Source organism: Lissotriton helveticus, chromosome 1_1, assembly GCF_964261635.1.
Source record: "Lissotriton helveticus chromosome 1_1, aLisHel1.1, whole genome shotgun sequence".
NCBI lineage: Eukaryota > Metazoa > Chordata > Amphibia > Caudata > Salamandridae > Lissotriton > Lissotriton helveticus.
Genome location: NC_136057.1, coordinates 56,126,018 through 56,198,106, shown reverse-complemented (window position 1 = coordinate 56,198,106; position 72,089 = coordinate 56,126,018).

The following is a 72,089-nucleotide window of genomic DNA, read 5'->3' as shown; positions in this document are numbered from 1 at the left end:
TTGTAATCCAGTTTAAGGAGGTAGATTTTACTATACGTAGAGCTACCATGCTACTTTTAGTACCCAGGTTTCTACACATGGGAGCCAACCAAACACGTCTGGGAACGGAATATGCATAACAAGAAAACAAAAAGTGACCCAACGTTTCCTTTCCTTCCCCACAAACTGGGCATATAGCTGGACCACCATCTCTCCATTTTGCTGTTAAGTTACGTAGAGGTAGAGAGCCAGCCCTCATTTGAAAAAACAGTTTCCTGTCCATGGGTTTCGTTATTAAATCCCAATATATTTCATACATGGGAAAAAGCTTAGCTTCAAGAAAAGTAGCCGTCATAGACCCATGGTTGTTACTAAGTAGACTCCTGTTTTCAACCTGTTCCCAGAAAAGATTTTTTATAAATAGCTTGGATGGAAAGGACGACCCAGTTGGGTCGGACCACAATTCAATTAACCCTAGTTCACATAATGCTGATTTTAATGATCTAAACCATCTGATTTTGTGAAATCGGTCTGCTTTGATGACATCAGCAAACCCTGCTGCATATTGTGACAACTCAGGGGTGGTCCAGATTCTACGCCAATATAATATCGGACGAAGTTTGCACATTGCCGATATTTCTTTCCTGCCAAGATCATATCTAAGAGGCAAAAGGGGGCTGCTCTGTGGGGTGCCTGTTAATTTCCGAAGGAAGTTATTTTCTGATGTCTGTAACTCCTGAAGGTTTTCTTGCCCCCACATCTCTGCCCCATACAATGCTGACCCTATGGCCTTTGCCTCATATATGATCAAAGGAGGTTTGATTGGTTTGGTCAAAGATTTACAATGCTCCTATGTTTCTTATGTAAACGACAGAAGACGGAAAGAAAGCGGTTCTGACAAATCGTACAAGTCTAACTATAATTCCCCTATTGTATGTTTTAGATGTGATTCTCTTAACCATAAAGCTGATTCCGTAAATTGTCCAGCAGTTAAGAAAAGATGCACAAGCTGCTTAAAGGTAGGACATTTTGCAAGCGTGTGCGGAAAATTCGACCAAAAGAATGATGTTAGAACAAAAATCAATGTGGTAGAGGATTTTGATGAGGATATGTGTTCCAGTATTGTTATTTAGCATTAGCTTATGTTGTTTCTTTCCCATCCTCTTAATCCACATAATTTGGTAAGGTAAGACGTATATGTTGATTTTGTCAAAGATTTCTTAGCAGAAAAAGCAGAAGCATCAATTCCAAAATGTTTTGTGGCAGAAAGGGGCAGAAACTTAGTAAGGCGTAGAGATAGTGTCACAAGTAAGTTGAGCCCTAATTCCGGATCCTTTCCATTAGTTAGATATGGATTAATTCCTCTTGTTTTTCTTCCATCAAATGCCAGTATGGAATTATCCCTCATGTAGTAAGTATATTTACGGTTTGAAGTACATATAAAAGTTTATTAATTCTTTTGAATGAATTTCCAGGCAGAACATAGTATAGCTTACTCATAGTAGATTTCTTTGTTCATATAGCATACGTGCAGAGAAACAGTACAGCATCCTGAAAACGTCTTATAAAGTGACACCGTATGATAGTATTTTATGACGATCTTGTCCTTCAGCGAGGGCTTCGAAGGCTTTGTGGGATCTAAAAGGAAAGTATTGTCGTATCTTTTCTCCCAATAGGCTGTTTTAGTATTATCTTTCTTTAATCATTGTGGTGGTAAGTCACGTTTATTTTCCAACCCAGCCAGCTCTGCAGATGGCCTCCACCACAGTTCCCCTGCTGTCAACATGGACTTCCTATGCTCATTTTTCCCTCCGATAATTCCTCGCTTTTCTAAAGAACCCCCAATATTTCCCCAATATCCACGGACTCGGTCGAAGAATAAGGAGTTGCTTCATGCACGTAATCCGATCAGCGTTGACATCTACATTTCCAATTTAAAGACCATATTCTTGAAAGATTCATCTTCATTTTGTTATTTAAGGAATGTTATGTTTATAGCTTATCTAGTCACTATGTTTGTCGTTGTGCAAAGAGGGGTGTAAGGAGCTGACATAGTTTTTTTTATATATATCTACAGTTCACATGGTCAGGAATGATCTCAAGCTCAGCTGAACACAGTCTTGTTTTTCCTATAATAATATTCCCCATGTTCCCCTTTATCTTTATGTCTCCCTTATGTGCTTAGAGGGGTGGACGGAGCTTACAATTTTCATCATTTTTTCTAGTTTATCGATGCATGTTGACTTATGAATTTATTTATTTATTTCTCCCATAAAAGGGAGATGTCGTGGGTCTAGTTGTTAGATGCTGTAATCACTTCCTATTGGTTGCTAGGCACGCGAGCATCAGGGAATGTCCAGCTGGTATATAGCAGACGTCAGTGAGAGATGACATGATGTGACTGCGCAGTCCCCGCTCCTCGCACAAGCTCTTTCACGTATTAAATACAATTCTTTAAAAATTCATTATTTTCTTCTGGGAGTTCTTCATTATTCATATCACTACACATGTGTCAGTCTGATTCCAGGTGCCACAATTGAACTCTGTATCCTAACACTAAGTGAACACAAAGCCCTCAAGGCGCTGTAACCCTACAGCCTCTGCACGGACCGGCATGCACTGCTCGACTTCCAATCCCGGCTCCCCCTTGAGCACCCGTGTGATCCTCTGCACATCGGAGGCCTTTCATGCATCTTTGTCCTTAAACAAGCAGTTTGAGAGCGCCTCGAAGTCCTTGGGAACAACCTGCTGATGTATAAAATAACATGGTTTCACATTCCATCCTAATCTCGGCTCTTTAAAGGAGGAACATGACGCTTCAGGTGCCTCGAGGCAGCGCCGCCAGGGATTGGTGGACGTTTCACGGTTTAACCTCTGACCTTCGAGAAATGTCGCTCCTTTCGGAGGTAGAATCGTTCACATCATTCAGACACTAACACGTGAAGGTGTTTACTTTTAAAGTCTTTGTTTTCCTGACAGTTGTTGCCCGAGTTACATCTTCTGGGGAAGGGTTTATGACGTATGACGTGCACTGACCCGCGCAGGATCACACGCCGCGTCGGTGGCACCGGGCACAGCGCCTAGAGAGCCTGAGAGGAGCTCAGGGCGCAGCCGTGGACACGGAGGGCAGAAAGAACAGGCAGCGCCAGGGCGAGGACGAGCGGTGCCCTCTGTTCCTGGAAACAGCTCTCGGAGAAAGCAGAGAACCAGCTGTGCCACAGGGTACATGGGGAATGGGGACTTCCATCTCATGGCACAGCGCCCAGAGGCGAGGCCTGGCACAGGGGAGGAGGGGGGTACATCACACAGCGCCTAGAGGCGAAGCCTGGCACAGGGGAGGAGGGGGGTACATCACACAGCGCCCAGAGGCGAGGCCAGGAACAGGGGAGGAGGGGGGTACATCACACAGCGCCTAGAGGCGAAGCCTGGCACAGGGGAGGAGGGGGTACATCACACAGCGCCCAGAGGCGAGGCCAGGAACAGGGGAGGAGGGGGGTACATCACACAGCGCCCAGAGGCGAGGCCTGACACAGGGGAGGGGGGTACATCACACAGCGCCCGGAGGCGAGGCCTGGCACAGGGGAGGAGGGTACATCACACAGCGCCCAGAGGCGAGGCCAGGAACAGGGGAGGAGGGGGGTACATCACACAGCGCCTAGAGGCGAGGCCTGGCACAGGGGAGGAGGGGGGTACATCACACAGCGCCCAGAGGCGAGGACTGGCACAGGGGAGGAGGGGGGTACATCACACAGCGCCCAGAGGCGAGGCCTGGCACAGGGGAGGAGGGGGGTACATCACACAGTGCCCAGAGGCGAGGCCTGGAACCGGGGAGGGGGGTACATCACACAGCGCCCAGAGGCGAAGCCTGGCACAAGGGAGGGGGGTACATCACACAGCGCCCAGAGGCGAGGCCTGGCACAGAGGAGGAGGAGGGTACATCACACAGCGCCCAGAGGCAAGGCCTGGCACAAGGGAGGGAGGTACACCACACAGCGCCCAGAGGCAAGGCCTGGCACAGGGGAGGGGGGGTACATCTCACAGCGCCCAGAGGCGAGGCCTGGCACAGGGGAGGAGGGTACATCAGCACAGCGCCCAGAGGCGTGGCCTGGCTCAGGGGAGGAGGGTACATCACACACTGCCCAGAGGCGAGGCCTGGCACAGAGGAGGGGGTACATTACACAGCGCCCAGAGGGGAGTCCTGGCACACGAGAGGGGGGTATATCACACAGCGCCCAGAGGCGAGGCCTGGCACGGGGGAGGGGGGAACATCACACAGCGCCCCGAGGCGAGGCGAGGCCTGGCACAGGGGAGGAGGGTACATCACACAGCGCACCGAGGCGAGGCTTGGCTCAGGGGAGGAGGGGGGTACATCACACAGCGCCCAGAGGCGAGGCCTGGCACAGGGGAGGGGGTACATCACACAGCGCCCAGAGGCGAGGCCTGGCACAAGGGAGGAGGGTACATCACACAGCGCCCAGAGGCGAGGCCTGGCACAGGGAAGGAGGGGGGTACATCACACAGCGCCCAGAGGTGAGGCCTGGCACAGGGGAGGAGGAGGGTACATCACACAGTGCTCAGAGGCAAGGCCTGGCACAAGGGAGGAGAGTACATCACACAGCGCCCAGAGGCGAAGCCTGGCACAAGGAAGGAGGGTACACCACACAGCGCCCAGAGGCAAGGCCTGGCACAGGGGAGGGGGTACATCACACAGCGCCCAGAGGCGAGGCCTGGCACAGGGGAGGAGGGGGGTACATCACACAGCGCCCAGAGGCGAGGCCTGGCACAGGGGAGGGGGTACATCACACAGCGCCCAGAGCCGACGCCTGGCACAGGGGAGGAGGGTACATCACACCGCGCCCAGAAGCGAGGCCTGGCACAGGGGAGGAGGGTACATCACACAGAGCCCAGAGGTGAGGCCTGGCACAGGGCAGGAGGGTACATCACACAGCGCCCAGAGGCGAGGCCTGGCACAGGGGAGGAGGAGGGTACATCACACAGCGCCCAGAGGCAAGGCCTGGCACAGGGGAGGAGGGTACATCACACAGTGCCCAGAGGCAAGGCCTGGCACAGGGGAGGGGTTACATCACACAGCGCCCAGAGGCGAGGCCTGGCACAGGGGGGTGGGGGGGTACATCACACAGCGCCCAGAGGCGAGGCCTGGCACGGGGCTGGGGGGGTACATCATACAGCACCCAGAGGCGAGGCCTGGCACAGGGGAGGGGCTACATCCCACAGCGCCCAGTGGCAAGAACTGGCACAGGGGAGGAGGGTACATCACACAGCGCCCAGAGGCGAGGCCTGGCACAGGGGAGGAGGAGGGTACATCACACAGCGCCCAGAGGCGAGGCCTGGCACAGGGGAGGGGGGTACATCACACAGCGCCCAGAGGCGAGGCCTGGCACAGGGGAGGGGGGTACGCCACACAGCGCCCAAAGGCGAGGCCAGGAACAGGGGAGGGGGGTACATCACACAGCGCCCAGAGGCGAGGCCTGGCACAGGGTCAGAAGGTACATCACACAGCGCCCAGAGGAGAGGCCTGGAACATGGAGGAGGAGGGTACATCACACAGCGCCCAGTGGCGAGGCCTGGCACAGGGGAGGGGGGTACATCACACAGCGCCCAGAGGCGAGGCCTGGCACAGGGGATGGGGGTACATCATACAGCGCCCAGAGGCGAGGCCTGGCACAGGGGAGGGGGGTACATCACACAGTGCCCAGAGGCGAGGCCTGGCACAGGGGAGGGGGGTACATCACACAGCGCCCCGAGGCGAGGCCTGGCACAGGGGAGAGGGGGTACATCACACAGCGCCCAAAGGCAAGGCCTGGCACAGGGGAGGGGGGTACATCACACAGCGCCCAGAGGCGAGGCCTGGCACAGGGGAGGGGGGTACATCACACAGCGCCCAAAGGCGAGGCCTGGCACAGGGGAGGGGGGTACATCACACAGCGCCCAGGGGCGAGGCCTGGCACAGGGGAGGGGGGGTACATCACACAGCGCCCAGAGGCGAGGCTAGGAACAGGGGAGGGGGGTACATCACACAGCGCTCAGAGGCGAGGACTGGCAGAGGGGAGGGGGGTACATCACACAGCGCCCAGAGGCGAGGCCTGGCACAGGGGAGGAGGGTACATCACACAGCGCCCAGAGGCGAGGCCTGGCACAGGGAAGGGGGGTACATCACACAGCGCCCCGAGGCGAGGCGAGGCCTGGCACAGGGGAGGAGGGTACATCACACAGCGCACCGAGGCGAGGCTTGGCTCAGGGGAGGAGGGGGGTACATCACACAGCGTCCAGAGGCGAGGCCTGGCACAGGGGAGGAGGTACATCACACAGCGCCCAGAGGCGAGGCTAGGAACAGGGGAGGGGGTACATCACACAGCGCTCAGAGGCGAGGACTGGCACAGGGGAGGTGGGTACATCACACACCGCCCAGAGGCGAGGCTAGGAACAGGGGAGGGGGGTACATCACACAGCGCCCCGAGGCGAGGCCAGGAACAAGGGAGGAGGGTACATCACACAGCGCCCAGAGGCGAGGCCGGGCACAGGGGAGGGGGGTACATCACACAGCGCCCCGAGGCGAGGCCAGGAACAGGGGAGGAGGTACATCACACAGCGCCCAGAGGCGAGGCCGGGCACAGGGGAGGGGGGTACATCACACAGCGCCCCAAGGCGAGGCCTGGCACAGGGGAGGAGGGTACATTACACAGCGCCCAGAGGGGAGGCCTGGCACAGGGGAGGAGGGTACATCACACAGCGCTCAGAGGCGAGGCCTGGCACATGGGAGGGGGGTACATCACACAGCTCCCAGAGGCAAGGCTTGGCATAGGGGAGGAGGGTACACCACACAGCGCCCAGAGGCGAGGCCAGGAACAGGGGAGGAGGGGGGTACCGCACACAGCGCCCAGAGGTGAGCCCTGGCACAGGGGTGGAGGAGGGTACATCACACAGCGCCCAGAGGTGAGGCCTGGCACAGGGGAGGAGGGTACATCACAAAGCGCCCAGAGGCGAGGCCTGGCACAGGAGAGGAGGGTACATCACACAGAGCCCAGAGGCGAGGCCTGGCACAGAGGAGGAGGGGGGTACATCACACAGCGCCCAGAGGCGAGGCCTGGCACAGAGGAGGGGGGTACATCACACAGCGCCCAGAGGTGAGGCCTGGCACAGGAGAGGAGGAGGGTACATCACACAGTGCCCAGAGGCAAGGCCTGGAACAGAGGAGGGGGTACATCACACAGCGCCCAGAGGCAAGGCCTGGCACAGGGGAGGAGGAGGGTACATCACACAGTGCCCAGAGGCGAGGCCTGGCACAGGGGAGGAGGAGGGCACATTACACAGCGCGCAGAGGCGAGGCCTGGCATAGCGCCCAGAGGCGAGGCTAGGAACAGGGGAGGGGGGTACATCACACAGCGCCCAGAGGCAAGGCCTGGCACAGGGTAGGAGGGTACATCACACAGCACCCAGAGGCGAGACCTGGCACATGGGAGGAGGAGGGTACATCACACAGCGCCCAGAGGCGAGGCCTGGCACAGAGGAGGAGGGGGGGTACATCACACAGCACCCAGAGGCAAGGCCTGGCACAGGAGAGGAGGAGGGTACATCACACAGCGCCCAGAGGCGAGGCCTGGCACAAAGGAGGGGGTACATCACACAGCGCCCAGAGGCGAGGCCTGGCACAGGGGAGGAGAAGGGTACATCACACAGCGTCCAGAGGCGAGGCCTGGCACAGGGGAGGGGGTACATCACACAGCCCCCAGAGGCGAGGCCTGGCACAGGGGAGGAGGGTACATCACACAGCGCCCAGAAGCGAGGCATGGGACAGGGGAGGAGGGTACATCACACAGCGCCCAGAGGTGAGGCCTGGCACAGGGGAGGAGTAGGGTACATCACACAGCGCCCAGAGGTGAGGCCTGGCACAGGGGAGGGGGGTACATCACACAGCGCCCAGAGGCGAGGCCTGGCACAGAAGAGGGGGGTACATCACACAGCGCCCACAGGCGAGGCCGGGCACAGGGGAGGGGGTACATCACACAGTGCCTAGAGGCGAGGCCTGGCACAGAGGAGGAGGGACATCACACAGCGCACAGAGGCGAGGCCGGGCACAGGGGAGGGGGTACTTCACACAGTGCCCAGAGGCAAGGCCTGGCACAGGGGAGGGGGGTACATCACACAGCGCCCAGAGGCGAGGCCTGGCACAGGGGAGGAGGGTACATCACACAGCGCCCAGAGCCGAGGCCTGGCACAGGGGACAGCCCACGGACTGTAGAGTGGGGGACTCAAGACACAGCACCTAGAGGCAAAGCTTGGCACGGGATACTGTCCGGGACTGTCAGGTGGGGGTATACATGACCGAGCCCTCAGACTTGCGTGTGTGGCAAGGGTCACAGAGAGCGCTCAGATTGGAAACATGACCGAGCCCTCAGACTTGAGTGTGCGGCAAGGGTCACAGACAGCGCTCAGACTGGTTACATGAATGACCGAGCCCTCAGACTTGCGTGTGCGGCAAGGGTCACAGCGTTCCGACTGGTAACATGACCGAGCCCTCAGACTTGCGTCAGCCCCAGAGACAGTGCAGCCAGTGTGGGCACATGACTTGACTGAATCGTCACTTCAGTGTTGGGTTTGAACTGCAGACATACAGAAACCAGCACAGGTAGGGTCTTTTATTTCCCAAACAATACATTGATTTTACTTTTGAATCGTGTGTGACACGTTTATTCTCCTTTTTTTCCATTCCTCTCCTTTGCCCCATCCTCCAAATACTCCCACCTTTATTCCCATTTCCGTTACTATTATGGGTCAGTACGCTGTTCCATGTGTGCTGCAGCTGCCTGTTTCCCAATTGTTTCCGCCTTCCAGCTACGTAAATAAAATGAAAACCATAGAGCCTTTTTCTGTGAATGGGCTGTTACAATCAACTTTGACCTGCTGACTTCATATGCCTGTAACACTGCGCCACGGTTCTTTCAGAAGCAACAACAACAGTTGATGGACAGAATGCAGAACAACTTCATACATTCACCCCAGTACAGAGATCTGGGCCTAAATCCATCCTTTTTTTGCACTCCACACCACCCCAGTTCAGACATGGCCATATGCAAATCAGCCTTGACCCTGTGCCTCATGGGAACAGAATGGTGGTGGATTAAACCCAGATCAGTTGACTGGGGGTGAGTGTTTGATTTGCTCAAGCGCTCTGTCCATCATCCCCTTTTGTATCGCTTTGTGCGCCCTAAGTGTGGCAGGGTATGCTCAGACGTGAGTCCCTTGCTCACTTGGCCACTGGATTCAAGATAGCCTGGCTGATGAGGATTATGAATCCGAAACCGGTCCCAGGATGCTTGTTTCCAGTCCATGGAAGACATGGCTTGGCAGTTCGGGCTGTACTGTTCCCATGAGGCACAGGGTCAGACTGATTTGCATATAGCCATGTCTGAAATGGGGTGGCTGAGTGGGCTAAAGAATGGTGGTGGATTAAACCCAGATCAGTTGACTGGGGGTGAGTGTTTGATTTGCTCAAGCGCTCCGTCCATCATCCCCTTTTGTATCGCTTCATGGGAACAGTCCAGCTCGAACTGCCAAGCCATGTCTTTCCTGGACCGGAATCAAGCATCCTAGGAAGGGTTTCTGGCTATCAGCCGTCATCAGCCAGGATAGCTTGACTCCAGTAGTGTGGAGAGCATGGGACTCACGTCTGAGCATACCCATCTGTGAGAAGTTGGCCTGGTATATGATTATCACTATTCTAGTGAACACCTTGCACCAGTACAAACAACCCTTATGGTAATGGTTGTAAGACCAGCTATCCGCGTGGTAGCATGGACAGAACAGTCTTAGGCTAAAAGACTCTTGAGGGTGCGTAAAGCCAGTTGTTTTACCATATGTAACCCCTTGAATACCAAATGAAAGGACACCACACAGGATATATATAAAATATATATGTATTTATTCACTAACACACTCAAAAGTAAAAATGGTTGAGGCTACGCACCTCGCAGTTGTGGATGTGGATTGGGATGTGGTGTGCACCAGAGATATCACTCCCCGACAAGGTGTGGTAATCACAAAAAAGGTCGCGGCACTTGAGATTAGTGCCCTCTCTCCGAGCACAACCAATTTGGACGAGAAAGCGTCCTGAAGAATTGAGTTCAAACTTCAAGAGAATATGATATCCATCATGATTTATTCCATGTTTTTTTCACATGAAATATTTTCCTTCATATTGCTGATTATTGATTTAACATCCTTCGATTTCCCAAACTGTATGAAAACATCATTGAGGATTCACCCAATGCATTTCGGACTATTGAAGTCCTTCGTCAGGGTTAATCTGAAAACAATATAGAAAAAATATATGTAGGATCTTGTGAAGTGTCTAATAGCACAAACATATTTCAGGCTAACAAATGCGGTGATAAACATCGTGCTGTATGATGTTACAAATTAATGTAAGTTTAAGCAATAGTGGTCAAGAAAAAGCAAACGTGATAGTCCCTAATGGGTACACAATGAGCCAAGAGCGAGCAAAAAATAGAAACGATACATAAATGAGCACACGATAGCAATATTTTGCGTGACCCAAATGTGTCAAAAGTTCACCGTGCAAAACGCGATTAGGAAATAAAATGGTTCAAGTTCGTCAAAAGTGGGATGAAAAAAATAACTGAAAGAGATGCAGTGATCGTGACCGTTAGGAAAGTCGTCAGGTGTTCAAGAAAATGTGTCAAAAGTTCTAACCAAAATGGAAAATTCTGCCGAACGTGAAGAAAGCAACGTAACCGTGATAAAACCAAGCGGGAAGTACCATGCGGCAAAGTGCAGTTAGTTAAATAAAGTTGATAATCAATGTCAAACAGACTTACTGTTGGGTTCACGTTGAACGGCGTGTGAACGCCATGAAACTCTCCTCTCACAGAGGTGTGTGTTCGTGTTAGTTAAATAATAAAAATGGAAAACGGACAAAGTAGTGAAAATAGAAAGAGGATAGGTATGGTGGTGGCCATCTTGAACATGGTGTGTACGCAAATGAGATAGGCTAAGGATGGTGGAAACATAATGGCAAGTAAAAAAATAACGTCACTAAAAGAATCAAATGTCAACAGCACATATGAATAGCAAGTGTTAAGAAATACAGGCAATTCGTCATATCATAGGTAACATAAAAATTCCATCCGGTCGTTTAAACACAGTGGTTTAAAAGATTGCAAGAATTTTATCCAGTGATTTTCCCTTTGTAAGAGAAAATTGTTGTTGTCCCTGTCATCGCGCTTAGGCACCACTTCAACAGCAGCAAAACGTAATTGGCTGATGTTATGTCTAAGTTCATTAAAATGAGCTGCCACAGAAGATTTGAGATTTCGTGTCCTGATGTTGCTTTTGTGTTCATTAATCTGTGTCTTCAATTTGGGTGATCTTTTGCCAGTGTAGATTAATCCACAAGGGCATTTGTTGATGTACACATGATTATCGGTATCACATGTGGCATTGAGTTTGAGTTTGATATCAGTACTTTTCATTGGGTGTTTCATAACTGGCCCTCTAATGAGATTATTGCAGTTTTTGCAATTTAAGCATGGTTGGTTACCCTTGTAGATGATGGAAGTTGTTGGTTGCGGTTTAGTGATGATTTCTTTGAGGTTCTGGCCTCTGCTGTAGGCAAACAAAGGTGGGCCTTGAAAGATATGCTTGAAATCAGGTTCAGTGTCAATGATTGCCCAATGTTTAAGTATAGATATTTTGTATGCTTTCGAGTTGAATGAATATTTCGATACGACCACCGGTCTTCTGCTAGTCTCCCTGTTTCTGCAGGTCAGTGTCTCTTGACGACTCAGTTTGTCACAACGTTCCTTGGCGTTTTTAAGAATATTTTGAGGATAACCCCTATGTTCAAATCGTCTGATCATGGTTGTAGCTTGTTGTTCAAACTTGGTGGTGTCCGATACAATCCGTTTAACCCGAAGCAATTGAGAAAACGGCAAATGGTTTTTCAGAGCTGTCTGGTGAAAAGATTTGTAATGCAAAGTGTTGTTCTTATCAGTACATTTCCTGTAGAAGTCAGTTTCAAGATGATTTTTGACACGGGTGATTTTAACATCCAAAAAGGTGATGGAATCTCGACTGAACTCATAGGTAAATTGAATGCGATCATTAATGGTGTTCAATTGTAATAAAGCGTTGTTTAAAGATTCACTGTCTCCCTGCCACAAGACGAAGATGTCGTCAATATACCTTAGGAACTTCCTGGCATGTGTCTTCCAAGAGTTGAGGTTCAGAATATTGTTTTCCTCGAAATACTTCATAAATGCATTAGCATAGACCGGCGCGGCACAGTTGCCCCTAGAGGTCCCGGACAACTGCACATAGTGCTGGCCCTCCCATTGGAAGTAACTTTGATAAAGTGTAAAATGGATGAGTTGCATTATGAAGATTTGTAAGTTAGTGTCCAAGTCAGAGTGTAATAGCAAGCATGTTCTCAATGGCTTCCATGCCCAAATCATGGGGTATGCTGGTGTAGAGTGATTTGACAGCAATAGAGCAAAGCCAGATAGGATCTTCTTCTTCAAAGGTGTTGTTACTGATGTGTTGTAGAAAATCAGTGGTATCCTTCACGTATGTGCATGATTGTTGTACAAACGGTTGTAAATACTTGTCTATGAGTTTACCTGTAGGTTCATGGATGCTGCCACGGGTTGAGACAATTGGCCTGAATGGAGGATGTGTCAAACGTTTGTGAATCTTGGGCAGCATATACAGGCTGGGAATTCTGGGATTCTTCGGAGTCAAAAACCTGACGGTCTTCTGATTAATAGTGCCATTCTCATACGCTGTAGACAGGATGTTGACTAAAATTTCAGTGAATTGTTTAGTCGGGTTGAATTGGATGGCTTGATATGTGTTGTAATCAGAAAGGTGTTCATTCACTTGACTTCTGTAAAACTCAGGGTCCATAAGGACCAGCGCACCTCCCTTGTCTGCGGATTGATAAGTGATCTCGGTGTTTTTCACCAAATTGTTCAATATGGCAAACTCTTTATTCGTCAAGTTGTTGTGCCTGGAGTTGCGTTGGTAGTTAAAACCTGCAATGTCGTTCTTCACGAGGTTTTCAAAGATGTCAAAAGATTTGTGGCTGTCTGATAGGTGCAATAAAAGTACTCCTGCATCGTAAGCCTTTGAATTGATCTGCTTGATCGCTTTCTGTCACTGGTAGAATGTTTTCAAAGTAATGTCTGAGTCGTATGTTGCGCATGAATTTGAATAGACTTATCTCCAACTCAAGTTCGTTGGTGTGGCTGGTGGGAACAAAAGATGTGCCTTTTTGTAAAACAGATATTTCTTGTTCAGTAAGTGTATGTGATGAGATATTGACTATGAGGTTCATTTCTTCTTCAGTTCCTTCAATTTCTTGTTCGCTATCGTGCTCCTGGTTTCCCGTTCTATCTCTTTTTCCTTTTCTTTGTCTCTTCCTTTGGCTCCTCCGGGGTCGTCTCTTTCTTCTGAACATTCCTCTAAAAAAGGAACCGCAGAAGAAGTGGATGCAGTAAGTGATGATTCCCTACTCGTAGAGGGTTGTTGGAAGCCAGTTCTGTTGGTGTTGGTGCGTGTATCGTCCTCGGAGGAAGATGTCTCAGTTTCAGTATTGAATTTGAACGGTTTGTTTTGACGACGTTTGGCGTAAATCTCAGCCCAGGAGTAAACCTCCCCTAATTTATAGTCAATAGTATCCCTTCGGTATTTGCGTATCTTACGCTCATTGATCTCCCTCGTATGTTTATCCAGTTGTGTAGTTATGTCCTCCAAGATCTTAGTGAGTTCCTCCTTGGTTAACATGTCAGATAGATCCTTTTTACATTGTTCAATGTCTCTGTTCAAATCTTCTAGAGCTTTGGAAAACTCGTCCACAATTAAAAGAATTAAATCCAGCGAGCATTTATTTAAGATGGCGTACCATCTTTCCACGAATTTGGAGCTGTTCTTGCATAGTAGTGGCTTCAGCGGGATCCGTAGACCCCTTGGGATTCGTTGCGCTCGATGATAGCATATCAAGGTACTGGCATGAAGCCTTTGACTGATTTCTTTTTTTGTCAAATATAAGAGCTGCTTAATACAGCTCTCCTTGCTTCTTGTTAAGGTGGGATGTGCAGACACTTCAGGGATCAGAGCATATATTTTATCGATGTCATCAGTAGTGAATGCAAAGGTATCAGCTTTTAAGTCAGTGAGTGCTGTAATATCATCATAAGCCATATTTCAAAAATGGGGGTGCAGTAACCCAGTCAGGGTAAATAAATGCAAAAACGGTTGAGGCTACGCACACCGCAGTTGTGGATGTGGATTGGGATGTGGTGTGCACCAGAGATATCACTCCCCGACAAGGTGTGGTAATCACAAAATAGGTTGCGTGCCCTCTCTCCGAGCACAACCAATTTGGACGAGAAAGCGTCCTGAAGAATTGAGTTCAAACTTCAAGAGAAAATGATATCCATCATGATTTATTCCATGTTTTTTTCACAGGAAATAATTTCTTGCTTAAACTTACATTAATTTGTAACATCATACAGCACGATGTTGTTCACCGCATTTGTTAGCCTGAAATATGTTTGTGCTATTAGACACTTCACAAGATCCTACATATATTTTTTCTATATTGTTTTCAGATTACCCCTGACGAAGGACTTCAATAGTCCGAAATGCATTGGGTGAATCCTCAATGATGTTTTCATACAGTTTGGGAAATTGAAGGATGTTAAATCAATAATCAGCAATATGATGGAGAGAGGGCACTAATCTCAAGTGCCGCGACCTATTTTGTCAGAGGCAAAAGCACATAACAAGTTACTCTTAGAAATACTTTAAATAGCACAATTTACAGTTTGGCCCTAGGGGCGCGTAAAACCATATACAAAGCAAGTGGTATAAGAACCATGACTTTGTGAAAGGAGAAGGCCTATGGCCCAGGGAATCGCTGGGGTTACACTATCTGACCCTTAGGTTAGGAGTAGGAGGCCCACAGGCGGTGCGTGCAGTGTCAGTACACACACGCGAGAGTCAATAGAAAGTCAATAGGAACTTAAAAGGTAATTAAATGGAGTTTTAGGACACTTCCGGTCTAACTAGGAAGATACAACTAACAAAACCAGACACTAGGATAGTCAATCCCTACAGGAGCACCGAAGTACTTGCATTATCTCACCCACTTGCTGCGGGTGCTTAGGTGTCAAAGTGTGTCGGGTTTTCTCGTTGATTCCTATGGAGCCTTGGAAGAAGATGCTGCAGGCGACCAGGAGGAAGATGTCCGTGTGGATCCAAGGGTGGATCGGAGTTGAAGAACACCTGAAAGCAGAGAGGACAGAGTCTAGGTCACTAGCCAGTGACCGGGTGGAACCAGGAAGGAACCAGACATCGTCGAGGAGCAATCAGGTGCTGTCATGAAGCTTGTCTTTGCAGCTACGCGGACCAGGAGGCGTAGAGGATGACCAGGTGCTGGAGAGGAGCTGTCCCACGAAGGTTCTCACAGATGGAGGGGTCGACTTCAAGATCGGAGCCAACAAGCCTAAGCAAAGGCAGCCCACGCAGGATACACAAGGAGCTTCTGGTGCAGACCAGGAGGGTACGAGGTACTTAGCCTTTTCAGGGAAGCAAGTGCCAGTCTGGAGCAACCAGACCAGCGATGGATTTTCAAAAGGATGGTCGTCACAGGGCAACTACCAACTCGCCAGCAAACGGGACAACGCGTCGAGCAGAACACAAGCAGAAGGGCCCCACGCAGATCTCGCGGAGCGTGGAGAGCTGGTCTTCGGTGCAGGTGGAGCTCGGTGTCGGGGTGTCTCGGTCCCCAGGGCACAGCTTCGAGGATGCCTCAGGAGCTGCGTTGTTAGCAAGTTGAAGACTTTCCAAGTTGCTGGTTCCACGGGTTACAACGCCTTCCACGGGGCTCAGCTGTGCTTTAGTCGTGCAGTGGGGTCAGAGAGGTCTGGGAGTCGAGGTCGTGTCAGGCTCTGTGCTCGGGTTCGGCGGGAACAGGGACAAAGCAAGCCGTCGAGTTGCTGGATGGTGCCTGGTTGCCCAGTGTGGTAACTCCTTGGCCACAAGGGAGATTCTTCAGTCATCAGCTCAGGTGAATGTCAAAGGGTCCAGAGTTTCGTTTCAAGTCGATTCCAGGATTAATCTAAAGTCTCAGGACTCAGCTCCTAACTTTATACAACTAAAGGGGGTTGGATTACTGTCTAGGTCCCTCCTATGGGTGGGACCAGGAAGGGGGGTGTTACACCCTCTTTCCTTTGTCCAGTTTCGCGCCAGAGCTGGAGCTGGAGTGCCCCAGCACCGGTTTGAACTAGACTATGCATGGAGCACCTAGTGTGCCCCAGGCAGTGTCTCATTCTATTCAGCCCTCCCTGTCCCAATACACAAGGTCCTGTCTGGGGTGGTGCTCGCACCTCTCCAGACAGGAAACCTATTGTCCAAACCTCCGTGACTGGAAGGACTCCCAGCAGCAGGAGGTCAGACTTGTGTCTGTGGCAGCAGCGTCCATTTTGTGACGCTGGGGCTCTGGTTAACTTTAACCGGGATAGTCAGCACTAACATGCCTTCTCCCTCTAGAAGGGTGGAATGCTACCCCCGTTGCCAGAATTGGCGAGGGGGTAGTATTCCAAAGCTTATGACACCTTACACGACATGTTTAGATAAAGCCAAACCAAAGTTAGCATTCAACCGCGAGGATTGTACTGCACTTAAGAGTATATGGTATGGCGATATCATAGAACAGCTATAAATACTTGGTTCCGCAAGCTGCAGACAGGCTCATCTCATGCTAGAGCACCATCTCACACATAACTAAGCACTCTGCCTCCAGGATTGTTAAGGCCTGCCATAGAAGTGACTTATAGGTTACTGTGTGTCTATATATAAGGGTAGATATAGGAATACTATACCTAAGCAAGGGGTGATTACATGACCTTGCCCGAGCTGAGTGATCAGCCAGTTGTGTCAGTTTGAGTGGCCAGCCAGGGGTGGCATAATATATGCTGCAGCCCCTGGTACGCCTTGGATGCACCTATGCCCTGGGAACCTATAGTACACTGTACAGGGGCTCATAAGGTGACCCAATTCCCAATTGGAGATGTACCTAAGGTACATGGAGTCCATTTTACAGAGAGAGCAGATAGCCTGGGGTCCTGATTATCAGGATCCCAGACCAACCAAGTTGAAAACCAGCTAAACACAAGGCAAAAAATCTGGGGTAACCCACTCGGGATGACAAATGCAAAAACAACAGTTGATGGACAGAATGCAGAACAATGTCATACATTCACCCCAGTACAGAGATCTGGGCCTAAATCCATCGTTTTTTTGTACACCACACCACCCCAGTTCAGACATGGCCATATGCAAATCAGCCTTGACCCTGTGCCTCATGGGAACAGTCCAGCCCGAACTGCCAAGCCATGTCTTTCCTGGACCGGAATCAAGCATCCTAGGACTGGTTTCTGGCTATCAGCCGTCTTCAGCCAGGATAGCTTGACTCCAGTGGTGTGGAGAGCATGGGACTCACGTCTGAGCATACCCATCCCACTCGGGGTGACAAATCCAAAAACAACAGTTGGCTTGGTGAGCAAAATAATGACGGATTAAACCCAGATCTGTGACTGGGGGTGGATGTTTTGCCATTGTGCAACATTCCGTCCATCTTGTGTGTTTTACGGTTCTTTCAGAAGGCACAGGCCGGCTGACGAAGCTTGCAGTCAGTTTCAGCATGACTGCCTCCGTCACCCTGCTGAATTGAGTCTAACCTCCCATACACAGAAAAAGGCTCTATGGTTTCCATTTGAATTATGAGTGTTATTTAATGAGAACACGCAGCACTGAAAGCTGCTGCTCGATGTTTGAAGCAATTGGGAAACAGGCAACTGCAGAGATGGAGCAGTGTACTGAACCCATGTTAGTGGCTCTGTGCCGGCCACCATTGCAAGAGACGCCTGCACAGTAAGTCCAGGCAGCAAGACTCGAGCACAGGTGACAGCTGAGGTCCGTGTTTTTCATGTTAGGGCCTCACAGCCTTTGACTGGACTGAATGCTGGCGGCAAACAGGATCCACGGGGCAGTGTGGGTGAAGCCTGGCTACCACTGCTCTAAATATATTACATGAAGGCTTCAATTGTTCTGAGCTGCCTATAGCTCTAAGAACTGTGCAGTCAAGCATTTAAATATGTAAAACGTGTGTGAGTACTCATGTACACTATGCATGAATGTCTATCTACCTACTTGTCGGGCGCTGCCACGAGCGTCCATTTACAGATGTCACTTCATCCTCATTGAAAAGTTGGCGCGCACATTTATAAACGTTCGATAATACCTGCTGTGAAAAAAAACCCACACACACTTTGGAATGCGACTATGAAGACATGCAGGCTGACTCTGCTCAGCTCAATTTTTAGCTGCCTGTCGTAAGCCCACTTTATTTCTGTGACATCTTAGCTTCTCAATGCTCAAATGGATGTACTTTTTGATATTTATATGTTTACCTCGTCTAAATGGCTTCATGTTCTGGTGTGAAAGAGTCACTCATAGCATTACATTCTCTCGTCTCCCATCAGTGGTAGCAGGCCTTGTAAGCATGGCCCCAATGAAAATAGCACGAGCTGCTAAGTGCCAGAGCTGTATTGAAGTGTAATAAATTTGCAGCAGGGGTGGAGGTAACAATGTGCTCATGAGGCCTCACAAAATAGAGTAATCAGGTGTTGCAACATGAATGGAACAGAGCACATCATACTTTCCTTACTTTGAATCATGCAGGCCGGTATTTAAAAAATATTTGTGATAAAATTCGAGCATCAACGTGTGCAGTGAATATATTATAAAATATGAAGGGATGAAGTAATAGCAGCGAAAAAGATGGCGCGACGAATGCATGTGACACAAGTAATTTTTAATTTCACTAGAACGTGCTTTTGCAGTCTGACCTCTTCAAACTGAAGATATACTTGGCTATGATTTAATTTTAGTGGTTGTGCAATTATGTGAGTAAAGATCTCTCTCATGAAATGAAAATACAATGTGCTGCTTCCTCACGGGTATTTCCTATCAAGCAGCTTTACAAACTAAAGGCTCTGGGTTGAAAGCTGTGGTTTCACACTCTTCCAAGTTGTGCCATGTATATGTTTTTACAACCTTCAACTGTATGCAACTTGAACACATGCGGAGGCAACTAGTTTAATTATTTTATGTAGGATGGATGGGAGGATGAATGCAGGTGTTTTCAATACTGTGGCCATGTTTGTTGATAGGATTCAGACTACTTTTGTAGGAAAGGCCTGCACTTTTTTGGTAAATTCAGGTGGTATGTAAGGAGCAGGCACAGTGACAAGATGGACATGGTTTGGGTGAGGGAGGTGGGCTGAGTAATTACCAGGAGCAATGAAATATGCCCCAGACTGTCAGAGTCTTGTAGCCAGTCATACCAGTTGAGGGACGAAAAAGGCACAGAATGCTCAGCCAGTTTTTGATATAGCACCTGATGTCACAAGCTGTTATCAATTAACAGCTCCAAGGAATCTTCTCGTACAAAACATAACCAGAGACCAGTGTGGCTACAGACACCTGGCTCCTATTACCTACTACCTATCAAATGAATATGGTCATAGGTGTGTGTGTGTGTGTTTTTTTAATGTGTTTGATGTTATGGTTTGATATCACAATCATACAACTTATTTTTTTGCTGACTAGACACCTAATGCATTCAAAGACACACTAGTATTTACAAACCAAGGCACAACTGCAGACCACGAAAGCAACTGGCCTCTGTTCACTCTTGAGAAGCTTGGTTTCCTACCCATCTTCAAAAATGGATACATGCAACATTTTAATGCACTTTGCTTAATCTATATTCCTGCTTCTTTTCTGTTTCGTGCACTCTCCTGTGCTCTGCTCGTCTTCTCTTTTTCACCTTTCTCCCACTCTCCTCCTTTCTTGCCCGTTTTCCCCACTTCTGATACCCCCGCGATCCCTCCCCCCAGCACGACCAGCGCGACCAATCCCCTACTTTATGGCAGCCGCTGCGGGGACAGGCGAGCAAGATCACTGACTCTTGTCAAGGAAATTGCTCTCCCACCCTCGCAGCTCCACCATTGAATGAGGCCTCCCCCAGCCCCTGCACTCTACAGTGTGAGTGTTCGAGGCCCTCCTCCACCTGCAGGTTCACCTGCGCTTCAACCCTGGTGGTTCAGTGGACCCCTGTCTCCCACTTTCCGCTCCGTTTTCCACTCGTTTTACTCGTTGGTCACTAGTTTTTCATCATCTTTGCCAAATCTATATTCCTGCTTCCTCTCTGTTTTCTGCACTTTCCTGTGCTTTGCCGGTCTTCTCTTTTTCACCTTTCTCCCTCTTTCCACTTGTTTTACTCTTTTTTTACTTGCTGTTAACCATCTTTGCCTAATCTATATTCCTGCTTCGTTTCTGTTTTCTGCACTCTCCTGTGCTCTGCTTGTCTTCTCTTTTTCACCTTTCTCCCACTCTCCTCCTTTCTCGTCTGTTTTCCCCTGCTGCTGCTGCCACCGTGGACCCTCCCCCCAGCACGACCAGTGCGACCAATCCCCCTCCCCATTTCCATCTCCCAGCTGTCCAGCCCTCCCCGACCCCTACTTAATGATGGCCGCTATGCGGCCGCGCCAAAGGCAAGCCCGTCTGCACTCGTCCGCGACCCGACAGTGCCAGGGACCCTGGACCTCCGCCCGCCAATGATACGACCCAGCAGCACTCCACAAACTCAACCCATGCCGCAACAACAACTGCAAGCAAGCTTCACCATCCAACACCCATGGACCCTTCAGCTGTCACCTCTGCCGACAAACCTACAGCACCACCAGGAACATGAACCCAGCACAACCCGACCGTAAGAACACACCCAAACCGAAGACCATGCAATGCATCCTCCTCAATGTCCGATTCCTCCACAAACATGCCACTGAAATCTGGGACCTCCTCAACAGCACCACCCCGGACATAGCGTTCTTCACCGAAACCTGGACCAACACCACCTCGGAACTGGATATCAACATCGCCATTCCCCAAGGATACAAGATCTCCAGAAAGGACCGCCCCGCCCGCCCGGGAGGAGGAATCGTTATCATCCACAAATCCACCCTCTGCCTGAGCATACTCCCCGACGAGCCCACAGACTTGATGGAACATCTACAATTCAAAATACAGACCAGCCCTACCACCACCAACCAAGGAACCGTCATCTACTGACTTCCCGGACCCCGTGGACCGTTCACCAACTCCATCACGGACATCTTGTCATCGCATCCACCAACTACACCCTGCTGGGAGACCTCAACTTCCACAACGACAACCAACTGGAACCCAACACCACGTCCCTCCTGGACAACCTCCACAACATTGGACTCCGCCAAATCTTGACCAAACCCATGCACTCAGCAGGACACACCATCGACCCCCTCTTCACAACAGAAAATTCCATCACCTTCAGCCACACCACCGAACTCACATGGGCTGACCACCTATGCGTCCACTTCACCTTCAGAACACCCACCATCCACAGACATCAGCACAGGCGACCAGCTCACCACCTCACTCAGCAACTCCACTCCAACCATCGCAGAAAACAACGACCCCAACACAGCAGCCCGAACCCTATACAGGTGGATCTCCTACAGCGCCAACACCGTAGCCCTCCTCAAGAAAAACAACAACACCCATGCCAAGAAAGCCAGATGGTTCACCACCGAACTTCGAGAGTCCAGGTGCACCTGCTGCCGCCTCGAAAAGTCCTGGAGGAACACCAAATCCACAGATTCTCACAACAACTTCAGATCCACTAACAACCCCCACCACTAACTCATCAGAAAAACGAGGAAAAAAGCGATTGAAGACAAAATCTCCACACACGCACACAACAGCAAAGAACTCTTCAACATCATCAAGGAGTTCGCCTAACCTACCAGCAAGTCGACTGACATCCCTCCATCACAAGGCCTCTGCGACAAACTCAGCACCTTCTTTCACCACAAAGTCAAGAACATCTGCAACAACGTCAACAAAGACAAACATCACACGCAACCCCCACCAACCACCCCGACACCCTGAAGCCAACGATTGACAGCCCTCACCACTGAAGACACACTTAAGACGATGAACGAAATCCACTCCGGGGCACCCACAGACTCCTGCCCTCACCACATCTTCAACAGAGTCGCTGACACCATCGCACCCATGCTCCGCCACACCATCAACTGCTCCCTGGCAACCGCCACGTTCCCCGACATCTGGAAACACGCTGAAGTAAACCCCCTCTTGAAGAAACCCTCGGCAGACATCACTGACCTCTAAAACTACAGACCCATCTCCCTGCTCCCATTCCCTCTGAAAGTTATTGAGAAAGCCATCAACTGCCAACTCGCCACATTTATCGATGAGCACAACATCCTCAACTCCTCCAAATCTGGCTTCAGGAAAAGCCACAGCACAGAAACTGCCATCCTTGCCACAACAGATGACATCTGCACCCTACTGGACAAAGGATAAACAGTAGGCCTCATCTTCCTCAACCTCTCAGCGGCATTGGTCACAGTCTCCCACCGCACCCTAATACGCAGACTTCACGACGCAGGGATCCAGAACAAGGTCCTCAACTGGGTCAGCTCCTTCCTCTCCAATAGAACGCAGCAGGTCAGACTCCCCCCTTTCCTCTCGGACCCTACACCAACCACCTGCGGAGTCCCTCAGTAGTCCTCCCTCAGCCCTATACTCTTCAACGTCTACATGGCCCCGCCCGCCCCCATCGTCAGAACCTACGGACTCAACATAGTGTCATATGCAGACGATACCCAACTCATCCTCTCCCTATTCAACAAACCCAACACTGCCAGGCGGATGTATGACGTTACAACGCAGGCTATTACAACGCCTGCCTTTACAACGCGGTTTTTACATCGCAGTCCATTACAACGCATAGCGCTTTGGGGTGCTGGATAGTGAATAGTTTAATTTACTATTCCAACTCCAGTCCCCGTGGACACTAGGGAAGGTTATTGGATAGTAAATTAACCTATTCCCTATCCTAGAGCGCCCCCCAGAGCAATGAGTTGTAATAGTTTGCATTGTAATGACCGCGTTGTAATGGTAGTGCATTGTAAAAGTTTTGTTGTAAAGGTTGTTCACCCTGCCAGACACCACTTTCAAGAAGGCATGGAAGCCGTCGCAAAATGGATGAAACACAGCTGCCTACAACTAAACACCGACAACACAGACGTATTCATCCTGGGCCCAAACCCCAATGCTTGGAATGACACCTGGTTGCCCCCCACCCTCGGAAACCGGCCCACCCCCACGGACCACGCACGCAACCTGGGAATCATCCTGGACTCGGAGCTCAAAATGGACCGCCAGATCAACTCTGTCTCATCTTCCTGCTTCCATACCCTCCACCTCCTACATAAGACCTTCAAATGGATATCCTTTGAACACAGAAAGACCCTCACTCACGTCCTGACCACCTGCAGACTCGACTACGGCAACGCACTCAACACTGGAACAAACAAAAACCTCACTCGCAAGTTACAGAACATCCAGAACGCAGCCGCAGGCTGGTCCTCAACCTGCCAAGGCACTGCCACATCGCCCGGCACCTGCGCACACTCCACTGTCTCCCCCATCGAGGCAAGAGTCACCTTCAAGATGCTCATGCACACAAGGCCGTCCACGACACTGGACCAGCATACCTAAACAGCCGACTCAAATTCCACGCACCCCAAAGGACCCCAGATCAGCCCAGCTCTCCTACGCCGTGGTCCCACGCAAAAGAAAAAACAGATCAGAAGGCCGCTCCCTCTCCTTCCGCGCGGCCAGAGCCTGGAACGCCCTTACGCTCCACCTCAGACAGACAACATCACTCCCCATCTTCATAAGAAACCTCAAACTTGGCTCTTTGACGGTCCCCCTCCTTGTTGGCCTGGAACCTGCACCCTCCCACCCCCAGCGCCTTGAGACCCTTGCGGGTGAGTAGTTGCGCTTTAACAAACCCCTGATTGATTGATTGATTGATTGAATTCATATTTAAAATTTGCATGAAGCAAATGGGCAGCCGGATTCTTGTGCTGCATATTTTCAAGGTACACTTTGCAGTATTATGTTTTTATTTAAGGAAAAATTTCAGACTGGAGCTGCACTTTCTCCAGGTTTCAAACATGTATTATTGTGGGAGTCCAGCCTTTTTTCAAAAATGAAACATGCTCACCGACTAAAAGTTGCAGACCTTGTTGGGTTGGAAGGAGCTATGTATTCACAAGGCTGTGTTGTGTGAGGAGAGTCTGGTGAAAAGGTAGGTGGTTTTATCACTCAGGTGAGTTTTTGTGATCTTGTGCCTCGCCCCATCAACCTCTTCCTACCCTTATGTTGAAGGTGATTTCCATTACAAATAGCACGGTATATAAATTGTGAGAGTATTTGAATATTCATAAGTTTTGCTTCATATGTACTGGTTTGTGACATGTTAGACTGGGTGTTGCTCTCTGTGGATATGCATGTGGACGTATATGATGTTGGTAATGTCTGAGATCTTGGTCTTTGTTCCCTTGGGTGTATACAGGTGTCTCTGGGTGTATCATAGTGTCTTCAGAGCCATTGGGGTGCTATTTAGCTGTTTAGGGTGTGCGGTGTAAATGTTTTTACCTGGCTGGTGGGGGTGATTGTAGGTGTTTGTGGGGATTTGTAATGGTATCTTGAATGTTGTGAGCTGGCGCAGATTGAATGTTTGGCAATGTTTTGTCGACGTTTGGTTGTGTTGGGTAAGTTTTCAGAGAGGTAAGCGCATTGACAAAGTGCAAGAAATGAAATCTACATAGTCTTTTTTTGGCATACCAGCCACAGACCATAACAAGGCTGTGGTTTTCTTTCAACATATGGTTTTCACTTGCCCTTGTATGACTGGATGCTAGTCCGCCCTGTTTTACGTCTGGAGGTCCTAGGTTTTCTTTGGCGGGCAACTGCAATTGTAAAACGTTTTGTTTGAAGAGTTTGTTGGTCATGTTTTCTTCTTGGGTATCGGACACTTTTCCTTTTCTTTTAATCACATTAGTGAGGTTCCAGAAAACAATTTGGAAACATATAAGAATGTTTCTGTGTTTGTGCTTTATTTTTTGAGTGATGCTTTGGAAGTAGTCTGATTTTTTGTGACTGTTCTGTTTGCAGTGTTTGTAGTCCTAAAACATTTTGCATTAGTATTCAGCACTAAAACATTTTGCATTAATATTCGTCTGCTGGTTGGTATTAAAATGTATACAAGAAAGGGTGACTGTGCACACCGGGTTAGTCCAATTCTGTTCCTCATGAAGTTTTATTCTTTCTTTAAACATTTAGCGTGCAGCCCGGCTCCGTGGTCCGCCCAATTTCCACATGTATAGGAATGCAAAACGGGTTTGGAGCAAAGTGTCTCTCTCCAAAAGTCGAACGCACAGTTCAGTCCTTCAGAAATCAACCACAATTTATTCCATTTAAGCCAATTTTATTCCAACTTATTCCATATAATTTAAACAGTTCTTTTTCATCTTCTCACATGAGAGGCACTTCTGTACTTCAAAGTTTCTGATGCAGCAGATATGCCCATCCGGGCCTTTTTCTGTTGCACGAGACGTACATTCATAATCTTCAGTAATTAGTCTTTTACACCCAATGCATTTCGGGCTTTTTTAAGCCCTTCGTCAGGGGTTTCACTACAAATTTAAAATCATCAATGTTACACTTTGTCTTCACACCTCCGTACATAGATACTATCAATTATTGCTTTAAACAGTGCATGCAATATTCTTTAAAACACCTTTTGGTCAACGTTTTCCCTCTAAACTGCACTGATGTTTACATATGCATTTCAAAACAGTTGCCCGAATAAGCTTTCACTAAGTAGCACAACCCGCCCTTGTTCTGCCTCTTCACTTATTATTTAAAAAAGGCATGATGACTGTTACCCATCAGTTAGTTCTCCACGCTGTTGACAGTTAATAGTAACCATTAAGCAGGACCCCATCGATTTTTTCCATACCTTAATTATCCGATTGTTCAAGCGCCTTCTTAACTTCGTCCCCCATTCCGCAAAGCCTCACTTCTAACTGACTTCCCGCTTATCAGTTCGTGTGGCGTAGCCACGCCTCACCTGATGAATCAATTATGTGAACCTCCACTCCCTCGTTCCTACGAATTCCATAACACACCGCTTTTGCTGCCTCGGAAGCTCTGGTTGCATTTAGCGCCTATGTTTTACAATGACACTGACTTGCATGATATTACAAAAACCTATTCAAACAACTCATGTAAGTACCCCGCCCACCCGCAGATGTCTATGCACATTGATTAAGGAGTATATCATTATATGGAATAAGTTGGAATAAAATTGACTTAAATAGAATAAATTGTGGTTGATTTATGAAGGACTGAGCTGTGCGTTCAACTTTTAGAGAGAGACACTTTGCTCCAAACCCGTTATGGTTTTAAGATGTACCATCTTGTAACCCCTGGTTTGTTTCATGCCGGTTAATATTTTTGCTTTCAGAAAAATGATTAGTGAGTGGGTCAGATTTCAGCATAAATTCAATTTATTTATTTATGTGATTTGTTGAGCGCGAACAATTGTCCAAGGGCGTCTCGGCGCTGTGAATGAGGGCAGAATGAAAGGGAATATAAGTTACTGGTTAAAAAGCCATGTTTTTATTTTTTTCCTGAAAACAGTCAGAGTGGGAGCAGACCTAATGTCTGAATCAAGGAAGTTCCAGAGTTTTGCCGTCGAAACGTAAAAGCTGCGATCACCCCAGGCCACTGTTCTGGTGCGGGGAACCGTCATGGTGAGATTGTTCATTGATCGGAGTGATCGATTAGGAGCATGGAATTTGAAGTGATCGATGAGAAAACGTGGGCCTTGTTTGTGCGTGGCTTTGTAGGTGATACAGAGCGCCTTAAACTTTATCCTATTTTTGACTGAGAGCCAATGGTATTTTTTTATTGTGTCAGCAATAGGTTTGAATTTAGGGGTGTTCGAAAGCAGTCTGGCCCGGCGTTCTGTATATACTGCAGTTTTTTTATGACCTTTTCTTGGGCATTGACCAAGAGTCCGTTACAGTAGTCCACTGAGGACATGATGAATGAGGTGACCAGTGTTTTCTATGGATACTGTCCGTGCACTGCGTTGTTTTGTTGATGATTTTTAAGGCGTATACCGTGCTCATGAGGAATACTCCCTGCTCGGGAGTATATGACAATAACTCTAGACCGCACTGACACAAACTGTGTCAGTGTCTCCTATGGCACTGGTGGGTAATTGCTGGAAACACCAGCTGATTCTTGTAGAATAAAGTTTTCAAACAAAGGTTGTCAATACGCTTCTCGATTTTGCAAGTATTTTATTCATACTTATGGCATCAGTTCAATGCAATTACTCAATTGTATTTTATAGTTATCCATCGAGTATCAAAACTATTCGACTGATTGAATTTTCATATATCCAACACAATTATGTCTTCCAATGCATTTCGGCCGACTGGCCTTCATCGGGGAAGTCTGTGAAACAAATGATGTAACCATCACTATTTCGTGCAACATTAAATGATTAACGTGTTACAATTATCAACTCTATGCGGTATAACATCGGTGCGTTAAATGAACATCAACAAGTTAAATAAAAACAAGTTAAATAAAAAATCACTTGTGCAATCACCAACATTGTTTTTCCAACTCCTAATACTATCCTTCACTTTGTATGCCATAATGTGTCATACGTCCAACCTTATCTGGTATCTATAGTTATGGTATTAAAGATACAAGAATTATCTAAACCATACGAAAAGTTACGCGCTGGTTTCAAAAGGTTGCTGCGCTCCGCTTTGGCTGCTTACCGAATATTATTTTCGTAACGTCTTATGGCGCTGAGGTGTGTTTCTCCTTTGGTTCGAAAGAAGTTCGCGTCTGACGTATGGGGGGTGTGTTTTAAAACGTTAGCTACACGCGTGATCTCTTAAAGGAGCCGAATGCTCAGAATGTAAATGTTCACAATTGAGTTGTGAATAAAGCTTTATAAACATACAAGTGTGAACAACAATGAGTATACGGTGAATGATGGCAAGCAAAATACATGTCAATTGCAAAAACAACCTAATTAATAATGGATAAATCATAACTGAATACAGATACATTTAAAATCGTGCATATACAATGGTCTCACAGCACAATATCAGGTATTATATATGATGTAAAGTAGCATGTGGTCATAAGTAGCAGCTGAATTCTGTCCGTTCATTAATCCCATTAGGACTTAATGTTTGTAAAAAATATATCCAGTGGTTCTCACGTTTCAGGAGAGTTTTTTTATTGTCTCTTTCTTCACTTCTTTCCACAACTTCTAGGATGCATGCCTTGATTTGATTGATTTGATGATTGTGTTCAATAAAATGGGTTGCTACTGCTGATTTCAAAACTTTCATTCTAATGTTACTTTTATGCTCTGTGAGCCTTATCTTGAATTTCCGTTCTGTCTGTCCGATGTATGCTTTCCCGCAAGGGCACTTCATCATATATATAATGTTTTTGGTGTCACAGGTTGCAGTAACGTGTAATTTGATTTTGTTTCCTCTCATCGGATGCGTTATGGTATTGCCTTCCATTATATTATGGCAGTTGCTGCAATTTTTACATGGAATAGTGCCTTTGTATTTGATATTCGGTTTGTACACTGTGGTATGTTTGATAATTTCTCCTAGATTTTTTGCTCTAGTGTATGCGAATAGTGGTTCATCAGCAAAAATGTTATTGAAGTCTGGTTCTGTCTGTAATATTCGCCAATGTTTTTTGATAGTTTTTTTGAATATTGTACTCGCTGTGGAGAATTTGCTGACACATGTTATTTTTTTTTTTTTTTTAGTTGTGGATGTTGAAAGTAAAGTCTCTCTGTCTTTCAGTTGAGCTCTCTCCAGGGCTGAGTTTAACACCGTATCTGGATATCCTCTTTTTTAAAATTTTTGTGGCATGATTTGTGATTGCGTCAATGCTTCCTCTGGGTCTGAGACGATTCGCTTTACATGCAAGAGTTGTGAGTATGGCAAGTGTTGTTTAAGTGGAGATGGATGGAAGCTCTAGTATGTTAACAAATTGTTCCGATCTGTTGATTTTGTATAGAGTGTAGTCTCTATTTTGTTACCTGTTCTTTTGATGACTGTTACATCCAAATAGTTAATTCTGCTGTCATGAGTCTCATAGGTGAATTGTATTCGTTGGTCTACTTCATTTAGTTGTTGAATGTTGAAGATTAAGTTTTCCTTTGTACCGCTCCATAGTATAAAAATGCCGTCGATAAATCTCAGGTATAAGCGTAGATTTTGTTTCCATTGGTCTTTCTGTAGAATGTGGGTGTTTTCATATTTATACATGAAAATATTTGCATATGAAGGCGCTGCTGGATTCCCCATCGATGTACCTGATTTTTGGAGATACCATTGATTTTCCCATCTGAAATAACTGTGCATCAGTGTAAAGTTTAGTAGCTCCAATAAAAACACTTTCATGGGTTCTTCATAATCCATGTGAAGCAATGCTTCTTCTGTAGCTTCTATTCCCATGTTATGCGGTATTGAAGTATAGAGTGCTTGGACATCTATAGTGCACATGATAATTTCTTCATCTGTGTCAAGGTTTGCTTTATTCAATTTAGTCAAGAAATCTGTGGTATCTTTAACATAGGAATCCATTGTGACAACATAAGGTTGAAGATATTTATCCCACCGGTTCATGAATACTCCCACAAGTGGAAACGATCGGACGGCATGGAGGTTTGATTGGGTCTTTGTGAATTTTTGGGGTAAGGTAAAACACTGGTACCTTAGGATGGTCTGTTGTTAGATATTTCTTTATTTTGTCATCTATGCATCCTCTTGACATAGCATCTTGTATGATGGTTTGGAGTGTCATTTGAATTTCTTTAGTGGGATTAGAATTTAGTTCCATGTAGGTATTTTCATCCTCGAGGTGCAATAAGGCTTGTGAGTTGTAGTAATCTTTGTTCATAACAACAAGAGCTCCACCTTTATCCGCTTTTTGACAAATGATGCTTTGGTTATTAGCTATAGCTTGAAGAATGGCATATTCTTTTTGTGTGAGATTTTAGATTTTTGTTCTTCTCCGATAGTTGATTTTGTTTAAATCCTGTTTTACCATTTGTTCGAATAGATCTAATGTTTTATTGCTGATGGGAGCAATGTATGTGCTAGTAGTAGTGAGACCTTTGAGAGAATCTTCTTTTCGATCTTGGTGTTCCGCTACAACATTAGTGAAAAAATGGCGTAGTCTCAATTTCCTCATGAGTTTGAAAAGGCTAATGTTTAATTCCAAATTGTTAGTGTGTGCTGTGGGCACAAACGATGTCCCTTTTTGAAGGACTTTGGTTTGTAGTTTGGTAAGTTTGATGTTAGTGATATTGATGACCAAATTATCTAACGATTCTTCTTTCTGTCCTTCCTCGTGGCTGCATTCCGAGTTTGTGGGGGGTCCTTCTCCTTCTCTTGTGCGTGGCTTCCTTCTTGACCCCCTGGGTCGTCCCCTGCGTTTGGGCCTACCTCTAAAAAAGGTTGAGGTGCTTTATCTGAACTTGTGGACGGTTTTTGTGCCATAGGTGTCCTCCTAGATGTTTCTAATGTGGCATCTGTATCCGAGGATGATGTGTCCGTTTGTTGTGTGTATTGGCGATTTTGTCTTCTCGCGTATACTTCTGCCCAATTATAAACTTCGCCAAGTTTATAATTGATGGTGTCTCGACGGTATTTGCGGACCAGTGTTTTACCAGAATTGGGAGGGAGGAAAGGAAGGATCTTTTTAATTGCTTTCAGTTTAAAAATGGTGAGGAAGCAATGGAATTAACGTGGGATGAAAAAGTGAGTTTGTTGTCTAAGAGAACTCCTAGATTTTTAACCTTGGTAGATGGGAGGGGGGGGCCTAGGTTCGTGGGCCACCATGTATCAGACCAAGTGGGCGTGAGCTTACCCCCGCCAAATCAGTGACACAGATATTAAATAGGGTTGGACTGAGGGATGAGCCTTGAGGGACACCACAGGGTAGGGCCAGTTGTTCTGATAGGAAAGTGTCTAGCTGGACTGTCTGGACAATCAGATTTGGGTTCCCTTTGCCCTCTAGATTGTTATTGCCTCTTGTTTCCCAGTGCTTTGTTTTGTCATTTGACCATTTGGCATTTGTTCATTGGGACGGTGCTGTCCCCTGGTTTGTCTGTTAGCCATTTATAAACTGCAGGTATGATTTACAGTTTCATGGATAGGGTGCTCTGTCACAAACATGTATATTCCTGCCCATCTCAGCCTTTTCAAACTGTTGGCAGCTTACATTCATAGGCAGCAGCACAGTGCCTGTGCACTGGTTGGGGATGGGGAAGTATAGGCTCTTTAGCTTTACACAGCTATTGGTTGCTGAAGTCCTCCTTACAGTGGTGTAAGCCCCAGAGACAGTGCTTGATGTGACCTCGGCAAATCATGGATTTTGCTCGGGTCACACGCACACCCTGCCTCCTGTACTAAAAGGCAAATATTGTACTGTTCTTCCTTGCTACTTGAGTGAAAGTGTATAGCCTTTGCATGCACCAACTAGTTACCGGTTCCATAGCATTAGACATTCAATGGAGGGCCGTTACATCTGGCGCAGTGCCAGGCATCATTACCAAGGAACGCCCCACCCCACATCTTTTGATTCCTCCACACACTATCTTTTGATAGTGTCCCAAAGTAATGCACCATATGTCTTCTTTTATTTCAGTTAGTTCTTACAATCGAAGGTGCCTAATAAAGGTACAGCCCCACATACCTCAACAACCACATAAACTCCCACACACTTATCAGAAAGTTCCACCCAGCCACACTCCTACTCGCACACACACCTGCATATACATAAGCAGATCTGGCAGTCATGCCTTCTAACTCCCTTCTTAAGCCTGGAATGATCTGGCGCTGCACATCACAGCCACCTCTTCAGTTCTTGAATTCCATAAGAAACTGAAAACCTGACTCTTCACCGAGCCCCTACTCTGGCCAAAACATTTCCTGCTTCAGCACCGGGATACCTTCCGGAATAACATCACATAACATGGATTTCTGATATCCTGCATAGGCATCTGACTTTGTGCCTCTTGCTACATGACTTGTTTAGTGAACCTGACGCAAGCATTGGTCTCTTGGTATCTTGCTGTAAGGGAGATTGTCAGAGGGGTGTTAGTCCAGCAGGAAGGGTCCTGTTTTGTGACTATCTTTTGATCTCAGCTTGGATAAACAACGAGCTTAGCCTTGCATGACTTTGCGGACAGTGCAGAGTAAATGGAACTGCTCTACTCTGCTTAATAAATAGCAGTCTAACTTATCAGAAAAGGATACGGAGAAGCATACTGTGTTGACTGACAAGTGGGTGGATATTAACCAGTGGAAAGTCAGTCACGTTTGATGTGGGGGTGAGAGATGGTGACCAATGTCTTTTTGGAAGTGATTTTATTGCCCTTGGTTTAGCACTACATGGTTTCACTAACACCAACTGTGTTTTGCATGAGAGTTTCTGGAGGGATGCTCTGCCTCTGAAAATGCTACTTACAATCCATCTCTGCACAGTAAGAGGGCGAGTATCAAATAAATGGATGGGTGCGATTTGGGAATGTGTGACTAGTAGTATTTAATCATTAAAATATGTTTTTTGTACACAAGGTGTAAACCGTACTCATGAGAACACTTTTATGGTGTCTGTGATCAAGGTGAAGAAGATGAACAATCACGTCACGTTGGAAAGACTGTTGGCTGTTCCCTAAGAAACATCATGCAGGTAAGTCGGTGACTAGAAGGTATACCAAATCTGTGGACCTCCTGGGAAGCATCTTGGTACACGCTCTAGGAATCCGGATCTAGTTTTTACTCTTTCAACAAGAGGAGCATAGGGTCAGGTTATAGACATACTCTTTTTTCCCTCCAAGGTGGACCTGGAACTTCAACAATAGTCAACACTACACGTTTAGCTTAGGGACAGCTTGTAGGTTTATGGCAGCTTGCCTTGAGCTAATGCCCTAACTGAGGTGTTTTTGCTGCCGACAGAGCCACAGCACCACTTTGTACAGTTGGTTCAAGGCAACCTGCCTCTCGTTTTGTATCTCCTTGCTCTGCTATGAATGTACAGTACAGGGACAGGTGGTAGGCACACTCTCTCTCTTTTTCCCCTTCTAGGTAGACCAGCACTTCGACAACAATCAACAACACATGTTTAGACTAGGGACAGCTTGTAGGTACATGCTTTGCAGCTTGCCTTGAGCTAATGCCCTCACTGAGGAGTTTTTGCTGCCGGCAGAGCCACCGCACCACTTTGTACAGTTGGTTCAAGGCAACCTGCCTCTCGTTTTGTGTGTCTCTTGGCTCTGCCAAGTATGTTTAGAACAGGGACAGGTTGCAGGCACACTCTCTTTTTCCCCTTCTAAGTGGACCAGTCACTTCTACACCCATCAACAACATATCATTAGACTAGGGAAAGTTTGTAGGTACATGCTTTGCAGCTTACCTTGAGCTAATGCCCTCACTGAGGTGGGTTTGCGGCCAGCAGAGCCACAGCACCACTTTGTACAGTTGGTTCAAGGTAACCTGCCTCTCGTTTTGTGTGTCTCTTGGCTCTGCCAAGTATGTTTAGAACAGGGACAGGTTGTAGGCACACTCTCTTTTTCCCCTTCTAGGTGGACCAGAATTTCAAATACTGTCAACTACACAGGTTATGCCTAGGGACAGCTTGTAGGTACATGCTTTGCAGCTTTCCTTGAGCTAATGCCCTCACAGAGGTGGGTTTGCAGCCAGCAGAGCCACAGCACCACTTTGTACAGTTGGTTCAAGGTAACCTCGCTCCTGGTTTGTGTCTCCTGGCTCTGTCATGAATGTTTAGAACAGGGACAGGTTGTAGGCACACTCTCTCTTTTTCCTCTTCTAGGTAGACCAGCACTTCTAATACTGTCAACTACACAGGTTTAGCCTAGGGACAGCTTGTAGGTACATACCTCGCAGCTTGCCTTGAGCTAATACCCTCACTGAGGTGCGTTTGCAGACAGCAGAGCCACAGAACCACGTTGTACAGTTGGTTCAAGGAAACCTCGCTATTGTCTTGTGTCTCCTGGCTCTGCCAAGAATTTTTTTTTTAACATTTATTTATTGCCATTTTACATAGGGTGCCATTTTAGATATGGTGTCTAAGGCAGCTGACAAATCGAGCAGGATTAGGATGGCGGACTTCCTGGCATCCAGAGAGAGCCTGATGTTGTCGGCAATCTCGCCTAGAGCCGTTTCCGAGCTGTGATGGGATCGGAAGCCTGACTGTGACGGGTCAAGGATTTTATTGTTTTCTAGATGATTTGATAATTGCTTATTGATCATTGACTCCATTACTTTCCAAAAAAGGGAGGGCAGTGAGATAGGCCTGTAGTTCGATAGTTGTTTGAGGTCGGCAGATGTTTTTTTCATGATTGGCCTCACCACGGCTTCCTTCAATTGAAAAGGAACTGTTGACTGTGCTAGTGATAAGTTGAGGATTTTGGTTAATTTGGGGATGAGAATTTGTTCAATTTTAGCTAACATTTGTGGGGATGCTGGATCCACAGGCGAACCGGATTGCATCTTCCTAAGTGTTACAGAGGTGCTTTCCTCTGTTATTGCATTGAAATTTTTCAGGTAGTTGACAGGGCTGGGGAGGGTTACTGGGGATTTTTGCTGTGGTGGAGTATTGTTTGTTAGAGGGAATGCTTTTTGGATATAATTTATTTTGGTAATTAAAAAATCTGAGAGGGAGTCAACCCATTCCTGGGAGGCGGTCGGTTTGAGATAGTAGGCTGGAAGGCGGGGTTGGTGAATTCCTTCACAACCTTATATAGTTCCTTATGAGAGTTTGCAGCTTGGTTCATTCAATTGCCTAGATATGCTCTTTTGGTTATCGCAATGCTTTCCATGTAATGGTGGTGTAAAGTTTTATAGTGCTGCCTATCCATGATGTTTTTCGTATGTCTCCATTTGCATTCTGCCTTCCTTACGATAAGTTTTTCACTTTTTAGATCAGGGGGAACCATGGGGATAGTTTCTTCGGACATTTAGTTATTTTCTTGGGGGCAATAATGTCCAGTGATTGCTGAGTCAAAGCTTTTTGCAGCCTGGTTGACATTCGCTGTTTCGGAGAGAGCAGGCGGAATGTTATGTTATGTTATGTTATACTTTTATTTATATAGCGCACGGCTACTCTAAAAGAGTGTCCCGGCGCTTTATGTAGGCAGCTCAGCAATTAAAAAAACATAACAGCAATAAAACAGAGACAGGGGAAAAAAAAAAAGGAACACCCTAGAGGTTGAAGAGCCAGGTCTTAAGGCTCTTCCTAAACAGGAACAGACTGGGAATACTGCGTAGGGCGAGAGGCAAGGAGTTCCACAGCTGAGGGGCCCTGAGACTGAAGGAGCGACCCCCAGTGCGAGCCTTCCTCACTCGAGGGACCACGGCCATGAACAAAGATTCCGACCGAAGTGAGCGGGCCGGGCGATAAAAGGCAAGCCTACGCTGCAGATACCTTGCTCCCGAGCCAGAAAGTGCTTTATGCACCAGGGTCAAAGTTTTAAACATGATCCGCTTTCGGATGGGCAGCCAGTAAAGCGACTACACCAACCCGGATGTTCTCGCTCGCCTATGAAGGCCAAAGATGGCGCGAGCCGCGGAGTTCTGCACCACTTGCAGCCTCTGGACAAGATAGTCCGGGAGCCCTAAATATAGGGCATTGGCATAATCCAATCTAGAGCCTATTAAGGCTTGAACAGTGATCTTTCTATGCTCCTCTGCAAGTAGGAATGTGATTGGCAGCGAAGGAATCTAGGCTTATTTTATTCCAGGATCTGCTTAGTTTATATTCTTTCGTAGGATGAGGTTGTGTTAATAACCCATTCAAATGGAACTTCATTACATGGGGGTCGGACCATAGGATGGGGGTAGTTTGATCTATATTTACATTCAGGGAGTTGGTAAATAATAAGTCTAGGGTGTGGCCTGCGACGTGTGTGGGGGCGGACATCATCTGTTTTAGACCTAGGGTTTCAAGACTGTTGATAAGGTCTTGGGTATGGGGGTCAGTATTAAGCTCAGCATGAAAACTGAAATCGCCTAGTAGCAGGAAGTTATCGGCAGCTAGAACATGTGGTGCTATCGTCTCGGTAAGGTTACTGGGGAAATGGATTTTATTTTCGGGTGACCTATAGAGAAGGGCACCTTTCCAGGTTCCACTTTTTGCATTCTCCATTGAGAAAATGCAGATTTCATCCCAAGTGGCCTGCACGGCCTCTACCATATGAATTTTGGTATTAGTTCTGAAGGCAATAGCTATGCCGCCACCTTTCTTGTTGTTTCTGTCAAGTCTAATTATTTGGTAGTCATGTGGGAGAGCCACTGAGAGGTCGGGTTGCGAGAGTTCGTGGAGCCATGTCTCGGTAATAAAGAGGAGGTCAGGTTTTTCTGTGTCTAGAAGAGACCAGATCTCAAGTGCGTGTTTAGCCAGAGAGCGTGCGTTACAGTATAGACCAATTAGTTGTTTATGTTCTGGTTGTTCTGGACTGAGTAGCGGAGGTTTAGTTTTGTTTTTTATTTGTTTGGCTTGTCCTTTGGTAGGAGGATGTTTTTGAGTAGAGGGTGCCCTGGTGATATAAGAGGGAAAGGGACCCACTACCAAAGGGTAGGCTTTGTTAAGTGAGAGAAGTTCCTTGCTGGTATATTGAATCTGAGTCATTGCTAATGGTACGTGGGGATTAGGAGGGAGTTGTGGATGAAAAAGGGCAGGGTGTCTGGAGTTTGGCGTTGGTCTGGAGCGGACGGGTGCAGATGGGCTTGCCTTTGGCGCGCCGCTGGTGCGCTGCTGCGCGCGTCCGCTCGGCACACCTCCTTTCAGCTAGAGGAAGTGAGCGGGACTACACCAGCGCATGGATGGCTGACCTAGCTTCCGGGGAGGCAAGGGAGCAAAGATGGTCATGTCGATCCCCTCCGCACAAACGGCACAAGCCGCATCGGACCAGGGGGAGCACGTACAAGGCAGGTAAGCAGCGCAAGATAAAAATTTTTAAAGTGAGGTTAAAAAGCGCTATTGCGTTGCAGACAATCGCTCTGTCTGACCTGGTGGATTTTTTAAAATGTTCAGCTGTGTTTCCCGTCGGCGCACCTCCTTTTAGCTAGAGGAAGTGGGCGGGACTACCCAGCAAAAAGCAAAAAAGCACACTAAGGGAGCTACTGCACAGTCTGATACTGAACCTGATGGCAAAACAGGGGCTCCTAATGGCATGGAGACACTGCTAAGAGCCATTCAACAGAGCTTGCAGGAAATCAACGGAAAATTAGACACTATTACTCAAAGAGTCGACAACATGGTGGCGAAATTAGATAAGCATGGTGAAAGACTCGTTGAACCAGAAACCCGGATATCTACGGTGGAAGAGGAGTCCCATACTACCACTAAGAAGTGCGCGGAAATGGAAAAACTCTTGGATGTGATTAAAAACAAAGCGGAGGATTTTGAGGTGAGGTCACGCCGGAATAACATCAGGATCGTGGGTGTTCCAGAATCAACAAACACGGGGAAGACGGAAACCTACGAGGAGGAACTAATCCACAACACCTTTGGTACAGAGCATCTTTCCTCAGTGTTGCTGGTGGAGCGCGCCCACAAATCCCTGGCCCCGAGACCAAAACCAGGCGCACCTCGCGACCGATCTTCGCCCGCCTTCTTAATTATAGAGACCGCGATGTGATCTTGAGGATGGCCCGCGAGAAGCAGCAAATACGATATCAGGGTAACGCACTGGAGTTTTACCCGGACTTCACTATGTCAGTTCAACTAGCGTGTAAGGAGTTCAATCCGGCTAAAAGAAACTGCGAGAGCTGGGTGTGGAGTACGCTATGCTCTACCCAGCTCGGCTGAAGGTGACTCATGATGGCCCCTCCACGATCCTTCTTACCCCGAAAGCCGCACAATACTTTCTAAAGAAATTGCATCAAGAGACCAGAAACGTGCTGAGCAGAACCAGGACTCGGACTGACAACTGCTCGTGAGGGTAAGACATTGTCTCCTTGTCGTCATGAACTGGTAAGCCACTAGGCACTTTTGGCATAGTGCTTCTAGAGGAAACATTACAGACATGATCTCCCCAACACCAATGAAACCAATGAAAACGCAAGTATTTATCAAGACAATTACAATAATGCAACACTAGTAACAAATGATCCAAGGGACGTGCAATAACAACCTTGAGATACCTAAACAAGTATAATTAGAGGTCAAAGATCAAAAAGCATAACCTCCTCCAACACAGTAACTAAGGAGGATGTAGGTACTCATAATTACAATTACAATAATGCCTCACTTGTAACAAATGATCTAACAGTAATGGATTAATGACCATGAAACACTTAGAAAAGTGTAAATAGAGGTCAAAGGTCAAACCACATGACCCCTCCCACCAATTTAATGAACAAAAATGTAAGTACAATTCAAACACTGCAACACTTGTAAACAATGGTCTCACTATAATGGAAAAAACACCTTATTGTTTTTTGTTTTTTTTAAACCTTTATTTGGTCAGCCATATCATATGCTTGTTACAAATACATAAGGGAAGGAAAAATTATACATAATACATGTTGTACAAGCAGAACCAGAAAATATGTACCCATTATTGTTTTTTTTGTCCTACCGCCCCCCCCCCAACCCCCTCCCTTTTCCCAGGACCATGGGAGGCTAAACTTGGAACATATTACAAAACAGAAAAGCACAGCAAAAAAAAGGCAAGCAGATATTTGCAGGGAAGACTGCCCTTCAACTGCAGCTACATTCCCCGATTAACACATCTAAGTCTTTTGTCAGACCACTAATTAATCTGTATCCCCCCTGATTTCCGCCAGATCCGTATTGTTTCAGGCACATATGGTCATACTCTTTAATTGAGGTTTAAAATATAGGTTTGTTAATCCAAATACTGATTGGACACCAAATATACCTCCCTCTTTTCCTTGCTCTCAAGCCTCTGCATTTTTATATCTCTTTCTCCCAACGATATGTAGCTAATAGTTTCTCCAGCCAACGGTGCACTGAGGGAGGATCTTTGTCTAACCATCCAGTTGCTATGGAAAGCCTAAATATAGCCATCATAATAAAGAGTAATGTCTTCCTGGGCGCCGCCAGAGCCTGGTTACTCACCCCTAATAATATAACTTGTGGAGACAGCATTAAATCATGGTCCAGAATTTGTTTGACGTAGAACGCCATTTTGCCAATCAGTTCAGTAAGACGAGGGCACGTGGCAAACAAGTGGACACTATCGGCGGCAAGCTCTCCGCATGGTGGACAGTAAATACCTGTAGAGCCTCCCCACTTAAAAATCCGAGAGGGAGTAATATATAAGTTTATCCATGTTTTGAAGCATTGAACTTGTATGTTGGCGGAAATGGCTGCTGTTGAACTTAGTAGCAGGGAGTCCTCACACAACCCTGTTTCCGCCTGAACTTTATCCTGCCATCGGTCCATATGTTTAGCGAGGTCATCCTCCATGGTATCACAGAGCAGTGTATAGCACTTAGAGATGGATATCCCTTGGGTCCCCAAAGCCGCCTCCATAAGGGGGGTGTTAATGCCTTGAATCTTCTTTTTTTTTTAAATCCCTAATTTGTAATCCTCTGGGGAACCAGTGAGCCACACCACTCCATTTAGGGTCAAAGGTCAAGGACTGTGACCTTCAGGGTTTATACGCATGAAATCATATGGCAACTATTAACAAAATATGCATCACTACTGTGCATAAAAGTCAGAAAATAAATTTTGAGGTGTTGAACATATGTAAATGTGGGATACTTGTAAAGCGCACTGTTACTCTACCCGAGTGTCCTGGAGCTGTAGACCGCTGGGGAACCTGTGAGATGGTCCCTTGCTGGGTATCTCCAGGGTGAAACCAGGCATCCCCGGCGTCTGTGGGGGGCCGTTGTAGAGATGAGGCAAGCTTAATGCCCAGAGTTACCGAGTGTTTTCCCTGGTTAGAGTAGGCGCTGAGGCGAGAATTATCGAGTCCGTTGACCCTGGTCCAAGACCCTGCCGCGTCGGGAATTGAACCCTGGTCCGGGGCCGCTCTCTGCTTACAGGTCTGCAGCCTCTAACCAGTGAGCCACACCTCTCCACTAATATGTCCAAAAATAAGACTGAGATCATTATATGACAAACATTAACAGACGAAACAACATGTCAGCGATTTTATAGCATGTAAAGTGCTTTCAAAAGCTGGAATAATGTGTATTTTCATATATTTACTAACAGTAGTCTCTGAAACATCCATGAATGACCCAAGCCCAAGCCCTCAGACTTGCGTGTGCGGCAGGGGTCACAGCGCCTCAGACTGGATAATACATGAATGACCCAAGCCCTCAGACTTGCGTGCGCGGCAAGGGTCACAGCGCCTCAGACTGGATAATACATGAATGACCCAAGCCCTCAGACTTGCGTGTGCGGCAAGGGTCACAGCGCCTCAGACTGGATAATACATGAATGACCCAGCCCTCAGACTTGCGTGTGTGGCAAGGGTCACAGCGCCTCAGACTGGACAATACATGAATGACCCAAGCCCTCAGACTTGCATGTGCGGCAAGGGTCCCAGCGCCTCAGACTGGAGAATACATGAATGACCCAAGCCCTCAGACTTGCATGTGCGGCAAGGGACCCAGCGCCTCAGACTGGAGAATACATGAATGACCCAGCCCTCAGACTTGCGTGTGCGGCGAGGGTCACAGTGCCTCAGACTTTAGAATACATGAATGACCCAAGCCCTCAGACTTGCGTGTGCGGCAAGGGTCACAGCGCCTCAGACTGGAGAATACATGAATGACCCAAGCCCTCAGACTTGCGTGTGCGGCAAGGGTCACAGCGCCTCAGACTGGAGAATGCATGAATGACCCAGCCCTCAGGCTTGCGTGTGCGGCAAGGTTCACAGCGTCTCAGACGGGAGAATACATTAATGACCCAGCACTCAGACTTGTGTGTGCGGCAAGGGTCACAGCGCCTCAGACAGGAGAATACATGAATGACCCAAGCCCTCAGACTTGCATGTGCGTCAAGGGTCACAGCACCTCAGACTGGAGAATACATGAATGACCCAAGCCCTCAGACTTGCGTGTGTGGCAAGGTTCACAGCGCCTCAGACTGGAGAATGCATGAATGACCCAAGCCCTCAGACTTGCGTGTGCATCTCCGGCATCTGTGGGGGGCCGTTGTAGAGATGAGGCAAGCTTAATGCCCAGAGTTACCGAGTGTGTTCCCTGGTTAGAGTAGGCGCTGAGGCGAGAATTATCGAGTCCGTTGACCCTGGTCCAAGACCCTGCCGCGTCGGGAATTGAACCCTGGTTCGGGGCCGTTCTCTGCTTACAGGTCTGCAGCCTCTAACCAGTGAGCGACACCTCTCCACTAATATGTACAAAAGTAGGACTGAGATCATTATATGACAAACATTAACAGACGAAACAACATGTCAGCGATTTTATAGCATGTAAAGTGCTTTCAAAAGCAGGAATAATGTGTATTTTCATATATTTACTAACAGTAGTCTCTGAAACATCCATGAATGACCCAAGCCCTCAGACTTGCGTGCACGACAAGGGTCACAGCGCCTCAGACTGGATAATACATGAATGACCCAAGCCCTCAGACTTGCTTGCGCGGCAAGGGTCACAACGCCTCAGACTGGATAATACATGAATGACCCAAGCCCTCAGACTTGCGTGTGCGGCAAAGGTCACAGCGCCTCAGACTGGATAATACATGAATGACCCAGCCCTCAGACTTGCGTGTGTGGCAAGGGTCACAGTGCCTCAGACTGGAGAATATATGAATGACCCTGCCCTCAGACTTGCGTGTGTGGCAAGGGTCACAGTGCCTCAGACTGGAGAATACATGAATGACCCAAGCCCTCAGACTTGCATGTGCGGCAAGGGTCCCAGCGCCTCAGACTGGAGAATACATTAATGACCCAAGCCCTCAGACTTGCATGTGCGGCAAGGGTCCCAGCACCTCAGACTGGAGAATACATGAATGACCCAGCCCTCAGACTTGCGTGTGCGGCAAGGGTCACAGTGCCTCAGACTTTAGAATACATGAATGACCCAAGCCCTCAGACTTGCGCGTGCGGCAAGGGTCACAGCGCCTCAGACTGGAGAATACATGAATGACCCAAGCCCTCAGACTTGCGTGTGCGGCAAGGGTCACAGCGCCTCAGACTGGAGAATGCATGAATGACGCAGCCCTCAGGCTTGCGTGTGCGGCAAGGTTCACAGCGCCTCAGACGGGAGAATACATTAGTGACCCAGCCCTCAAACTTGTGTGTGCGGCAAGGGTCACAGCGCCTCAGACAGGAGAATACATGAATGACCCAAGCCCTCAGACTTGCATGTGCGTCAAGGGTTACAACACCTCAGACTGGAGAATACATGAATGACCAAAGCCCTCAGACTTGCGTGTGTGGCAAGGGTCACAGCGCCTCAGACTGGAGAATGCATGAATGACCCAAGCCCTCAGACTTGCGTGTGCGGCAAGGGTCACAGGGCCTCAGACTGGAGAATACATGAATGACCCAAGCTCTCAGACTTGCGTGTGCGGCAATGGTCACAGCGTCTCAGACTGGAGAATACATGAATGACCCAAGCCCTCAGACTTGCGTGAGCGGCAAGGGTCACAGTGCCTCAGACTGGAGAACACATGAATGACACAAGCCCTCAGACTTGCGTGTGCGGCAAGAGTCACAGCACCTCAGACTGGAGAACACATGAATGACCCAAACCCTCAGACTTGCGTGTGCGGCATGGGTCCCAGCGCCTCAGACTGGAGAACCCTTGAATGGCACAAGCACTCAGACTTGGGTGTGCGGCAAGGGCCCCAGCGCCTCAGACTGGAGAACACATGAATGACCCAGCCCTCAGACTTGCGTGTGCGGCAAGGGTCCCAGTGCCTCAGACTGGAGAATACATGAATAACCCAGCCCTCAGGCTTGCGTGTGCGGCAAGGTTCACAGCGCCTCAGACGGGAGAATACATTAATGACCCAGCCCTCAGACTTGTGTGTGCGGCAAGGGTCACAGCGCCTCAGACAGGAGAATACATGAATGACCCAAGCCCTCAGACTTGCATGTGCATCAAGGGTCACAGCACCTCAGACTGGAGAATACATGAATGACCCAAGCCCTCAGACTTGCGTGTGTGGCAAGGTTCACAGCGCCTCAGACTGGAGAATGCATGAATGACCCAAGCCCTCAGACTTGCGTGTGCATCTCCGGCGTCTGTGGGGGGCCGTTGTAGAGATGAGGCAAGCTTAATGCCCAGAGTTACCGAGTGTGTTCCCTGGTTAGAGTAGGCGCTGAGGCGAGAATTATCGAGTCCGTTGACCCTGGTCCAAGACCCGGCCGCGTCGGGAATTGAACCCTGGTTCGGGGCCGTTCTCTGCTTACAGGTCTGCAGCCTCTAACCAGTGAGCCACACCTCTCCACTAATATGTCCAAAAATAGGACTGAGATCATTTCATGACAAACATTAACAGACGAAACAACATGTCAGCGATTTTATAGCATGTAAAGTGCTTTCAAAAGCAGGAATAATGTGTATTTTCATATATTTACTAACAGTAGTCTCTGAAACATCCATGAATGACCCAAGCCCTCAGACTTGCGTGCGCGGCAAGGGTCAAAGCGTCTCAGACTGGATAATACATGAATGACCCAAGACCTCAGACTTGCATGTGCGGCAAGGGTCCCAGCGCCTCAGACTGGAGAATACATGAATGACCCAAGCCCTCAGACTTGCATGTGCGGCAAGGGTCCCAGCACCTCAGACTGGAGAATACATGAATGACCCAGCCCTTAGACTTTCGTGTGCGGCAAGGGTCACAGTGCCTCAGACTTTAGAATACATGAATGACCCAAGCCCTCAGACTTGCATGTGCGTCAAGGGTCACAGCACCTCAGACTGGAGAATACATGAATGACCAAAGCCCTCAGACTTGCGTGTGTGGCAAGGGTCACAGCGCCTCAGACTGGAGAATGCATGAATGACCCAAGCCCTCAGACTTGCGTGTGCGGCAAGGGTCACAGGGCCTCAGACTGGAGAATACATGAATGACCCAAGCTCTCAGACTTGCGTGTGCGGCAATGGTCACAGCGTCTCAGACTGGAGAATACATGAATGACCCAAGCCCTCAGACTTGCGTGAGCGGCAAGGGTCACAGCGCCTCAGACTGGAGAACACATGAATGACCCAAGCCCTCAGACTTGCGTGTGCGGCAAGAGTCACAGCGCCTCAGACTGGAGAACACATGAATGACCCAAGCCCTCAGACTTGCGTGTGCGGCATGGGCCCCAGCGCCTCAGACTGGAGAACCCTTGAATGGCACAAGCACTCAGACTTGGGTGTGCGGCAAGGGCCCCAGCGCCTCAGACTGGAGAACACATGAATGACCCAGCCCTCAGACTTGCGTGTGCGGCAAGGGTCCCAGTGCCTCAGACTGGAGAATACATGAATGACCCAGCCCTCAGACTTGCGTGTGCGGCAAGGGTCCCAGCGCCTCAGACTGGAGAATACATAAATGACCCAGCCCTCAGACTTGCATGTGCGGCAAGGGTCCCAGCGCCTCAGACTGGAGAATACATGAATGACACAGCCCTCAGACTTGCGTGTGCGGCAAGGGTCCCAGCGCCTCAAACTGGAGAATACATGAATGACACATCCCTCAGACTTGCGTGTGCGGCAAGGGTCCCAGCGCCTCAGACTGGAGAATACATGAATGACACAGCCCTCAGACTTGCGTGTGCGGCAAGGGTCACAGCGCCTCAGACTGGAGAATGCATGAATGACCCAGCCCTCAGACTTGCGTGCGCGGCAAGGGTCACAGCGCCTCAGACGGGAGAATACATGAATGACCCAGCCCTCGGACTTGCGTGTGCGGCAAGGTTCACAGCGCCTCAGATGGGAGAATACATGAATGACCCAGCCCTCAGACTTGTGTGTGTGGCAAGTGTCACAGCGCCTCAGACTGCAGAATACATGAATGACCCAGCCCTCAGACTTGCGTGTGTGGCAAGGATCACAGCGCCTCAGACTGGAGAATACATGAATGACCCAGCTCTCAGACTTGCGTGTGCGGCAAGGGTCACAGCGCCTCAGACTGGAGAATACATGAATGACCCAGCCCTCAGACATGCGTGTGCGGCAAGGGTCACAGCACCTCAGACTGGAGAATACATGAATGACCCAAGCCCTCAGACTTGCGTGTGCGGGAAATGGTCACAGCGCCTCAGACTGGAGAACACATGAATGACCCAAGCCCTCAGACCTGCGTGTGTGGCAAGGGTCACAGCGCCTCAGACTGGAGAACACATGAATGACCCAAGCCCTCAGACTTGCGTGTGCGGCAAGGGCCCCAGCGCCTTAGACTGGAGAACACATGAAGGACCCAGCCCTCAGACTTGCGTGTGTGGCAAGGGTCCCAGCGCCTCAGACTGGAGAATCCATGAATGACCCAGCCCTCAGACTTGCGTGTGCGGCAAGGGTCCAGCGCCTCAGACTGGAGAATACATGAATGACCCAGCCCTCAGACTTGCGTGTGCAGCAAGGGTCCCAGCGCCTCAGACTGGAGAATACATGAATGACCCAGCCCTCAGACATGTGTGTGCGGCAAGGGTCACAGCGCCTCAGACGGAAGAATACATGAATGACCCAGCCCTCAGACTTGCGTTTGCGGCAAGGGTCACAGCGCCTCAGACTGGAGAATACATGAATGACCCAGCCCTCAGACTTGCGTGTGCGGCAAGGGTCACAGCGCCTCAGACTGGAGAATACATGAATGACCCAGCCCTCAGACTTGCGTGTGTGGCAAGGGTCCCAGCACCTCAGACTGGAGAATACATGAATGACCCAGACCTCAGACTTGCGTGTGCGGCAAGGGTCCCAGCGCCTCAGACTGGAGAATACATGAATGACCCAGCCCTCAGACTTGCGTGTGCGGCAAGGGTTCCAGCGCCTCAGACTGGAGAATACATGAATGACCCAGCCCTCAGACTTGCGTGTGCGTTAGGGGTCCCAGCGCCTCAGACTGGAGAATGCATGAATGACCCAGCCCTCAGACCTGCGTGTGCGGCAAGGGTCCCAGCGCCTCAGACTGGAGAATACATGAATGACCCAGCCCTCAGACTTGCGTGTGCGGCAAGGGTCACAGCGCCTTAGACGGGAGAATACATGAATGACCCAGCCCTCAGACTTGCGTGTGTGGCAAGGTTCACAGCGCCTCAGACTGGAGAACACATGAAGGACCCAGCCCTCAGACTTGCGTGTGTGGCAAGGGTCCCAGCGCCTCAGACTGGAGAATCCATGAATGACCCAGCCCTCAGACTTGCGTGTGCGGCAAGGGTCCAGCGCCTCAGACTGGAGAATACATGAATGACCCAGCCCTCAGACTTGCGTGTGCGGCAAGGGTCACAGCGCCTCAGACGGGAGAATACATGAATGACCCAGCCCTCAGACTTGCGTTTGCGGCAAGGGTCACAGCGCCTCAGACTGGAGAATACATGAATGACCCAGCCCTCAGACTTGCGTGTGCGGCAAGGGTCACAGCGCCTCAGACGGGAGAATACATTAGTGACCCAGCCCTCAAACTTGTGTGTGCGGCAAGGGTCACAGCGCCTCAGACAGGAGAATACATGAATGACCCAAGCCCTCAGACTTGCATGTGCGTCAAGGGTTACAGCACCTCAGACTGGAGAATACATGAATGACCAAAGCCCTCAGACTTGCGTGTGTGGCAAGGGTCACAGCGCCTCAGACTGGAGAATGCATGAATGACCCAAGCCCTCAGACTTGCGTGTGCGGCAAGGGTCACAGGGCCTCAGACTGGAGAATACATGAATGACCCAAGCTCTCAGACTTGCGTGTGCGGCAATGGTCACAGCGTCTCAGACTGGAGAATACATGAATGACCCAAGCCCTCAGACTTGCGTGAGCGGCAAGGGTCACAGTGCCTCAGACTGGAGAACACATGAATGACACAAGCCCTCAGACTTGCGTGTGCGGCAAGAGTCACAGCACCTCAGACTGGAGAACACATGAATGACCCAAACCCTCAGACTTGCGTGTGCGGCATGGGTCCCAGCGCCTCAGACTGGAGAACCCTTGAATGGCACAAGCACTCAGACTTGGGTGTGCGGCAAGGGCCCCAGCGCCTCAGACTGGAGAACACATGAATGACCCAGCCCTCAGACTTGCGTGTGCGGCAAGGGTCCCAGTGCCTCAGACTGGAGAATACATGAATAACCCAGCCCTCAGGCTTGCGTGTGCGGCAAGGTTCACAGCGCCTCAGACGGGAGAATACATTAATGACCCAGCCCTCAGACTTGTGTGTGCGGCAAGGGTCACAGCGCCTCAGACAGGAGAATACATGAATGACCCAAGCCCTCAGACTTGCATGTGCGTCAAGGGTCACAGCACCTCAGACTGGAGAATACATGAATGACCCAAGCCCTCAGACTTGCGTGTGTGGCAAGGTTCACAGCGCCTCAGACTGGAGAATGCATGAATGACCCAAGCCCTCAGACTTGCGTGTGCATCTCCGGCGTCTGTGGGGGGCCGTTGTAGAGATGAGGCAAGCTTAATGCCCAGAGTTACCGAGTGTGTTCCCTGGTTAGAGTAGGCGCTGAGGCGAGAATTATCGAGTCCGTTGACCCTGGTCCAAGACCCGGCCGCGTCGGGAATTGAACCCTGGTTCGGGGCCGTTCTCTGCTTACAGGTCTGCAGCCTCTAACCAGTGAGCCACACCTCTCCACTAATATGTCCAAAAATAGGACTGAGATCATTACATGACAAACATTAACAGACAAAACAACATGTCAGCGATTTTATAGCATGTAAAGTGCTTTCAAAAGCAGGAATAATGTGTATTTTCATATATTTACTAACAGTAGTCTCTGAAACATCCATGAATGACCCAAGCCCTCAGACTTGCGTGCGCGGCAAGGGTCAAAGCGTCTCAGACTGGATAATACATGAATGACCCAAGCCCTCAGACTTGCTTGCGCGGCAAGGGTCACAGCGCCTCAGACTGGATAATACATGAATGACCCAAGCCCTCAGACTTGCGTGTGCGGCAAAGGTCACAGCGCCTCAGACTGGATAATACATGAATGACCCAGCCCTCAGACTTGCGTGTGCAGCAAGGGTCCCAGCGCCTCAGACTGGAGAATACATGAATGACCCAGCCCTCAGACATGTGTGTGCGGCAAGGGTCACAGCGCCTCAGACGGAAGAATACATGAATGACCCAGCCCTCAGACTTGCGTTTGCGGCAAGGGTCACAGCGCCTCAGACTGGAGAATACATGAATGACCCAGCCCTCAGACTTGCGTGTGCGGCAAGGGTCACAGCGCCTCAGACTGGAGAATACATGAATGACCCAGCCCTCAGACTTGCGTGTGTGGCAAGGGTCCCAGCACCTCAGACTGGAGAATACATGAATGACCCAGACCTCAGACTTGCGTGTGCGGCAAGGGTCCCAGCGCCTCAGACTGGAGAATACATGAATGACCCAGCCCTCAGACTTGCGTGTGCGGCAAGGGTTCCAGCGCCTCAGACTGGAGAATACATGAATGACCCAGCCCTCAGACTTGCGTGTGCGTTAGGGGTCCCAGCGCCTCAGACTGGAGAATGCATGAATGACCCAGCCCTCAGACCTGCGTGTGCGGCAAGGGTCCCAGCGCCTCAGACTGGAGAATACATGAATGACCCAGCCCTCAGACTTGCGTGTGCGGCAAGGGTCACAGCGCCTTAGACGGGAGAATACATGAATGACCCAGCCCTCAGACTTGCGTGTGTGGCAAGGTTCACAGCGCCTCAGACTGGAGAACACATGAAGGACCCAGCCCTCAGACTTGCGTGTGTGGCAAGGGTCGCAGCGCCTCAGACTGGAGAATCCATGAATGACCCAGCCCTCAGACTTGCGTGTGCGGCAAGGGTCCAGCGCCTCAGACTGGAGAATACATGAATGACCCAGCCCTCAAACTTGCGTGTGCGGCAAGGGTCACAGCGCCTCAGACGGGAGAATACATGAATGACCCAGCCCTCAGACTTGCGTTTGCGGCAAGGGTCACAGCGCCTCAGACTGGAGAATACATGAATGACCCAGCCCTCAGACTTGCGTGTGCGGCAAGGGTCACAGCGCCTCAGACGGGAGAATACATTAGTGACCCAGCCCTCAAACTTGTGTGTGCGGCAAGGGTCACAGCGCCTCAGACAGGAGAATACATGAATGACCCAAGCCCTCAGACTTGCATGTGCGTCAAGGGTTACAGCACCTCAGACTGGAGAATACATGAATGACCAAAGCCCTCAGACTTGCGTGTGTGGCAAGGGTCACAGCGCCTCAGACTGGAGAATGCATGAATGACCCAAGCCCTCAGACTTGCGTGTGCGGCAAGGGTCACAGGGCCTCAGACTGGAGAATACATGAATGACCCAAGCTCTCAGACTTGCGTGTGCGGCAATGGTCACAGCGTCTCAGACTGGAGAATACATGAATGACCCAAGCCCTCAGACTTGCGTGAGCGGCAAGGGTCACAGTGCCTCAGACTGGAGAACACATGAATGACACAAGCCCTCAGACTTGCGTGTGCGGCAAGAGTCACAGCACCTCAGACTGGAGAACACATGAATGACCCAAACCCTCAGACTTGCGTGTGCGGCATGGGTCCCAGCGCCTCAGACTGGAGAACCCTTGAATGGCACAAGCACTCAGACTTGGGTGTGCGGCAAGGGCCCCAGCGCCTCAGACTGGAGAACACATGAATGACCCAGCCCTCAGACTTGCGTGTGCGGCAAGGGTCCCAGTGCCTCAGACTGGAGAATACATGAATAACCCAGCCCTCAGGCTTGCGTGTGCGGCAAGGTTCACAGCGCCTCAGACGGGAGAATACATTAATGACCCAGCCCTCAGACTTGTGTGTGCGGCAAGGGTCACAGCGCCTCAGACAGGAGAATACATGAATGACCCAAGCCCTCAGACTTGCATGTGCGTCAAGCGTCACAGCACCTCAGACTGGAGAATACATGAATGACCCAAGCCCTCAGACTTGCGTGTGTGGCAAGGTTCACAGCGCCTCAGACTGGAGAATGCATGAATGACCCAAGCCCTCAGACTTGCGTGTGCATCTCCGGCGTCTGTGGGGGGCCGTTGTAGAGATGAGGCAAGCTTAATGCCCAGAGTTACCGAGTGTGTTCCCTGGTTAGAGTAGGCGCTGAGGCGAGAATTATCGAGTCCGTTGACCCTGGTCCAAGACCCGGCCGCGTTGGGAATTGAACCCTGGTTCGGGGCCGTTCTCTGCTTACAGGTCTGCAGCCTCTAACCAGTGAGCCACACCTCTCCACTAATATGTCCAAAAATAGGACTGAGATCATTACATGACAAACATTAACAGACGAAACAACATGTCAGCGATTTTATAGCATGTAAAGTGCTTTCAAAAGCAGGAATAATGTGTATTTTCATATATTTACTAACAGTAGTCTCTGAAACATCCATGAATGACCCAAGCCCTCAGACTTGCGTGCGCGGCAAGGGTCAAAGCGTCTCAGACTGGATAATACATGAATGACCCAAGCCCTCAGACTTGCTTGCGCGGCAAGGGTCACAGCGCCTCAGACTGGATAATACATGAATGACCCAAGCCCTCAGACTTGCGTGTGCGGCAAAGGTCACAGCGCCTCAGACTGGATAATACATGAATGACCCAGCCCTCAGACTTGCGTGTGTGGCAAGGGTCACAGCGCCTCAGACTGGAGAATACATGAATGACCCAAGACCTCAGACTTGCATGTGCGGCAAGGGTCCCAGCGCCTCAGACTGGAGAATACATGAATGACCCAAGCCCTCAGACTTGCATGTGCGGCAAGGGTCCCAGCACCTCAGACTGGAGAATACATGAATGACCCAGCCCTTAGACTTGCGTGTGCGGCAAGGGTCACAGTGCCTCAGACTTTAGAATACATGAATGACCCAAGACCTCAGACTTGCATGTGCGTCAAGGGTCACAGCACCTCAGACTGGAGAATACATGAATGACCAAAGCCCTCAGACTTGCGTGTGTGGCAAGGGTCACAGCGCCTCAGACTGGAGAATGCATGAATGACCCAAGCCCTCAGACTTGCGTGTGCGGCAAGGGTCACAGGGCCTCAGACTGGAGAATACATGAATGACCCAAGCTCTCAGACTTGCGTGTGCGGCAATGGTCACAGCGTCTCAGACTGGAGAATACATGAATGACCAAAGCCCTCAGACTTGCGTGAGCGGCAAGGGTCACAGCGCCTCAGACTGGAGAACACATGAATGACCCAAGCCCTCAGACTTGCGTGTGCGGCAAGAGTCACAGCGCCTCAGACTGGAGAACACATGAATGACCCAAGCCCTCAGACTTGCGTGTGCGGCATGGGCCCCAGCGCCTCAGACTGGAGAACCCTTGAATGGCACAAGCACTCAGACTTGGGTGTGCGGCAAGGGCCCCAGCGCCTCAGACTGGAGAACACATGAATGACCCAGCCCTCAGACTTGCGTGTGCGGCAAGGGTCCCAGTGCCTCAGACTGGAGAATACATGAATGACCCAGCCCTCAGACTTGCGTGTGCGGCAAGGGTCCCAGCGCCTCAGACTGGAGAATACATAAATGACCCAGCCCTCAGACTTGCATGTGCGGCAAGGGTCCCAGCGCCTCAGACTGGAGAATACATGAATGACACAGCCCTCAGACTTGCGTGTGCGGCAAGGGTCCCAGCGCCTCAAACTGGAGAATACATGAATGACACATCCCTCAGACTTGCGTGTGCGGCAAGGGTCCTAGCGCCTCAGACTGGAGAATACATGAATGACACAGCCCTCAGACTTGCGTGTGCGGCAAGGGTCACAGCGCCTCAGACTGGAGAATGCATGAATGACCCAGCCCTCAGACTTGCGTGCGCGGCAAGGGTCACAGCGCCTCAGACGGGAGAATACATGAATGACCCAGCCCTCAGACTTGCGTGTGCGGCAAGGTTCACAGCGCCTCAGATGGGAGAATACATGAATGACCCAGCCCTCAGACTTGTGTGTGTGGCAAGTGTCACAGCGCCTCAGACTGCAGAATACATGAATGACCCAGCCCTCAGACTTGCGTGTGTGGCAAGGATCACAGCGCCTCAGACTGGAGAATACATGAATGACCCAGCTCTCAGACTTGCGTGTGCGGCAAGGGTCACAGCGCCTCAGACTGGAGAATACATGAATGACCCAGCCCTCAGACTTGCGTGTGCGGCAAGGGTCACAGCACCTCAGTCTGGAGAATACATGAATGACCCAAGCCCTCAGACTTGCGTGTGCGGGAAATGGTCACAGCGCCTCAGACTGGAGAACACATGAATGACCCAAGCCCTCAGACCTGCGTGTGTGGCAAGGGTCACAGCGCCTCAGACTGGAGAACACATGAATGACCCAAGCCCTCAGACTTGCGTGTGTGGCAAGGGCCCCAGCGCCTTAGACTGGAGAACACATGAAGGACCCAGCCCTCAGACTTGCGTGTGTGGCAAGGGTCCCAGCGCCTCAGACTGGAGAATCCATGAATGACCCAGCCCTCAGACTTGCGTGTGCGGCAAGGGTCCAGCGCCTCAGACTGGAGAATACATGAATGACCCAGCCCTCAGACTTGCGTGTGCAGCAAGGGTCCCAGCGCCTCAGACTGGAGAATACATGAATGACCCAGCCCTCAGACATGTGTGTGCGGCAAGGGTCACAGCGCCTCAGACGGAAGAATACATGAATGACCCAGCCCTCAGACTTGCGTTTGCGGCAAGGGTCACAGCGCCTCAGACTGGAGAATACATGAATGACCCAGCCCTCAGACTTGCGTGTGCGGCAAGGGTCACAGCGCCTCAGACTGGAGAATACATGAATGACCCAGCCCTCAGACTTGCGTGTGTGGCAAGGGTCCCAGCACCTCAGACTGGAGAATACATGAATGACCCAGACCTCAGACTTGCGTGTGCGGCAAGGGTCCCAGCGCCTCAGACTGGAGAATACATGAATGACCCAGCCCTCAGACTTGCGTGTGCGGCAAGGGTTCCAGCGCCTCAGACTGGAGAATACATGAATGACCCAGCCCTCAGACTTGCGTGTGCGTTAGGGGTCCCAGCGCCTCAGACTGGAGAATACATGAATGACCCAGCCCTCAGACTTGCGTGTGCGGCAAGGGTTACAGCGCCTTAGACGGGAGAATACATGAATGACCCAGCCCTCAGACTTGCGTGTGTGGCAAGGTTCACAGCGCCTCAGACTGGAGAACACATGAAGGACCCAGCCCTCAGACTTGCGTGTGTGGCAAGGGTCCCAGCGCCTCAGACTGGAGAATCCATGAATGACCCAGCCCTCAGACTTGCGTGTGCGGCAAGGGTCCAGCGCCTCAGACTGGAGAATACATGAATGACCCAGCCCTCAGACTTGCGTGTGCGGCAAGGGTCACAGCGCCTCAGACGGGAGAATACATGAATGACCCAGCCCTCAGACTTGCGTTTGCGGCAAGGGTCACAGCGCCTCAGACTGGAGAATACATGAATGACCCAGCCCTCAGACTTGCGTGTGCGGCAAGGGTCACAGCGCCTCAGACTGGAGAATACATGAATGACCCAGTCCTCAGACTTGCGTGTGCGGCAAGGGTCACAGCCCCTCAGACTGGAGAATACATGAATGACCCAAGCCCTCAGACTTGCGTATGCGGCAAGGGTCACAGCGCCTCAGACTGGAGAATACGTGAATGACCCAAGCCCTCAGACTTGCGTGTGCGGCAAGGGTCACAGCGCCTCAGACGGGAGAAGGCATGAATGACCCAGCCCTCAGACTTGCGAGTGTGGCAAGGGTCCAGCGCCTCAGACTGGAGAATACATGAATGACCCAAGCCCTCAGACCTGCGTGTGCGGCAAGGTTCACAGCGCCTCAGATTGGAGAACACATGAATGACCCAGCCCTCAGACTTGCTTGTGCAGCAAGGGTCCCAGCGCCTCAGACTAGAGAATACATGAATGACCCAAGCCCTCAGACCTGCGTGTGCGGCAAGGGTCACAGCGCCTCAGACTGGAGAACACATGAATGACCCAGCCCTCAGACTTGCTTGTGCAGCAAGGGTCCCAGCGCCTCAGACTGGAGAATACATGAATGATCCAAGCACTCAGACTTGCATGTGCGGCAAGGGCCCCAGCGCCTCAGACTGGAGAACACATGAATGACCCAGCCCTCAGACTTGCGTGTGCAGCAAGGGTCCCAGCGCCTCAGACTGGAGAATACATGAATGACCCAGCCCTCAGACTTGCGTGTGCGGCAAGGGTCCCAGCGCCTCAGACTGGAGAATACAGGAATGACCCAGCCCTCAGACTTGCATGTGCGACAAGGGTCCCAGCGCCTCACACTGGAGAATACATGAATGACCCAGCCCTCAGACTTGACTGTGCGTCAAGGGTCCCAGCGCCTCAGACTGGAGAATACATGAATGACCGAGCCCTCAGACTTGCGTGTGCGGCAAGGGTCACAGCGCCTCAGACTGGAGAATACATGAAAGACCCAAGCCCTCAGACTTGCGTGTGCAGCAAGGGCCCCAGCGCCTCAGACTGGAGAACACATGAATGACCCAGCCCTCAGACTTGCGTGTGTGGCAAGGGTCCCTGCGCCTCAGACTGGAGAATACATGAATGACCCAGACCTCAGACTTGCTTGTGAGGCAAGGGTGCCAGCGCCTCAGACTGGAGAATACATGAATGACCCAGCCCTCAGACTTGCGTGTGCGGCAAGGGTCACAGGGCCTCAGACTGGAGAATACATGAATGACCCAAGCTCTCAGACTTGCGTGTGCGGCAATGGTCACAGCGTCTCAGACTGGAGAATACATGAATGACCCAAGCCCTCAGACTTGCGTGAGCGGCAAGGGTCACAGCGCCTCAGACTGGTGAACACATGAATGACCCAAGCCCTCAGACTTGCGTGTGCGGCAAGAGTCACAGCGCCTCAGACTGGAGAACACATGAATGACCCAAGCCCTCAGACTTGCGTGTGCGGCATGGGCCCCAGCGCCTCAGACTGGAGAACCCTTGAATGGCACAAGCACTCAGACTTGGGTGTGCGGCAAGGGCCCCAGCGCCTCAGACTGGAGAACACATGAATGACCCAGCCCTCAGACTTGCGTGTGCGGCAAGGGTCCCAGTGCCTCAGACTGGAGAATACATGAATGACCCAGCCCTCAGACTTGCGTGTGCGGCAAGGGTCCCAGCGCCTCAGACTGGAGAATACATAAATGACCCAGCCCTCAGACTTGCATGTGCGGCAAGGGTCCCAGCGCCTCAGACTGGAGAATACATGAATGACACAGCCCTCAGACTTGCGTGTGCGGCAAGGGTCCCAGCGCCTCAAACTGGAGAATACATGAATGACACATCCCTCAGACTTGCGTGTGCGGCAAGGGTCCCAGCGCCTCAGACTGGAGAATACATGAATGACACAGCCCTCAGACTTGCGTGTGCGGCAAGGGTCACAGCGCCTCAGACTGGAGAATGCATGAATGACCCAGCCCTCAGACTTGCGTGCGCGGCAAGGGTCACAGCGCCTCAGACGGGAGAATACATGAATGACCCAGCCCTCGGACTTGCGTGTGCGGCAAGGTTCACAGCGCCTCAGATGGGAGAATACATGAATGACCCAGCCCTCAGACTTGTGTGTGTGGCAAGTGTCACAGCGCCTCAGACTGCAGAATACATGAATGACCCAGCCCTCAGACTTGCGTGTGTTGCAAGGATCACAGCGCCTCAGACTGGAGAATACATGAATGACCCAGCTCTCAGACTTGCGTGTGCGGCAAGGGTCACAGCGCCTCAGACTGGAGAATACATGAATGACCCAGCCCTCAGACTTGCGTGTGCGGCAAGGGTCACAGCACCTCAGACTGGAGAATACATGAATGACCCAAGCCCTCAGACTTGCGTGTGCGGGAAATGGTCACAGCGCCTCAGACTGGAGAACACATGAATGACCCAAGCCCTCAGACCTGCGTGTGTGGCAAGGGTCACAGCGCCTCAGACTGGAGAACACATGAATGACCCAAGCCCTCAGACTTGCGTGTGCGGCAAGGGCCCCAGCGCCTTAGACTGGAGAACACATGAAGGACCCAGCCCTCAGACTTGCGTGTGTGGCAAGGGTCCCAGCGCCTCAGACTGGAAAATCCATGAATGACCCAGCCCTCAGACTTGCGTGTGCGGCAAGGGTCCAGCGCCTCAGACTGGAGAATACATGAATGACCCAGCCCTCAGACTTGCGTGTGCAGCAAGGGTCCCAGCGCCTCAGACTGGAGAATACATGAATGACCCAGCCCTCAGACATGTGTGTGCGGCAAGGGTCACAGCGCCTCAGACGGAAGAATACATGAATGACCCAGCCCTCAGACTTGCGTTTGCGGCAAGGGTCACAGCGCCTCAGACTGGAGAATACATGAATGACCCAGCCCTCAGACTTGCGTGTGCGGCAAGGGTCACAGCGCCTCAGACTGGAGAATACATGAATGACCCAGCCCTCAGACTTGCGTGTGTGGCAAGGGTCCCAGCACCTCAGACTGGAGAATACATGAATGACCCAGACCTCAGACTTGCGTGTGCGGCAAGGGTGCCAGCGCCTCAGACTGGAGAATACATGAATGACCCAGCCCTCAGACTTGCGTGTGCGGCAAGGGTTCCAGCGCCTCAGACTGGAGAATACATGAATGACCCAGCCCTCAGACTTGCGTGTGCGTTAGGGGTCCCAGCGCCTCAGACTGGAGAATACATGAATGACCCAGCCCTCAGACCTGCGTGTGCGGCAAGGGTCCCAGCGCCTCAGACTGGAGAATACATGAATGACCCAGCCCTCAGACTTGCGTGTGCGGCAAGGGTCACAGCGCCTTAGACGGGAGAATACATGAATGACCCAGCCCTCAGACTTGCGTGTGTGGCAAGGTTCACAGCGCCTCAGACTGGAGAACACATGAAGGACCCAGCCCTCAGACTTGCGTGTGTGGCAAGGGTCCCAGCGCCTCAGACTGGAGAATCCATGAATGACCCAGCCCTCAGACTTGCGTGTGCGGCAAGGGTCCAGCGCCTCAGACTGGAGAATACATGAATGACCCAGCCCTCAGACTTGCGTGTGCGGCAAGGGTCACAGCGCCTCAGACTGGAGAATACATGCATGACCCAGCCCTCAGACTTGCGTGTGCGGCAAGGGTCACAGCCCCTCAGACTGGAGAATACATGAATGACCCAAGCCCTCAGACTTGCGTATGCGGCAAGGGTCACAGCGCCTCAGACTGGAGAATACGTGAATGACCCAAGCCCTCAGACTTGCGTGTGCGGCAAGGGTCACAGCACCTCAGACGGGAGAAGACATGAATGACCCAGCCCTCAGACTTGCGAGTGTGGCAAGGGTCCAGCGCCTCAGACTGGAGAATACATGAATGACCCAAGCCCTCAGACCTGCGTGTGCGGCAAGGTTCACAGCGCCTCAGATTGGAGAACACATGGATGACCCAGCCCTCAGACTTGCTTGTGCAGCAAGGGTCCCAGCGCCTCAGACTGGAGAATACATGAATGACCCAGCCCTCAGACTTGCTTGTGCAGCAAGGGTCCCAGCGCCTCAGACTGGAGAATACATGAATGATCCAAGCACTCAGACTTGCATGTGCGGCAAGGGCCCCAGCGCCTCAGACTGGAGAACACATGAATGACCCAGCCCTCAGACTTGCGTGTGCAGCAAGGGTCCCAGCGCCTCAGACTGGAGAATACATGAATGACCCAGCCCTCAGACTTGCGTGTGCGGCAAGGGTCCCAGCGCCTCAGACTGGAGAATACAGGAATGACCCAGCCCTCAGACTTGCATGTGCGACAAGGGTCCCAGCGCCTCACACTGGAGAATACATGAATGACCCAGCCCTCAGACTTGACTGTGCGTCAAGGGTCCCAGCGCCTCAGACTGGAGAATACATGAATGACCGAGCCCTCAGACTTGCGTGTGCGGCAAGGGTCACAGCGCCTCAGACTGGAGAATACATGAAAGACCCAAGCCCTCAGACTTGCGTGTGCAGCAAGGGCCCCAGTGCCTCAGACTGGAGAACACATGAATGACCCAGCCCTCAGACTTGCGTGTGTGGCAAGGGTCCCTGCGCCTCAGACTGGAGAATACATGAATGACCCAGACCTCAGACTTGCGTGTGCGGCAAGGGTGCCAGCGCCTCAGACTGGAGAATACATGAATGACCCAGCCCTCAGACTTGTGTGTGCGGCAAGGGTTCCAGCGCCTCAGACTGGAGAATACTTGAATGACCAAGCCCTCAGACTTGCGTGTGCGGTAGGGGTCCCAGCGCCTCAGACTGGAGAATACATGAATGACCAGCCCTCAGACCTGCGTGTGCGGCAAGGGTCGCAGCGCGTCAGACTGGAGAATACATGAATGACCCAGCCCTCAGACTTGCGTGTGCAGCAAGGGTCCCAGCGCCTCAGACTGGAGAATACATGAATGACCCAGCCCTCAGACATGTGTGTGCGGCAAGGGTCACAGCGCCTCAGACGGAAGAATACATGAATGACCCAGCCCTCAGACTTGCGTTTGCGGCAAGGGTCACAGCGCCTCAGACTGGAGAATACATGAATGACCCAGCCCTCAGACTTGCGTGTGCGGCAAGGGTCACAGCGCCTCAGACTTGAGAATACATGAATGACCCAGCCCTCAGACTTGCGTGTGTGGCAAGGGTCCCAGCACCTCAGACTGGAGAATACATGAATGACCCAGACCTCAGACTTGCGTGTGCGGCAAGGGTGCCAGCGCCTCAGACTGGAGAATACATGAATGACCCAGCCCTCAGACTTGCGTGTGCGGCAAGGGTTCCAGCGCCTCAGACTGGAGAATACATGAATGACCCAGCCCTCAGACTTGCGTGTGCGTTAGGGGTCCCAGCACCTCAGACTGGAGAATACATGAATGACCCAGCCCTCAGACCTGCGTGTGCGGCAAGGGTCCCAGCGCCTCAGACTGGAGAATACATGAATGACCCAGCCCTCAGACTTGCGTGTGCGGCAAGGGTCACAGCGCCTTAGACGGGAGAATACATGAATGACCCAGCCCTCAGACTTGCGTGTGTGGCAAGGTTCACAGCGCCTCAGACTGGAGAACACATGAAGGACCCAGCCCTCAGACTTGCGTGTGTGGCAAGGGTCCCAGCGCCTCAGACTGGAGAATCCATGAATGACCCAGCCCTCAGACTTGCGTGTGCGGCAAGGGTCCAGCGCCTCAGACTGGAGAATACATGAATGACCCAGCCCTCAGACTTGCGTGTGCGGCAAGGGTCACAGCGCCTCAGACTGGAGAATACATGCATGACCCAGCCCTCAGACTTGCGTGTGCGGCAAGGGTCACAGCCCCTCAGACTGGAGAATACATGAATGACCCAAGCCCTTAGACTTGCGTATGCGGCAAGGGTCACAGCGCCTCAGACTGGAGAATACGTGAATGACCCAAGCCCTCAGACTTGCGTGTGCGGCAAGGGTCACAGCGCCTCAGACGGGAGAAGACATGAATGACCCAGCCCTCAGACTTGCGAGTGTGGCAAGGGTCCTGCGCCTCAGACTGGAGAATACATGAATGACCCAAGCCCTCAGACCTGCGTGTGCGGCAAGGTTCACAGCGCCTCAGATTGGAGAACACATGGATGACCCAGCCCTCAGACTTGCTTGTGCAGCAAGGGTCCCAGCGCCTCAGACTGGAGAATACATGAATGACCCAAGCCCTCAGACCTGCGTGTGCGGCAAGGGTCACAGCGCCTCAGACTGGAGAACACATGAATGACCCAGCCCTCAGACTTGCTTGTGCAGCAAGGGTCCCAGCGCCTCAGACTGGAGAATACATGAATGATCCAAGCACTCAGACTTGCATGTGCGGCAAGGGCCCCAGCGCCTCAGACTGGAGAACACATGAATGACCCAGCCCTCAGACTTGCGTGTGCAGCAAGGGTCCCAGCGCCTCAGACTGGAGAATACATGAATGACCCAGCCCTCAGACTTGCGTGTGCGGCAAGGGTCCCAGCGCCTCAGACTGGAGAATACAGGAATGACCCAGCCCTCAGACTTGCATGTGCGACAAGGGTCCCAGCGCCTCACACTGGAGAATACATGAATGACCCAGCCCTCAGACTTGACTGTGCGTCAAGGGTCCCAGCGCCTCAGACTGGAGAATACATGAATGACCGAGCCCTCAGACTTGCGTGTGCGGCAAGGGTCACAGCGCCTCAGACTGGAGAATACATGAAAGACCCAAGCCCTCAGACTTGCGTGTGCAGCAAGGGCCCCAGCGCCTCAGACTGGAGAACACATGAATGACCCAGCCCTCAGACTTGCGTGTGTGGCAAGGGTCCCTGCGCCTCAGACTGGAGAATACATGAATGACCCAGACCTCAGACTTGCGTGTGCGGCAAGGGTGCCAGCGCCTCAGACTGGAGAATACATGAATGACCCAGCCCTCAGACTTGTGTGTGCGGCAAGGGTTCCAGCGCCTCAGACTGGAGAATACTTGAATGACCAAGCCCTCAGACTTGCGTGTGCGGTAGGGGTCCCAGCGCCTCAGACTGGAGAATACATGAATGACCAGCCCTCAGACCTGCGTGTGCGGCAAGGGTCGCAGCGCGTCAGACTGGAGAATACATGAATGACCCAGCCCTCAGACTTGTGTGTGCAGCAAGGGCCCCAGCGCCTCAGACTGGAGAACACATGAATGACCCATCCCTCACACTTGCGTGTGTGGCAAGTGTCCCAGCGCCTCAGACTGGAGAATACATGCATGACCCAGAGCTCAGACTTGCGTGTGCGGCAAGGGTCCCAGCGCCTCAGACTGGAGAATGCATGAATGACCCAGCCCTCAGACTTGCGTGTGCTGCAAGGGTTCCAGCGCCTCAGACTGGAGAATACATGAATGACCCAGCCCTCAGACTTGCGTGTGCGTTAGGGGTCCCAGCGCCTCAGACTGGAGAATACATGAATGACCCAGCCCTCAGACCTGCGTGTGCGGCAAGGGTCCCAGCGCCTCAGACTGGAGAATACATGAATGACCCAGCCCTCAGACTTGCGTGTGCGGCAAGGGTCCCAGCGCCTCAGACTGGAGAATACATCAATGACCCAGCCCTCAGACTTGCGTGTGCGGCAAGGGTCACAGCGCCTTAGACAGGAGAATACATGAATGACCCAGCCCTCAGACTTGCGTGTGCGGCAAGGGTCTCAGCGCCCCGGGCTGGAGAACACATGAATTACCCAGCCCTCAGACTTGTGTGTGCGGCAAGGGTCTCAGCGCCTCGGACTGGAGAATACATGAATGACCCAAGCCCTCAGACGTGCGTGTGCGGCAAGGGTCACAGCCCCTCAGACTGGAGAATACATGAATGACCCAAGCCCTCAGACTTGCGTGTGCGGCAAGGGTCACAGCGCCTCAGAATGGAGAATACATGAATGACCCAAGCCCTCAGACTTGCGTGTGCGGCAAGGGTCACAGCGCCTCAGACTGGAGAACACATGAATGACCCAAGCCCTCAGACTTGCGTGTGCGGCAAGGGTCACAGCGCCTCAGACGGGAGAATACATGAATGACTCAGCCCTCAGACTTGCGTGTGCGACAAGGTTCACAGCGCCTCAGACGGGAGAAGACATGAATGACCCAGCCCTCAGACTTGCGAGTGCGGCAAGGGTCCCAGCGCCTCAGACTGGAGAATACATGAATGACCCAAGCCCTCAGACCTGCGTGTGCGGCAAGGGTCACAGCGCCTCAGACTGGAGAACACATGAATGACCCGAGCCCTCAGACTTGCGTGTGCAGCAAGGGCCCCAGCGCCTCAGACTGGAGAACACATGAATTACCCAGCCCTCAGACTTGCGTGTGCGGCAAGGGCCCCAGCGCCTCAGACTGGAGAATACATGAATGACCCAGCCCTCAGACTTGCGTGTGCGGCAAGGGTCCCAGCGCCTCAGACTGGAGAATACATGAATGACCCAGCCCTCAGACCTGCGTGTGCGGCAAGGGTCCCAGCGCCTCAGACTGGAGAATACATGAATGACCCAGCCCTCAGACTTGCGTGTGCGGCAAGGGTCCCAGCGCCTCAGACTGGAGAATACATGAATGACCCAGCCCTCAGACTTGCGTGTGCGGCAAGGGTCACAGCACCTCAGACGGGAGAATACATGAATGACCCAGCCCTCAGACTTGCGTGTGCGGCAAGGGTCACAGCGCCTCAGACTGGAGAATACATGAACGACCCAGCCCTCAGACTTGCGTGTGCGGCAAGGGTCACAGCGCCTCAGACTGGAGAATACATGAACGACCCAGCCCTCAGACTTGCGTGTGCGGCAAGGGTCACAGCGCCTCAGACTGGAGAATACATGAACGACCCAGCCCTCAGACTTGCGTGTGCGGCAAGGGTCACTGCCCCTCAGACTGGAGAATACATGAATGACCCAAGCCCTCAGACTTGCGTGTGCGGCAAGGGTCACAGCGCCTCAGACTGGAGAATACATGAATGACCCAAGCCCTCAGACTTGCGTGTGCGGCAAGGGTCACAGCGCCTCAGACTGGAAAACACATGAATGACCCAAGCCCTCTGACTTGCGTGTGCGGCAAGGGTCCCAGCGCCTCAGACTGGAGAATACATGAATGACCCAGCCCTCAGACTTGCGTGTGCGGCAAGGGTCCCAGCGCCTCAGACTGGAGAATACAGGAATTACCTAGCCCTCAGACTTGCGTGTGCGGCAAGGGCCCCAGCGCCTCAGACTGGAGAATACACGAATGACCCAGCCCTCAGACTTGCGTGTGCGGCAAGGGTCCCAGCGCCTCAGACTGGAGAATACATGTGTTAGAATTGGGGGTCTCTGGTTGGCGCAGCGCAGCACTGGCGACAAGCAGGGACCCTCTCCTCTAAGTCAGGGCAAAGTATTACTCCCAGAAATAACCCCTGCTCATCCTCTAGGTAGTGTGGCGCAAGCAGTCTAGGCTAAACTCTGGAGTACATAGGGTTAAACATTTGCAGTATCACACACAATAACCATCAACCCACCACACAATGACGCCAGACTGTATTTATGTAAAAATATATCTATTTTATATAGATTCAAAGCAGGCTTGTAAATATGGTCTTTGTAAAGTTCAAAATGGTTCCAGTTACTTGTTCAGGTTGTACATATACTCTTCACGTAGTGCCTTGTAAATACAGTCTTTCAGATTGCAAGAAGCGGTTCCAGTTACTCTCTAAATATGTCACAGCTTCCAAAAGCAATGGTGTTAGACCTGTCTGCTTCTGAACTTCCCCTCACACTATGATTTATTTTGTTCCCCCGTGCCTCCTAAAATTTGTCGCTTTTTCTTTGTCTACCAGGACCTTTTTGTGTGTTGTCCCATGGGGCTAGATGCTCTTTGATGCCCAGTTGCTCACCAAGTTCCTGGCACCTATGTACAAGGCGCCTGACGGAACCAGTGGCATAACCAACTGGGGTTGTCAACCCTAAAATGGTGGACACCATTGTCCCCTATGAGAGTGACTCCCATTGGAGCCCCTCTGACCTCTGACCCTTTGAAGGTTTTGGCGCACTTTGTGTAACCTGCAAATCTGACAGGAATCCCCTCAGGAGTTACAAGTACACAAAATGGCTGCCTTAGGAAGCCCAGTACGGTGGCTCCTAATGACCAAAAAGATACCTTGAAAGGGCCATGTCATTGACATAGCCAGAGAAGGTTCTAGAACCTTCTGGCTCGTGCTGGCATCCTAGGGCACAGGCTATATAAGGCCCAGTCCCTGGCGGCCATTTTAGATGTGATAGAGAATGATCAAAGAACACCAGAAGAAGAGGACTTGACCCCAGATTGACACCTGCCCTGTTAACCCCCTGAGGCAGCTGATAGCGCAGGCAGAAGAGCAGCAGAGGTTGCTGGCGTGGACCCTGACTGGCGTTCCAGTCAGAAGCGTGAGCAGTGACCTCTAGCCTTCAGCGCCTGGTCAGCAAGTGCCCAATTGCCCCTCAGAGACTTTGGCCATAGTTAGAGCCTCCCCGCCCCCCAGTGGTGAGAACGCAACTGCAACTCTTAAAAGTGCCACCTTCAACTTAAGTGCCTCCTGGTGGGCGTTCGGACGTCTCCGAACCCACCGCCGTTGACGCGCTGTTTGTGGATAGAAGGTGAGGTGCTGCGCTGGGGCGGGAAAAGGCTGGCCTTCATTTGGGCGAGATTACTGTCTCTGCCCTGCCCGAGTGACTTGGGAGCTGGTGTGTGGGCGGAACCCCCCCCCGTGAGTGAGCTCGGAGGGAGGATCGCGGAGCCCCTGGAACCCCCCCTTCGCCCTTGGGAGAAGTGCCATACTGACTGGAGCGCTTACCGGCGCCGCCGAAGTGAGGTGGACCGTCTCTACCCCTGAAGTTGCCGCGTTGTTGTGGAACTGTGATGCGGTCTCATTTTGAACTGTGCGCGCAGGTGTTTTGGCTCCTCCGGCAGCCCGTTCGACGGTCCCAAGACTCGTGAACTAGAGCCGCCTTCGGAAACCCCGCCTGCGCTGACAGAAGCGCACAGACTCCTCCGGCAGCAGTAACATTAAACCGGCTGGCCACGGAGTGTAATTGCCGTAGTCATTTTATGCCTTTATCTTCCAGATATACGCGCAATGAGTTGTGAGTGCAACTAAGGGATTATCATGCGTATCTTGTGCCAGAGAGCCCGAACCCGTGAACACTTCAAAAACTGTAAGAGCACGCATTCCGCATTGAATGACAAACGTAATGTGTTTACCCTGAAAGTGATTAATTGGTGGCAGCGATACCAGAATGACCCTGCGATATTTATGTGAAACAATCAGTATCTAACCTGCTAGGAAACTGTCCAGTCATTGCTGATATTTATTCCAGTCATTGCTGATATTTATTCCAGTCATTGCTGATATTTATTCCAGTCATTGCTGATATTTATTCTAATGTATTGAATCCTGATATTTATCCAGTATATTTATTTATTAGAGTCCAACTATTTATTCCTGAGAAACCAGTACACAGCTAATCCAACCCATGTAAGAAATGTGAATGTGATTACCTAAGTGAACTTCCTTCAAACCCAGAGAACTTTTACATAAACGAAACGTATTTTTCTATAACAGTGGTGTGGTGTCCTTCTTTTTATGTGGTGTGCAGGGAGTTATTATTTGGTCATAGCCGGCTTAACACAACAGCCTTCTATCGCCTTGTCACTCAAGCCAAGCTACCCCCCTTTGTGCTGGGCTTGCCTATCGCAGGTCCAACATAAAATTGGTGCTCAGCGGGTGGGATTGCGAGCCGTGCTTGTTTTGAACCACATAATAATTCAGTGTGCACTACAGGTACACACCCGGAGTTTTCTCCTAGCGGCCCTCAAATTCAACGTTTTGCTTTTTCCAAATTCTTTCCTGGAGGTGGGTGGAAGTGACCCTCAAAGTTCTTATCCTGGTCACCTACTTCGGGGTGGTGGTCCACACTTTTCACTGACAAGATGGAATTCGAAATGTCAGAGCTGGAGACCTATACTGTGGCCCAGCTCAAGGATTTCTGTCAGGAGAGGGGAGTGTTTGTCAGGCGAGGGGCCAAAAGAGAGGAGCTCCGTACTAGTCTGCGAGCATGGGTGGAAGCACACACGGAGGGAACGGTGGAAGAGGAGGAATCGGACAGAGGTACTGTCATTGATAGGACTGCGGAATGTCCCCCAGGGGTGGGTGAGATGTCAATCAGCCCCAAGGCAACCTCACGGGAGGGCAGCAGTGTGTCATCGAGAGGGTTGTCAGAAACCGAGTTAGCTGACAGGAGAGAGGAAAGACTGTTAAGGTGGGAAATAGCAAAAATGGAGTTGGAAGAACGGAGGGAGGGGAGGAGGATGGAACACGAGTTCAAGCTACGAGAACTCGAGTTCTAGGCCTCTAACATCACTCCGAAGGGTGTCGAGTCAAAGGAATTTGCCAGGGAGCCTAGGCCCCATTTACCCAAGGACGTAGTCGCCAGTTATACCGCTGGAGACGACATAGCCAAGTGGCTGGCAGCCTATGAGGTCTCCTTAAGAGCCCATGGGATCCATGAGAAGCATTGGGGTGGTGGATTATACCGGTACATGCCTCCGACAGGTAGGGATGCCCTATTGGCCCTAGACCGGGAGGAACAGGTTAATTACCCCGCCATGAAGGTGGCGCTCATCAGGAAGTTTGGGTTGACCCCCGAGAAATACCGGCAAAGGTTTAGGGGCAGCCATAAGCTGAGCTCACAAAATTGGGTTGACTTCCTGGATTTTGCCAAGAAAGCCCTGGAAGGGTGGGTCCAAGGTAGTGAGGTGGAGGACTATCAAGGGTTGTATGGCTTAATCCTCAAGGAGCATCTACTCGAGAAATGTCTTCCCGAGCTGAGGCAACACCTGGTAGACAGCAAACTTACTTGCCCCCGTGAGCTTGCTGAGGAGGCGGACATTTGGACGAGTACCCGAGTGTCCACGACGGAGGAGATTCTCAGAAGTCCGGACAGGGCGCTCCCCAGAGGAAAGAGGGGGGAGATAATAAGAAAGAGTTCTACAAAGGTCCCCAAAATACCTTCAAGGGGAAAAACACCTTTTCCAACTCTAAGGCAAACCCACAGAAGAACCCTAACCCTGGCCAGAGTCAGCAGCCAAGGGTTGTCCATTGCTTTGAGTGCGGTGGTATTGGACATTACAAAGGAGACCCGAAATGCCCAAAGAGACCACCCCCTCCCACTGGAGGAAAGGCCCCGGGAGTCGCTAGTGTAGCGCTCGGGGAGGAGATGTCCTCAAGTAAGGGAAGGGAGTGGGCGGGAGTCACCTTAGTGTCCCTGGGTGATCGGGAGATGGTTCCAAAGATCCAGGTGCCCGCGAATACTACCAAGTATGGGCAGTGGATCACCATCAATGGCCATAGAGGGGAAGCTCTGAGAGATACAGGAGCCAGTATGACTATGGTAAGGAGTCATCTGGTGTCCTCGGAGCAGGTGATGCCAGGCGTACTTCATCCAGCCGCAATGGCTGACGGCAGAATGGGTCACTATCCTGTGGCCGAGGTTCCCTTTGAGTGGGGAGGGGTTGCAGGTCCACTTCGAGTCACCGTAAGCCCCGCCGTGCCAGTCGATTGTTTGCTGGGCAATGATATGGAGCACAATGCTTGGAAGGAGGTGGAATACCGGACTCATTCTGTGATGCTGGGTACACCTGATTGGGCCTGTGTGAGTACCAGGTCGGCGACTGCTCGAGAGGAGAAGTCGCAGGGGTCGGAGTCTGGAACAATGGCCCGCCCCGTAGCTGCTGATGAGGGAGCATGTCGAGGACAGGAGGAGCCTGCCTCGACGTCCGTGCCCCGTGAGGCGGATAGGCCACCTGCGGAGGTGGACCTGGAGTCCACGGAGGAGGACATGGTTCCGTTGGAGAACTTACCTATCCCCGCTGATTGGCGAGTGGAGGGAGGTCCGTCCAGGGAGGAACTGAGCAAGGGACAAAGGGAATGTCCCTCCCTCGAGGGTCTGAGGCAACAGGCTGAAGCCCAAGCAGCGGGTAACGAGTCTGGGACTATCATGTTTACTGGGAGGATGGCCTTCTCTACAGTGAACCCAGGGCGCCAGTGCACGGATTGTCACGGGCCCTGGTAGTCCCACAGTGTTACCGAGCCTTCCTGTTAGAGTTGGCTCATGAGATTCCCTTGGCAGGACACTTGGGTCAGGACAAGACCTTTGCCAGGCTTGTCCCCCACTTTTATTGGCCTCGAATGAGGGTGGCGTCCGACGCATACTGTCGGTCGTGTGTGTCATGCCAAGCCAGTGGGAAAACAGGGATGAAGCTGAAAGCTCCCCTGGAACCACTTCCCGTCGTTGGCACCCCCTTTGAAAGGGTGGGCATCGACATTGCTGGGCCCCTAGATCCACCAACAACCTCTGGTCACAGGTTTATCCTGGTACTGGTGGATCATGCCACAAGATATCCAGAGGCAATTCCTCTGAGAACCATCTCTGCACCGGTGGTGGCAAAGGCCCTGATGGGGATCTTTACCCGAGTTTCCCCAAGGAAGTTGTGTCTGATAGGGGGACCAACTTCATGTCAGCATACATGCGGGCAATGTGGAAGGAGTGTGGAGTGACCTACCGGTTCACCACTCCTTATCACCCACAGGCCAATGGCCTTGTGGAAAGATTCAACAAGACGTTGAAGGGTATGATCAGAAGTCTACCCTAAAGCCTGCGGAGGAAATGGGACGTCCTCCTACCCTGTTTACTTTTTTCTTACAGGGAAGTGCCGCAGAAGGGAGTGGGCTTCAGCCCCTTCGAGCTTTTGTACGGGCACCCTGTACGTGGACCTCTCAGCCTGGTGAGGGACTCCTGGGAAAAGTCTCCCCGGAAAGTTCCCCAGGATGTGGTGAGCTACATGCTGGCCTTCCGGAGCCAAATGGCTAAGTTGTGGAAGCAAGCTTCTGACAACTTGGAAGCCAGACAGGCAGTGATGAAAGCGTGGTACGACCACAACGCTCACCCAGTGGAGCTGGAGCCTGGACAGAAGGTGTGGGTGATGGAGCCGGGAGAGCTGAGCGCTCTTCAGGACCGTTGGACAGGCCCCTATGAGGTATTGGAAAAGATGGGCAAGTCTACCTACCTGGTGGACGTCAAGACCAGTGGATGGACACTAACCACCTCCGTTGCAACTCCAACAAAACAGAGATCCTCCCCATCGGGAAGAACACTTCCTTCTGCCCAGCCCTATGGTGGCCGGATAACTCTGTTGCTCCCCCCCCAGACCGTCTCCACGGCTAGAAATCTTGGCGTCCTATTTGATTCAGACTTATCGTTCTACCAACACGCCAGTAATGTCGCCGGGAGATGCTTTGGGATCATTAAATCTCTTAGGAAATTTTTTGACTTCCTCCCTCTGGAGGCGAGAAAAACCGTTACAGTAGCCCTCATAATCTCCCGTATTGACTACTGCAACGGTCTCCTGGCAGGAACTAAAAAATCCACTCAGACCAAACTCCAAAGCGTCCTTCACACGGCCGCTCGCCTGGTTCTCAAACTGCCTCGCAGATCTTCTATCTCTGCAGCCCTTAAAACCCTACACTGGCTACCCCTTCATAAGAGAATTCTCTTCAAAATTCTTATTGTTGCCTTTCGGGCGTTCCACAATACCGGCCCTAAATATCTAACCAGACGCTTCCCTCACTATCATCCGACTCGTTCTCTTCGTTCTGCCCAAGACAATCTCATGACCTCCGCCAGGTTTAACTTGAAGTTAAAAGGTGGTAAAACTTTAAGCTACCTGGCCATCAAGGCCTGGAACAACATGCCTAGTCATCTGAGAATACAGACCTCAGAAAAACCTTTCAGAAAACTTCTTAAAACCTGGATCTATAACCTCCCCGACGACTGGACCAGAGCTGCCATCTAGCCTCCCCCTTACCTCTTGAGGCTGGGTTATAAGGATCTTCAGCGCCATGATGCTCCCTCCGGAGCGAACGCCGCCCTCTATAAATACCCCCTCAAAATATCAAAATATCAAATATCAAAGACCCCACGGCATCCCCATAGGGTGCTGCATGCCAATCACCTCAAGCCCCACTATGAGAGGCCCGAAGTCATGTTAATCATGGTGACTGATGGATCGGAGGAAGAGGACACTGAGCCTCTCCCCGACCTGTTTGCGTCTCAAGAGAAGGATGGGTCAGTGGGGGGGGTGAAACTCTCACCATCCCTAACTCTGGAGCAGCAGGAGGAATGTCGCCAGGTCTTGGGGTCATTCTCTCCTCTGTTCTCCCTTGTCCCGGGTAAGACCCATCTGTGTGTTCATGACATGGACACCGGTGACAGCCCACCTGTGAAGTCTAAGTCTTACCGGCTGTCGGACAAGGTGAAGGCCAGCATCCGAAGCGAAGTAGCTAAGATGCTGGAGCTCGGAGTCATTGAACCTTCGAATAGCCCTTGGTCTAGCCCGGTGGTTTTAGTTCCCAAAGCTGCACCACCTGGCACCACGCCAGAATTGCGATTCTGCGTGGACTATCGAGGACTCAATTCGGTCACGAAGACCGATGCTCATCCGATCCCTCGGGCGGATGAACTAATTGACCGGTTGGGAGCTGCCCAATATCTGAATACCATTGACTTCACAGCAGGGTACTGGCATATTCCCATGACTGATGGAGCAAAGGAAAGGTCAGCCTTCTCCACACCTGATGGACACTACCAGTTCTGTGTGATGCCCTTTGGGCTCAAGAACGCTCCTGCAACATTCCAGCGACTGGTGAACACGATCCTCACTGGGAAGGAATCCTTCTCTGCTGCTTACCTGGACGACATTGCCGTCTTCAGTAGCAGGTGGGAGGATCACTTGCAGCACCTGCAAGACGTTCTCCAGGCCCTGGAACAAGCTGGTCTGACGATCAAGGCCAGCAAGTGTCAGATTGGGCAGGGGTCGGTGGTGTACTTAGGTCACTTGGTGGGCCGGGGAACGGTGCAACCCCTTCAGGCAAAGATTGAGGCAATCGTGGCCTGGGAACCCCCCAAGACCCAGACTGAGGTCCGAGCCTTCCTGGGCCTCACAGGTTACTACAGATGGTTCGTGAAGGGGTATGGCACTATCGTGGCTCCCCTTACTGAACTCACGGCCAAGAAGCAACCCAGGAGAGTAATCTGGACCGAGGCTTGCCAACGAGCCTTCGACACCCTGAAACAAGCATTGTGCAACGCTCCAATTTTGAAGGCTCCAGATTTCTCAAAGGAATTCATTGTCCAGACAGACGCATCCGACATTGGCATTGGGGCGGTGCTATCGCAACTCAATGAAGAGGGTCTGGATCAACCCGTGGTCTTCCTGTCACGGAGACTACTTCCCCGGGAACAGAGATGGAGTACCATTGAGCGGGAAGCCTTTGTGGTGGTCTGGGCACTGAAGAAGCTGCGACCATACCGGTTTGGTTTGCACTTCCTGGTTCAGACAGACCACCGACCCCTTAGTTCGCTCATGCAGATGAAGGGGGAAAACCCAAAACTGTTGAGGTGGTCTATCTCCCTACAGGGAATGGACTTTCGGGTGGAACATCGGCCCGGAGCTGACCACGCCAATGCAGACGGTCTCTCCAGGTATTTCCGCCTTAGTGTTGAGAACTCCCAAGGGGTTGGGTAGCTCTCCCCACTTTCAGCTGGGGGGACACGTGTTAGACCTGTCTGCTTCTGCGAGTCCCCTCACACTATGATTTATTTTGTTCCCCCGTGCCTCCTCAAATTTGTCGCTTTTTCTTTGTCTACCAGGACCTTTTTGTATGTTGTCCCATGGGGCTAGATGCTCTTTGATGCCCAGTTGCTCACCAAGGGCCCGATTCACAGAATGAACTTAAGACTCAATCCTAAACTTACTACTATTTTTGTATTCACAGAATGAACTTACTACTTTTGGTATTCACAGAAGTTAGGATTTTGTCTTAAGTCTGTCTTAAGTCTGTCTTAAGTTTGTCTTAAGACAAACTTAAGACAAAATCCTAACTTCTGTGAATACCAAAAGTAGTAAGTGCATTCTGTGAATACCAAAATAGTAGTAAGTTTAGGATTGAGTCTTAAGTTAATTTTGTGAATCGGGCCCCAAGTTCCTGGCACCTATGTACAAGGCGCCTGACGGAACCAGTGGCATAACCAACTGGGGTTGTCAACCCTAAAATGGTGGACACCATTGTCCCCTATGAGAGTGACTCCCATTGGAGCCCCTCTGACCTCTGACCCTTTGAAGGTTTTGGCGCACTTTGTGTAACCTGCAAACCTGACAGGAATCCCCTCAGGAGTTACAAGTACACAAAATGGCTGCCTTAGGAAGCCCAGTACGGTGGCTCCTAATGACATACCTTGAAAGGGCCATGTCATTGACATAGCCAGAGAAGGTTCTAGAACCTTCTGGCTCGTGCTGGCATCC